The following is a 71164-nucleotide window of genomic DNA, read 5'->3' on the forward strand; positions in this document are numbered from 1 at the left end:
ATTTTGATTGTATAAATTATCACAAGCTACAGGAAAAAGATGTGACATTTCATTCTGAAGAGCCCTTTGTCAACAACTATTCACAGAGGTAAAGTTCAGGAGAAATTGCTTTCTACTTCCTCAGTGATAACATTTATGAATATAATCAATTAGATTTTAAGAGTCTCTTTAAAGCTCTTGTTCTATTTCAAGGGATTTCACAAATTATCTGTACATAATATATTAAGCAAATTGGTAAGAATAATCTGTATGAATTAAGAGAACATACCTGTCTTTATTCTTCATACATTGGGGGTTTTTTGTTGGGTTTTGTTTTAATTTATTTAAATATGCACTGCTGGCTTGTAGAATAGAAATTTATGAAAATGTCAAGACTTCATAAACATGCATTTGGAAATCAATTATTTTTGATAAAATAACTTTCAGTCTTGTGCAGGACCTTCAACTTGACAGATGTTGAATATCACCTTTAAGGAAAATAAAATAAAGGAAGCACAAGATACATTTTCTTTTGACAACATAATGTCTACTGACAAAAAAAAAAAAGGATTGTCTACATGAGTTCTTCATAAGAATATATTCTTTCGAGATTATAGGCTATGGTCAATCTGTTAAGATTAGGGCAAAAACATTCAGAGGTGAGTGAAATTTGGATTTTAAAGTGTAGTAGGCTCATACGCAGGACCTGATTTCCAAAAATATCAAGACTACTTTCTTTAACTACTCAAAATCCTCAACTTTCCATGATCTTGACTGTTGGGTACTTTTGACAACTGCAATGATATCTGTGTTAGACCCCCCTCCCCAATCAGTAACCACCTCCAAATACACAGAGTAGAACAACTAGAAAATACGTCCTGGTTTCAAACAAATTCACTTTGCCTTTACTTTTATCCATCTGTCACACCTGTCACAAAGCTTCCCTTGTCCAGGATGCAGCCACTGCTGTGCCTTTGAGCAGTAAGTGCACCTGCACATGATCCATGGTCTGGCAGGTGTGTAACAGCCCCCAGTGTATCTCAGAGTCATCTCTTCAATTGCACTCACTCAAATTTCAATACACAGAAATCTTCTGGGTTGAAACCTTTTTTTTGTATCTCATTTATTGATATTGTCTGCTTCTCAGATCAAAAATTCCGCTCCGGTAATTTAAATTCCAAGGCACTTCCTATTTTTAAATGCTATGGTTTGCAGACCTAATAACATTTTCTTTCTCTTATCATATACCTTTTGTGATGATTCTGCTATTACTTGTAATTATCCAATTCCAATCACAATATAATGCCAATTGTATTTGAAGTTAAATAACTTTCAAGGAACTAAATAATCAGATCACAACCCTATAAGTTATACTCAAGCACTAATAATTTTTCCCCCAGAAGGTTCTCTCTGAGTTTCACAGGTCAGATTTAGTACATAATGTCACACTTCCTTCTTTGCTGCTTTCCCAGAAAAGGTGCTTTTAACCTGCACACTGAGCTTACTCATTGCTCATAAATTGACACATCACACAGAACTCGTTATTCTTCTCTTCCATCTGTATCCAAAACTTGAAAGTAGCCCCTGATTCACCATCGGACACACTGAGGATCTCTCCGAGGTGTCACATGTACTTCAGCATGTAATTCACCATCCTTAAGGTGCTGCTGATAGATGTTTCAGCCTTAAATGCATATTGAGAGCCTCCATTTTTCAAAAGATTTCAGAAGAAACATACTTTTAAGTTTCATTTCAATCAATAATAATGACCAAAGATTACAGGGGCAAAAATGCTTCACAGCTATTTGCTCTCCTTGGGTCTCAAATCAGCAGGTAGTAAAATTACCGACCCTCTCTGTTGCAGGTACCCTATGAAAGGCTGGAGGAGGGAAATAGAAATTTGGTATTTTTCAGTGACTTTTTTTTTTAACCATAGCTGCTGAATACATATGAACATACAGAAAGAGCCAGAAAATCAGACTGAGAGTTAAATAGAATACAAAAACCTGCAGGGAATTAATTAATTCTTACATATGCTGTAGCCTTAAAAATAATAAATAAATAAAGGCCAAACCCTGAGGTACCAAGTAGCACTTACTAATCAAGCAAGGGTTAGAATTACTCAGGCCCAAAACATGATTAAAAAGCAGATGTTCCCAGTAAGATACCTCAAATGGTCAGGGGGCAGAGATGTTTCGAATGTGTTATGCTCCACTTTACTCCTTTTTTCCCAATAAGAGGCTGACAATGCTGACACTTGTCAGAATTTTAAAATGCCTCCAACTCTAACAAGTGAAATGCTGCTCACCACACGATCTTAAAATCAGCAGTGTTATGCCAGCAGTGCCCAGCTCCAGGGCTTCTGCTGAGTTCTGAAGGAGATGTTGGTTCTCCCAGCCAACTCTCTCAATGTTATGGCTCCTAACCCCATGCTAACTCTGCTGCCAGCCTTTTATAATCTGCACTCATGGGTTGCCAAAACCTGCTTTAGACTGTACTCTGGCAAAGCTCCCACTGACCACCAGACGTGCTGACGTAGTGCTGAAGGAAGTAGGACATGGGGAACACCAATATCTAGTGGTTCAGAAAAAGGGAGAGAAAGTCTGAGTTTAAAAGAATGCTCATTTCACATGTACTTTTTAAATCTATGTTTACATAAAGCCAGCAATACTGATGTTTAAAACTACATAAATGCTGCAGCTATCATGCCAAGGGTTGTAAAGGCTTTGGCCACAAATTTCTCCATGGCTCATTTACCTCTGCTCACTTGATCCATTACCTGTTTTAAGCAAAGTCTGCGTAAAAAGCACCATGGCCTCTGCCCTAGTGTTTTTACCTGGGTGGTATATACTGTGTTTCCACTGAGAACCATACCAAACACAAGTGCAATAAAGCATTGTGCATACGGTTTTTTAAACAGAGTTTGAACAGTGAGATGTAGGGTTTGATTCTACCCTGCTTTAGAAATTCATTATCAGGCTGCCTTGTGAAAATGAATATATTCATTGCTCAGAGCAAGTCCTGCTTCATCTCAATAAAAGGCTGCAGAATCAGCCTCCTCATATCATCTTTCCTCACGGGCTTCTGGGCTAGAATTCCTGTAAACAATCATAGTCTCAGAAGACAAGCCTTGGCAAGAAATCCATAATTCTACTAATTTCACAAGTGTTTGAATTACATAACCTTCTTCGGTTCCACCATTATTACAGAACTATCATATTTCTCTGTATTCACTGCTGCAGTATTTTACAGTACTGACTCAGAAGAATAAAGGTAGCAATAGTCTCCTGTGGTGTCTGCAACTAACGCTATGGAATTAAGCAGTGTACTGGATTTCATGCAAGGTCTTCAATTGATCAGTTCTCATTTTATGAAGAATAAAAATATTTCAAATCAGGGAAAGCTGTCTTAGCTGTAGATTTAGAAAAAGGTAAATAGTGAAGGCTTTCAAATAGTAAAGTCACATATATGGAAGACCTGTTTCTGCCCACGTACACTCCACACTAGTTATGAAACAGGATGTCATCACTTACCAGGTTAGTCCTTTGTTATTAAATGAACAAGTAGCTTCCCTTAGGAACACCCTTATAATCTATCATGTCTCCCCCTCTCTCATCCTAGAACATATATCAGGACAGACAATATATACTGGAATAATTCTTCTAAGCATCAGTGAATATAGAGAGACCTTATTTTCGAAGGGGAGAAGGCACTAATTCCCTGCAGCGTGTACTGGCTGTATATACAGTCCCTATGGGCTGTATATGTTTGCTTTTCAAACCATCCAACCAACGGATGCCTCTCCATGAGTCTGTAAGTCCAGATCAGGAGGATGCTTTTGAAGGGAATCTCCTGTTCATTCCCTCTCACTCTACTTTGTTTCACACAGCACAGACCAGGGAGTACAGCCAGATATCCTCCAAAAGAAACAAAGCTCTACGGAGCATCTCACGTGCTCCAGCTATTCCTGGCCTTTCAGATCTCAGGAGCAAACTGGAGCTAGTTCAGAGCACATTCCCTCCTTTCCACCCACTCACATACAGTGTGGACAGGAGGTTCTTGGCACCAGGGATAAACTGGCTCTAACTGCACTGCACCACTTGCTGATGTAGACGCCGACAGTATTAGCTCAGGGTGGTGGGTAGGCTGGAGCCAAATTACGCACGGCAGGATGTATTTCCTTTTTCCATCTCAGCTTTCCTCTTAATAAAATTTCCTTTGATTTAATGATTTTAAAAATAGATCTTTTTGTTTGCATAGGAGGAGTGGAGCAAGCTAGATTCACGTATGTCAGGAAGTTCAAGATGGAAACTCGAAGTTCCAGCAACCACAGCATGTTATCTGCATGTACAAAGATGAGCATACTGAATGTGTGCCTTGCATCCTTCTTTTTATCATGCTATCATGCTTATCCTGGGAATACAGCACATTTTACCTGAAGCTTAAAAACCTATGTATTTATTTCAGAATATTTTGTGGCAAACAACTTCCAGTCTCCACTGAAGCACTGTAAAAAAACCACAAGAGCTAAATCAGTGAGGGAGAACAAAGAATCTGATGGATTCATAAAATGCACTTATTTAGTCTGGATACAAACTCATGACTGAGATGAGGTTTGCTATTTTTGAAGCACTATCATGGAAAGGCTGAGGAGGGTGGATGAACTAGATCTATTAGAAGACTGAACTGTTTCTTGAAAATAACCCAAATTTTTCTGTAAAAAAAAAAAAATGTACTGAATAGAATAGAGTATTTAAGTTGGAATGATCATCTAGTCCAACTGCCTCACCCCAAAGATACAAGTTTTTATAATCAAGAGATTTGGTGATGTATCTTAAGAAAATTGCCCTATAAGAAATTGTCCTATATCAAAATCTACAACATTTTTTTAGTGAAAACAAGCTAAATTCACAAAAATATAGGATCTTTTTAATAGCATAAAAGACAAAAGTATTATTAACATTGCAGTTACTATTTGTAATTATTTAATAACTTATCATTTTCCTGCTTCCATCTGTAACATCTTAGAATTAGCTTCTCTGCAACAAAATTCTCCTATTACAAAAAAAAAAAAAAGACTGGCTAGAATCAGTAAAAGAAAATAGCCAGTGTACCAATATAATATAACATTATATTAAAAATAATATTTATAGTAGGTTTAGCTTGATCAGATGCAGCAGTTGAAGACATGGTTTAGTAATTTAGTAATCTGTGGTGGTGCTAGGACTTGGTGATCTTTTGAAGGTCTTTTCCAACCTTAATGATTCCACAACTCTGACTTGGGATTTCAACTGAAAACTGTAGCTGAACAAACAGTATGAAAGACAATCACTGCATTTCTCCATCTCCTCAGCTGTACTTGCCAGATTGCCTCAGCCCCTAAATATGGCGAGTGAGATTGAAGAGGTGAGAAGAGCAGTGGTGCCGTGTGGGGAGCCACAAATAATAGCAGTGCTATGACAGCAAAGCAGAAAAGAGAGTTTAAACCCTACCTTCACCTGAAGCCCCATTCCATGGGATCACCCACGGCATGCCATCATTTCTATTTTTAAGTGCCGTATTTTCTAACATGAGTCAGTTACCAATCTATTTCTGATCTGAACAGGAAGGACAGCGGAACAACTTTAATCACAGCTGAACCAAAATTAGAACAGAAAATGGATCAGTTCAGCTCCTTTATTTATACTAACCACCTCTGGGTGCACCCATAGGACCCAATCAGAATTTCAAAAGGAGTATCCATAAACTCCTTTTGCAGATCCTCAGTAGAGGATCAGGAGCTGGTTTAAAGAGTAGTTAAAAACACAGAAATGTGTATTGGAACGGGTCTGCTCTCTCTAAAGCTTGGAAAATTAATCCAGCCAGCTAAGTCACCATCCACAGGGTGGTGACAGCAGCAATGCCTGCAAGAGTCACCTCTCCCTCACCTTGGTCTCCTTGAGGTGTTTGTGTGGATCCAGGCACACGCCCCCTCGGACCTTTCTTCTGGAATTCCAAAACTGACCCTGACACATCACACCTATGAATACATATGTTAGCATGGCCTGAACTGGTTAAAAGGCAATGTAAAATAATTTAAAAAAAAAAAATAGTCATGCCAATGTGTGACATCAGAAGCCATTTCCTCTGCGGCAGAACAGTGATACTCCAGCAACAAAAATTACACTGAAGAAAATAACAAATAATCCTTAGTAACAAGACTATGATGTTACGGAGGACATATTATTAGAAGATCAACAAAATGCACTGCATGGCAGTGAAAATGCAACCAAGCACCAAGATGGCAGATAGGAGCTCACTAAATTATTAAATGTATAAGCTTTGTTAAAAGTGCAGAAAGACTGCTGTCACTGCAATCTGCTGAAGCCCTGCTGATGGTTTTCAAACTACCTCCTCTGTCTCATAATTCCTTTGGAAAAACTTGCAAACAGAGAATCACAATAATCAAAATCTTACAGAGGCATTAATAAAATTAGGGAAGTATCCTGATGTAGAAAGACTGCAGTAATTAATACCTAAATCCATATTCTTTTAGTAGCCCAAAACACAGAAGTAATTTTCAGCACCAAGGCTGCCCTTAAAGTTAGTTGCTTTTGGAGGAAATAAATCTAAAAATGGAGTGGTAAAAATATGTGCCTTTTTCCAAGCTGTTTGGACTATTGACAACTCAGTTTCAAGATAAATTCAATATGTGTAATATGTAATATGTGTAATATATGCAGCATGTTTACACTCGCCATTTACAGCTGCACTTATGTGATTTTCTAGATGTATGTATAGATAAGCACAGGGTCAGGCATGGATACAGCAAACTGCTCCACACAAAGATGGAGATTTCTTGTTTAGTTGCCTAGCAATAAGATCTGACTCCTGGAAGCTAACAAATACTGATTGGAAAATGGAATAGAATTACTTAATGCATCTAATGCATCACACAGAAAGGAACATAAGGCTATTAAAGAAAGGGAAATACTAGGCCAGAAGAAATAAATTCTATCCAGTGAAATCTATTCAGGAAATTTGTGATATTAAGAAGCTACAATATCTAAATAAAAGAAAGCCTCAGTCTCTTCACTCTGTCAGTGTTTTTCATCATTCTCCTTTTAGCAGAAAGTCTAATTACATCTTGGCTAATGGATCTGACTTTTGAATTGCTGTGTTTAACTTTGTCCAGCTCCCTGAATAATATTTGGAAGCTGCAGACAGAGAGAGATATATTTAAAAATTGAACTGGGTGAACATGATGGCATTTCTCTTCTTGGAAAACACAGCATGGCACTAATGGAAATTTTGATGACATCTACTACACAGGTGGAGAGCCAAAAGTCCACACTTGTGTTTCACTTTTTACAGAGAGCTTTAAAACTGCACTGATTCCTCATAACACATTCATAAGGTCTCTTCTCTCAGTTCTTTCACTATTACAAATGTTTTTCTTTCAGTGCTTCAGAGGAAGAACAGGAAGATCACAATCCTAGCTTAAGTAGCACACTACAAGTCCAGCACACATCAGCAGTACTCACTTCTTGGAGCAGTAATGACATTGGCCTTTTCCCCCTATAGTCCAAATTTAAACAGATTAGTCTACATTAAAACTGGGAAAACAGGGCCCACTGTATAGTATTCCAGTGTTATAAGCAGGGTGGACTTGTAATGCACTATTCGTGCATTATTTAAACTTGAAAAAAGAAAGTGACTCCTCTTTCTGCTATTTCTAACCTTTCTTTAAAACATTCTTCCTTAACAAGCCTTTAAAACAGCACCTCCCAAAATCTGTTCCTGTTGGAGCTGTCACTTAACAGTATTCCATCTGTTTGGGACAGAAACAGCCATAAAATTTCTCTCCTGTGTCCTGTTACATCAGCATAAACCAGGGTAACTCCACAGACTTCCTGTGTGACGCACTTACGCGGGGTTTGTCTACACAAGGAAGTAAACATAAAGGAAACCCAGGCTCAATCAGAGCACAGGACCAACCCTGGACTAACTGCTGGTATAAACACTCTTACCAGAGAGAAAAGAAAGGCAGCTTTTCCTACTCTGAATACGGATTAAACTACTTTGAACAGAGACAGTCCTAGTAAAATCCAAAGGTGGAATACCATGCTACAAGGCAGTGCTGACAAAACTGAAGTGTCAGTACCAGAAGCAGCCTGGTTGTACACATCCTGCTTCTCAAACATTCCCCAACTCAATTTAGAGCTACTTTTACATACTGTCCACAGCTTTGCAGTTTGGCATGAAAACACCCTTTCACTGTTTGCAACACACATTTCTACAGAATAGTCAGTAACTTTGTACTGAAAAAGCACTAATATTCTCAGGCAGACAGTGCCTTTATTTCTTAATCTTCCTTCCCCAGTTGCAAAGATTCTCACACAGACCAATTAACTACATCTTAATTTGGTCCTGTACTGTGGCTCCTTTGTCCTTGTTACAGCAGTGTGAAACACCCTCCAAAGGGACATAGATTATATTTACTACATGAAAGGTCTTAATAAAACAGGAATTTACAGTAATGATTTTTCCATGTTGTTCAGACACTAGTGATAGAAACTACACAAATATCTAGAAAAGCAAAAGCAGATAGAAGTGAAGGACACACAAGTGAAGATTCTGACGTGTGAATCATGGTAAGGTATTTAAGAAGTGTTAATTTACTGAGATGCAAATCAATTGGTGGTTTCATTACAGTACTTTCTGTATAATAATAATTCACAGGTTTCTAATAATTTAATCACTTATGTGTCTACCACCTCTATGTTTAAAAAACTAAGAGAGAATAGAATTTATTTATACACATCCCTTAAAAGGTACTCGCTGTTTACAGAGATCTGCCAGTAAAGAATAAATGGTCTGGGATGAAAAGCATGGCTGAGCCTTCCCACACACATCTGCAACTTTAAGACTGTATAGTCGGCCCTCTCTACTCATCTCTCTCTCACAGATCTCCACAATAATCTGGCTCTAAGGAAATCCATGTGGTCAACATAAAAAATCATAATGTCATTGGGAAAAACTGTAGATGGAGTATGGAGGCAGAGTTGGCTCTGATCTCTTGTTGATTCTCACAAGTTTCATACACACTCTGTGCTATAAATAGTGGTTTCCGAGAGCTTCTGGAAAAGAGCAAATTGGACAGAAATATGCAAGGTGGAAGTAATTAGTTTCCTCATCTAGAACGATGTGGTCATCTTTGCATCTATTCTGATGTGCTAAGGACAGAATCCAACTTTTACTTTTTCCCCTATGCCACAAAAAATAATAGCTTGAGCTATTAATTTCAGTGGCATCCACCTGTCATTTGAGTTCTGCTCTGCATTTTTTTTTATTTTGATTTTGACAAGTCACAAGAAAAGTAACCCTTAATTCTTGGTGAAAGTTGTATGCCATCTCCCCCACTTCATATTTCCACGTCACTATTGTCTGAAAGACTGTTCAAAGCCCTGCTGTGAGTTACACAGCAAAGATCACTTCTGATCTGTGAGACGACTTTATGAATGTATGAACCAAAATAGTTCATGTTCCCAACCAAGATTCAGTAATCACGGTTACTTGTGGATCCTCCAGTGTGGGGAGTGTGAAAAGGAGTTGCTCTGGGAAGTATTTATACGCTACGCATGATGTGTGACTACTCTTTTCTATCTTTTTATCTAAATTATACACTAGAAAATATACAAGAAACCGTCTTAGCAAATAAATTTGATAATAAAACACATTACACATATATGCACCTCAAAATATTTAAAAGTTATCAAGCTAAATGCACCATAAATTCTCATGCTATCATAAGCAAGGTAGTAGTGCTATTCCTTCTGCAATTAGATGTCAGTGTGGTGTACACTGCTTTAGGTAGTCTTACGCTCTTCCTTTTTTGCCAACCAAACTACAAATCTAACTTTCACTGACTATTTCTAAAATTAAAAAATTAGAAATTTTAAGGCCTGCATAAATCCTGCTGCTGAAAAACAAAATACACATTTTGGTGCAAGCATATTTTGAATAGTTTTGTCTACAGATTTGGAGATTTACATTAATTAAGTAAACATACTTAAAACTGAGATAGAGCATGTGTTGTACTCCCTCACTGTAAGTGGGAAACATCCATCCCACTCCGTGTTTGTTGTCCTCTTAGCCAGGTACACTTCAGGCATATCCTGCCTGTGAGGCATGATGTTGTCCTTTGAATTCTCCTTCTTAAAAAACAGGCCATAACAGCAAGAATCAATATTATAGTAGTCTGACCATCATTTTTTAGATTACAGGTAATTCCAGTTGTTATCTCTAATAGGTTATAACACCACAGAGAGGAGCTGGCATCATGAGGCCAGATCACCAACTGACATCAAAAGGAGGCCAACATGTTCTCAGTTCTTTTTTTCCAGACAGCGCCCCTTGCATTAGTAGCAATTTCCCTCGAAGAGCTCAGCAGTAGCGAGTCTTAGAGGGGACAACAGAAGTGACAACTTTGCCTCTTGTAAAAGAACAAACGGTTTGGAACATCAGTGCCAACCCTTTTAGTATCACCACTAGCAAGACTGAGGAGTGAGACTTCTGACATCAGTTTTGTTTTCTTTCCAGTAAAGTTTGTAGCTGCAAAAGCCTCTTTTGACTCCTGAGGTTGAGTGATTCTGAGGCCTTGCTGGCCTAGAGTACAAATACTGAAGTGTTTTGTTGGGTCTTTTTTCTTTTTTTCCCTTGCTAGTTGGCCAAACCCTGAAGAAAACAGGGAATGTTTCTCAGTAATACTTACAGAGATTTTCACGTCTGTAAACACAAATACCATGGTAATGTTCTGTATTTTCTCAAAGAAGCCTGAAGACTTCTTTTAGATTCTTTCTGCCTAAAACATGTAAATCAATGAAACAGCACTTTGAATAAAGCAGTAATAATTGACTGATCAAATTTTGCCACACCAACTAGGATGTGTTTTCTGTTGAAATGTTCCTGGTCTTGATAAAGACTTGCAACTTGTGAAACCCACCTTCCCTGCAAAGATTTGTGGAAAGAAATCACTATCAGAGTGGAGGAAGTCACTACTGAATTTAATATATCAGCAACACAAATATCACGTTTTCAAATGATGTCTTACTCCAAATTTCTGAAGATCTGGGAAGTCGCTGGACTTAAACATGATAACAATTTCTTTTAAAAGATTTTTTGTTCTTATTTCCATTGAGGAATTACAACACTGTCTGGAAAGTACAGAGTTAAATTTCCCATTCCACTGGCACTGAACTAGATAAGATTACACTTAAAGGTTTCGAGTGTCTACCAACTTTGATACGAGGAGAGAAAGGATCGCAGAAGTATCCAAATCATACCTGCTAGAAAGCAAAATACCTGCCCAGGTGGGTTGGTTTTCTCCCTGTATTCTATCTGATGTTTCTGGAGCAGTTATGATACTGTTTGGGCAGGATGAAGCTTGTTACAGATAAAATCTGTCTTCTCTAAGTTGGCTTCTACGGCTTTGCAACTTCTGCAAACACAATACAGTGGGGAAAAAAAAAAAAAAAAAAAAAAGCTGTTAAAAGGCAGCACTGTGCACCCTGAGTTGACCTCCAGTCAATGAAAATGGAGTGTAACTGTTCTTGGCACCTCTCTCTGCCGTGCCTGTTCATGCTGTGCTGCTGCTCCCCATTCACACCGCAGAGCACTGTCAGTCCTTTTTAAGTGTACTCTTCTCAAAGAAAGTATCTTTTCAGGTGGAGACCCTCTTGGCACTGCATTATCTGTAGATACAATTGTGTGTTAAACAGGAAAAATATAGTGTTGATCATAGGTAGGAGGATGGATGAGATTACCCATAATATAATCTAGCTTTGTGTGAGTTCTTCCTCTTTTTAGTCAACTGATGTGACTACACCTGTTTCTACCAAACTTCATTATCTATTTTCTGAAAAATAATGCTTACATTGAAGAAATTAGTAGTATCCCTGGTCCTTGCTTGGAAAATACAATTATTAAGCAAACCACTCAAATCTGGTGATAAAGAAACGAAAGCACATTATGTCTTTACTATTAATTTGAAGGGCACAAATATGAGAAACAGAAAGCTGAATATTTTGTTTATAGGGAAAATGCAAAAAAAAGCACAGAACAAAAAGGCAAAATTTATGTAAAATAAAGCACAAATTGTTAATATACCCAAGCCCCATGGTCTATATTACTAACATTGATGCAGAAGCAGCATACCATTTGTTTTCCTCTCTGCAAAAGTTAGTATTAACAAAAAAAGCTTTTTTTAAAACCTACTTGAAAATACATTACTTGAAAATCAGCCCCTTATGGGGTCTGACTGCCATGAAAAGTGAAACAGAAACACAGCTTAGAGTACTGAGAAAGGATAACAGTTTTAGAAAGATCACAGAATATAACAATTATTTCACTCCACTCTAAAGGCAGAGAGCTTTAGTCCTATTTACCTATATGAGGTGAACTGCTCTGCTTAAGTCCTCTGTTGTTTCTATGTAGATTATACTTCCCCCTACATGGGAAAAGAAATCTTAATTATCTTTTCAAATAACCATTCAAACTATGCTATATTTCTAATCAGACACTCTAACTGGCCAAAATTAATTTGGTTCAACTGTTTTTATAATTTAATAACTTAAGAAAGTGCTTTAATAATCTAATTTAAGACTTCTGGCTGAAAGTATTCAAGTTCTAATTTCAATTAATCCATAAAGTCCATACATTTGGACTCATCTTCCAAAGTGTTCTCTTGCTGACACATCCTCAGCCTTGTACTTCTTCTATTTGTCACAGTGCTATCTGTGATTCTATATCAGTGGTTCTATATCTGTTTTGCTAAAAGACATAATGTGAGTATATTTACCATGTGGTTGCTGGGAGAGAGATGAATGGGGAGCTGGCTAAGAATGTATTTATCACTTACGAAAATTGGAGCCAAGGAAGAGAAGGACAAGTGTAAAGAACACCAGAAGGCTTTTACCAGGCTAACTGAGGATGGAAATACCTACTGGGAGGAATAGCTTTGACACTGTTTATGTATGGTTTGGCTTTTGGCTTCCCTTGGTATTTCAGCCTCTCTGAGGAGTAAGAATCTGAGCTCTTGCTGAGGTTTTCCAGTTCAGCTTCTAACTTGCAAGAGGTGGGCAAACCAAACTGTCTCCTTTAAGCAGAACAGGCTTTAAATTTAAATTACTGACTCCTATTTTCCTTAAGCTTTTCCACCGCTTATTTAGGAAACAACAGTAACAAACCTGTTCTTTACTAACACAGCCAGGTGGAAATCAGTATTTGAAGCAAGCACTCTACAGTTCTGTTCCCAGCCAATTCTCTGAGAGCTGCTGCATCCAATAAATGAGTCAATGAAGTATGCAATATGGGTAAAATGCTGAGTCAAATTCATCACCCCTGGTAAAACTAACCTTAAAGTCACTAATTTACACAGCTGTGTCCTTTTGAGTCTCTTTAGGGACTAAATAGAGTTCCATTGCCAAAAACACAACAGTAAGGGTCCGTAGAAGGAATTCAAGCTTTTGATTAGCTTAAGAGTGCATTTGATGTCACTCTTTTAAATATCTTAATCATGGGAGGCTCAGTTCTCACACTATCTGAACCATGCTTGATCCAGAAATTACCTAAGGGCTTAAACTATAGAAACTTTTGTCATTCAACCCCAATATCCTGTCAGTCTTGGGATCCAGCTATTCACGTGGGAAACAAACCCGTCTGTGGGCAAGTTGTATGTTGGACACAGAGAATGTAAATGCTAAGCCTGAAAGCCTTGCAAAATTAGTATCATTTCAGTAAACCATTTATGCTAACCAGAATAACTACCTGGTATGAAATTATGCTTACGTGTGTTATTTCCACTTTAAAAAGAGCACCACCAACAAAGGAGCAAAAACCCCAAAGGAAAACCAAAGCAAACAAACAACCAAACCCCAAACAAACAACAAGGGGAAAAAATACATAAACCAGAAACAAACCCACTTTCTTTCTACAAAGAAAATCCAGGAAAACATGCTCTAGTTGGAGATTCTTCTGATTACAGGTATTTTACAATAAGCACACATAGAGTTTAGCTCTCCCATATGCCCCCACTCACCTTGCAACCCTTCCTGAGATCACTCACCAACCATAACACAGCAATTCCCACAGTTCCATGTGAGTCTGTGCCAGGTGGCAAAGGCCATATACTAGCTCAGAACTTTCAAAAGAACGAGGTTTTCAGAATCTTTTCCTTTCAGACCTTTCATTTTCACTCAAAATTACACACGAGAGAATCCAGAGAAATGGGATTATGTTATTCAAACACATCTCTGAAGTCCTTTTTACCTTTTGTTAATGATTACTCATTTCTTATGTTCATTAAACTTATGAAGCTGGCTAACTGGAAATAATTCTATGGTGCTGAAGTGGTCTGTAGTGCCTCTGAGAATTAAGTACTTTCAGTCCACAGAACTCATTTAACAATTTCATAGAATTATAGAATATTTCGGGTTGAAAGGGACCTTTAAAGCTCATCTGGCCCAAATCCTCTGCAATGAGCAGACACATCTTCAGTTAGATCAGATTGCTCAGGGCCTCATCCAACCTGACCTTGAATGTTTCCAGGGATGGGGCACCTACCACCTCTCTGGGCAACCTGTGCCAGTGTTACACCACCTTCACCATAAAGAAATTCTTCCTTATACCAACTCTGCCTCTGCCCTCTCTTAGTTTAACCCCACTGCTCCTTCTCCTGTTGCTACAGGCCCTACTAAAAAGGCTGTCCCCATCATTCTTAAAAGTCCTGAAAGGCTACACTAAGCTCTCCCTGAAGCCTTCTCTTCCCCGGGCTGAACAAACTCAGCCCTCCCAGCTGTTCCTCACAGGAGAGGTGCTCCAGTCCTCTGATCATTTCTGCGGCCTTCCCCAGGACCAGCTTAAGTTTTTCTGTGTGATATAAAATCATGCCACATGAAGCCTGAAATACCTCCTGGTTAATAAAAGCTCCCCTTCAGAGTCAGACCTAGATTTTTTTTTTAAAATATTTGGGAGCCTCCCAGTGTTTTTCCTGATTTAGGTCGCATTCTGGTAGTGGTTTTGGTTCTCTTCCCCTGTCTCTCTTCTCAAAGTACATATGAGCAACAATTTGGATAAGAATGGGAAAAAGCCTCCTTTATGCAATTTTTTTAAAAACAAAACAGATTTCACCAAAATGGGGGGGGGGGGGGGGGAAATGCATCATTTCAGTGAGCAGCTACACTTGCTTTAAATGGACTATGGGCTAAGGAATGACAACATAAGAATAATCTACATAAATGCAGAACAATTTTAAGACACTTTAAGTAGACTGGATTTAATAAAGGGAACCATAGGTCAAACAATGGAAATGCTGTTTATTGTAATCTAATGATTTAATGTTGCTAAACCTATTTAAAAATACAGGGTTGTAATAACATGTTCATAGGTACAAGTAATATTTTTTTTTTAATTAAAGAAAGGTTTTGAACTTTTCAAGAGGGTAACAAGGGAAAACGGCAGGACTTCACTGCCTTGCAAAAGGGTAACTTGGATTTGTAACTATTTGCCTGATTTCCCTGTGTTTTTGCTTCCTCCTAATGACTGAAAATGCTACGTAGTTTTTCCTCACCCTTTTTCCAATTCAAGTGGATCTTTGACCCCTAAATAACAGAAAATATGATGCTCACAGAAATCTAACAGTGAATTAATTCTCTCTCTTTTCATTAATAGAAATCATATTAACAGCCACCACTGATAACTAATATATATGAATATTAACTTAAATTGCAAGAAGATGTGCTGCATTTCTGCCCATGGAGAAATAAGGCAAACAGCAAGGAGTAGCTCACTACATCCAACAAAAGCCCTTTCCTACAAGCAGCTAAATGTACATAAATGTATATAAATGTTCTATAGTGTATTCTCAATGTTTCCTACACACACAAACCATGACACAGCATTTGCTGCAATGAAAAAGATAACACAAAATTAGTTTGGTAAGACCATGTGCAGCATTTTCATAATAGTAATTTCCTATCCATGCTTCTGAGTTCATCAATAAAACGTATTTTATAAAGATAAGAGCAATGCAATGGAGCTATAGCACATTCTGATGCTCTTCCAACTCAACCAACTGTACTTTGTGTTCAGCTGCAGTAGGTGTTTCTTTAAGGTAACTCAAACATGAGCTGGAAGCATTTAGGAGACAGAAAAGCTCTTCTCTTGGCAAATAATAAAAATTATAAATTTGAAGGCTTACTTACTTTATCATAAAACTGGTGCCAACCAATGCTGGAAACAGCACACTCACTCTGCTGAGCTAGAGAACGTGAACAAATCTGTTGTTTTAGAAGACTGGAGGATGTAAAAATTTTGCAACTTACATATTTCATTGAACTAGACCTGCTGAGAAGACAGTCAGTGTTGGGTTTATTTTTTGGTTGGTTTGTTTTCCAAAACCACTCTGGGAATACATATGCAATTTTCCTCTTTGAAAGTTATGATGATTATGCATTAGTACAATTATATTGGCTAAAAATATTCCCAGTTCTAAACAAGACTCTGAAAGCAAAGCAAGCTGTGCTGCTCTGCGCACTGCCTCACTTTCTTTAGCAGCCTGTATAAACATTCCCTGGTGAAATATCAGTATCTCTAACACTGGAGGATTCTGCACAGTTTTCACTGGCTAACTCTCAAGTCACACCCCAAATATCTGTCCAGATTTCTGACAAAGAACCACGGGAAGAGTCCTGTGCGATTGTAACTGCCAGACAAATTGTTACATGTGAGAAATCTAGCAGGTCTTCTGGGCCTTAAATTGGAAATAAGGAGGTGAATTATTTTTTTCAGTATCTCTGGCTTTGAACAGCACGAAATCCAGCTGGTGAGTTAAGATATAGGGTGCAGCATTTCAGAAGACAACTGCATGAAAGCAAAATAATTTATTAGATAGAAGACAGTGAAATCTACTGCAAAGGATTTTCCAAAGAAAGGAAGAGAGAAGCGACTTCCCAGATGGTTAAAAGTCCACCACTGTCTAGAAGTGTTGGAATACTCTTGTGTCAGTGAGCATTGTTAAATCAGCTGCACTAAAATCATCCCTACATATATTCAGAAGTTTATTACCAATATAATACACCCAAGAGTTACACCGTGTGCCTGAGAGTGTTGTCCAAATGCTTCTTGAACTCAAACAGGCTAGGTGCTGGGACGTCTATGGGGAGCCTGTTCCCATGCTCAATCACCCTCTGGGTGAATGATATCCAATCGAAATCTCCCATGACTCAGCTTCATGTTGTGTCCTCAAGTCCTGTCACTGGTCATGAGTGTGAAGAGATCAGCACCTGCCTGTCCCCTTCTCCTCACGAGGAAGTTGTAACTGCAGTGTTGTAACTGCACTTTTCTCAGTCTCCTCTTCTCCAGGCTGAACAGATCAAGTGCCCTCAGCCACTCCTCTTAAAGCTTCCCCTCCAGACCCTTCACCAACCTCATTGCCCTCCTTTGGACTCGTTCTAACAGCTTGATGTCTTTTTTATGTTGTACTGCCCAAAACTGCCCACAGGACTCAAGGTGAGGCCACCCCAGAGCAGAGCAGAGCGGAACAATCCCCTCCCTCGCCCGGCTGGTGATGCTTTGCCTGATGCCCCCGGAACATGGTTGGCCCTCCTGGCTGCCAGGGCACTGCTGACTCAGATTCAACTTGCCATCAACCAGGATCCCCAGGTCCCTTTCCGTCTCATTCCCCAGTCTGTACATGCATCTGGGGTTGCCCCATCCCAGGTGCAGAATCCAGCACTTTCCCTTGTTGAACTTCCTGTGGTTGGTGATTGCCCAGACCTCTTGTTTGTCGAGGTCTCTCTGCAGGGCCTCCCTGCCTTCGAGGGAATCAAAGCTCCTCCCAGTTTAGTGTCCTCTGCAAACTTGCTCAGTATCCCTTCCAGTCCTGTGCCCAAGTCCTTGATGAAGATGTTGAAGAGCACAGGGCCCAAGACGGAGCCCTGTGGAACCCCACTAGTGACGGGTCACCAGTCTGATGTCACCCCATGCACTGTTACCCTCTGTGCTCGGCCCATGAGCCAACTGCTCACCCACCACACGATGTGTTTATCCAGTTGTGGGCTGGACATTTTGTCCAGAAGGATCCTGAGAGACAGTAACAAAAGCTTTATTGAAATCCAAAAAGATTATATCAACTGGCTTTCCCAGATCACTTAGGTGGGTTATCTTGTTATAAAAGGAAATTAGGTTCAACATGCAGGACTTTCCCCTTATGAAGCCCTGCAGGCTGTGACCCATGACTGCATTGTCCTCCAGGTGTTTTTCAGTAACTCCCAGAATAATCTTTTCCATTATTTTTACCAGGCACTGAAGTGAGACTGACAGGCCTGTGGTTTCTGAGGTCCTGCTTCTTGCCTTTCTTGAAATTCAGGACTGCTTGAGTTGAGTATGAACGAGTTTGCCATCAAGAACATTCTGCTTCAGTACAAATGCCAAAAAAAAATGTTTAAATGAAAAATATAGGTGTATTTTTTAGTTTGGGTTTGGATTTTGTTGTTTGCTTGTTTTTTCCCCCAGGCCTTTTTTTCTACAGTACAGCTGTCCTTGAGACACGCTTCTATCACAGGAAAGACTAGGAGCACATTTGGTTAAATGTGTGTGCCAGCTGCTTCATTCATGGGGCAGCTTTGGAGAGAAATTAGGCTCGCTGGAAAAGGCAGGGAGAAAAACTCTTTGCTAAGTAAAGAGGTGCAGGAGGTGATTATGTTGGAGAAATTAACATGGAGGAAAACAGGGTGTGAATTTTCAGTGAACTACTTTGCAGTACTTATCTTCTGCATGGATGCTTTGGTTCACATTCTATGCATGTGCACAGTGCATTAATAGGGCACTCTGCATAAAACCCAGCCTAGCCAGATCCACAACCAGCACGAGGATGAGATGCAGGATGAAGTGGGGATGGTACAGTGCCACACAGCCACAGCTACCCTGTCATCAGCACTGTCTGGAATCCCCACCCAGCAGGGCTCAGCTTTGTGATCACTGCAACACAACCTACTACACGGGTAAGTTGCAGTGATTGCAGCTTGGCAATAGGAAAAACTTCTGTCCCCCATTTTGTGGGTTGTTTTGGTAGACAGTGCAGCCTGTCCGAGTTCTGACCTATGCCATATGTGCAGCCAGAGGTATCCCTCTTCCTCTCAACCAGATGCTGCATCTGTGGAAGCAGTTCCTGTTCCTTTGCCACACAGTTGGCAACGCAGAGGGTTCCTCATGACACTTTACACACATGCCTTCTCCAAATAACCAGTGGCAGTGCACTCAAGTTGGAATGATGCATAGATTCTGCAAGTTCAGACTTGCAGAAACAAATCCAGAACTACCACTATGCCAATTGCAAACCACCTTATTTGAATTAAAGTATCACTGGTGTTCAGGGCAAGTGGAGAGAGTGTGGAGGAAAATACAAAGGGAAGGTGGAATTTGCTCAAGTCACTCAGGTGACTGATGGATGCAAGGTGATACCGAAAGTGGAAGCTATTAAATTCCATTTGCTGATTTTCTGTGGTTTTGGTGTTTGGGTTTTTTTGTGTGAAGTTAAGGGGGCGGATTGAAAAAAAAATCTTTATGTAAATTTGTTAGTGAATAATCATATAAACAATTGGGCTGCTACATTTGCAGACATGAATAATGGTGTCTTCCAAGCCAACAGGTAAAGGAATTTAGGAAGAAGGTGAGATGTATAAACTAGAAGGCATTTCACAATCTTTTTTGTCCTCTGCACTACAGTTCACTGCCTTCATCAATTGTACTCATGCAGCCGGTCCCTGAGGCTGACAAAGTGTGGCACACACGAAGGAAACCTTCGAACAGCCAAGCACAGAAACTTGTTCGGTTCCCACCTGCTGAAGTCAGTGTGACCTATGGAATAGTATATATCCTCCTGGCATTAAAAAAATGCAGGTTTCAGCCCTAAAAAAACAATCACAGCTTTAAGAAAACAGTGATCATTCGCTGCTATTCCCTTACTGACCAAATGTTGGGAGTTTTCTGTTGTTATGGAAATAAGTATTTTATAGTATGCTTTAAAATAAACCAAAATAGGTGATACTTTAGTCTGTCAATATGTACCTACCATGGTTTTCAGGTTTTCCATTCTGTCCTCTTCCCCCTGCCTCCAGAAAAAAAAAAAAATATTATATGTGTCAACATATATATATGTGTATACACATAAATCCTCCTTAGTTTTCACTTACAGGGTAACAGTGTTGGAATGCTAATGCTGGAAACACTGCACGAGAATATTCTCCCATTTGATGCAAAACAAAATCCTTGCTTTCACTTCCATTTCTAAGATCTGCAAATATTTTTATTACTTCTTACTCCGAAAATGTTCAATAACATTAATTGCTTTAAATCTTGCTGACTTTGCTGGTTCCTCTGTGCCTCTTGTCGCCTTCTTTCAAACTGGATTCCATGGGTTTCAATGGAGTTCTGTACAGTTCTGTTCTTGCAGATTTACACATGAGGTCCAAGCTCTTGCAGCAATATGATTATTGTTACATGCAGGACAGTGCCATTAGACAAAAATTCTGTTTGGCAAATACCTGCCACAATTATGTTCACCTTTATTCAACATGTATGTGCTCAGAACTTCCTTCTAGGTAGTTTATTCAAGACTTTCTGTAACACAATCTGCTAAGTGAACTGTCCTTAACACTTACAGGTCTGAGACGGGGAAATTTACCCTGAACAAACTTCATCCCCGGTAAGATGCAACATAAGAACTCCTGTATGACAGCCCCCCCCTTAGGCCTTATATAACCCTTGTGACATTGTGGCACATTGTGTTGAAAGCATTAGGAATGAAGCTGGAAGTTCTGCAGTATCATCTGTTTGGACTTGCCATCTGTGTGGCTCAGGAGTTACTACATGTATCACTTTCTCCCAGGCATCTGAACTGTGAGTCACACAAACCGAAAGCGGAAGGCAAGTGTGTGAACAAAGCAGATGGGACTGTTTATGGGGTTTCTCGTCACCTTTATTTATCCCTTGCTTTTTCTGTACGGCCCCACCCAGGGCAACTAAGTTTGATCCTCTGGCAAGTCAGGGTAGCTGCCACCTCAGCGACCACCTGGGACAGAGACTTGGCTGTTTAAGGACGAAACCTCTCGTGAGTGAGTCTCTGGAAGTCTCCACGACTTAAACTTCCACCTACAGCTGGAAGCCTGGCCATCTTGGTTTTGTTTGACTGAGAGGAGCAGGGATATCCCACCAGCGGTGTGCTTAGCATGATAAACACACAAAAATGTCTCTCTGGAACACTGGTTGTCCCAGGGCCGCCTGCAGCCCCGGACAGGCCGGTTCACAGCTAAAAAGCACATGCAGATGGACAAATAGTTTCCGACCCCAGAAAGCAAACCTGAAACTGGATCCGTGCAGACGGGCTCCTGGAGCTCACATGGTAACCTTCCTCCTCCGGGTCTGATTGCAAGCTTGAGGCTACAGTCTGTTACCAGCTCTTTTTTTTTTTTTTTTTTTTTACCTCCAACAAAATCTGAAATGTGGTCTGGCTGAGGGGAAACTGGGGAAAATCAATTTATTAAATAAAAAAAGCCAACCCCAAACAAACCAAAACGTTACGAGGCTACGTGTACATTAAACTACCGTCGTGTGGACGTGCCAGAAGCGGCTGCGGCTCGCACCCCGGGCCCCCGAGCGCCGGGGCTGTGTGAGGGGCTGCAGCTCGGCAGCGGGCAGCGCAGGGAGCAGCGGCCGAGCGGCCGCCATGGGGCGCTTACGCCAGTGGCGCAGGTGGCGCGGCGCTGCCCGGCGGCCCGGCCGGCCCGCGGCGGAGCGCCCTTCGTGAATAGCGGTGCTGCACTGCGGCGGCGGCGCGGCGCAACCAAACCCCCGCTCCCCACCGCCCACCCCGGCCGCGGCACCGCCCCCCGCCTCGGCTCTGATTGGCGGGGCGGGCGGAGCGCTCGGCGGCGATTGGTGGGTCCGCGCGGAAGGTGGGGTAGGTTGCGTGAAGGGTGATAAAGTTAGTGGGGCTGCCGGGGAGCGCCCGAGACGCGGCGGCGGCGGTCGGCGCTCTATGGAGGTGGCGGGGGGAGGCGTCGGGCCGGTGCTGCTCTTGCTGTGGTGATTCGGAGACTCGCCCTGTCCCGCGCGTTCCCCCCTTCCCCTCCCCAGCCCCGGTCCCCGGCTCCCTTCCCCTCCCCCCCCTTCTCTTGCCTTTTCCCCTGCCCTTGGTAGCCGCCGGGACCCGGGGAAGCTGACAAGGCCTTAGGGAAGGTGAGAAACGCGGGAAGCGGTGAGAGAAACGCGGGTCTGGGGCCGGGAGGGAGCGAGGACCGCTGCAGCTGCAGCCTAAAATGGCGGCTGCCCGGCGTGGCCGCCATTTTCTCACCGGCTGCTTCTCTGTGGCTCCCGCACAAAATGGCGGCCCGGGCCGGGGGCCGCTCCTGCTACCAGCTTTGGGAGCGCTGCTGCCGGCCTGGGGGGTCCCGCCGCTGCTGAGCGAAGGGCTACAGGAGCTGGGCAGCCCCCGCCGGGCGCGGAGGGAATGCTTGAGTAGCAGCGTTAGAGGTGAGAGTGAGTGAGATGCGGTCGCGTGGTGCCGGTCCGCAGGGGCGATTCCTTTCGAGGATTGGCTCGGCTGCAGGATGGTGGTCTGGCTGTGCTCTGTGGGCACCCGCGCTGCCCCACTTGCTCCCCTTGCAGAGAGTAGCCTCGGTTCACGTTACGGGATGAGGATCCTTCGAGATCCGCATTGCCAGGGGAACGTGGCGAGAGGATTTTCTAAGATACGGGGGTGTTAGATTTTTTTTTTATTGTTTATTCTTTTCTCTTGGTTCCTCGTGGGAGGGAAGAGCGGGGGCTGCCGAGGCGCCGCGTCAGCCGGGCAGCAGCCTCGCCCATATTTCCTGTTGCGGGGGTGGCGGTGCAGGGCGATACCGGGGGCGGACCGGGGGGGCCGTCGCCGTTCGGCGGCGGTGGAGCGGATCCCTCCCGGAGAACAAAGAGCGGGGAGCGGGAGGGGCGGGGGCGGCGGTGCCGGGCGGTACCTGCGGGGGGCGCCCTGCGCGCCCTCAGCCTTTTGTTCGCCGCCGCCACCATGTTGTGTGCGCTCCTCGTGCCCGCGCAGGGCAGGCGGCCGAGCCTCGGGGAGTGCTCGGCGCTGTGAGGGGCTCTTTGCGCTTCCCCCGCCCGGGCGTTGCTGTCCCCGGGGTTACCCACCTGCTACGTGAGAGCGGTGGAGTGAGTTTTTTTTTTCTTTCTGCAAGATAAAATTTGACGGTGGGGTGTGGGCGGTACCCTTACTCGTTATTTTGTAGCCTAGTAGGCAGTTTGGACACATCCCTTTTACTCTGTTAGGTAGTGTTTTGTGGTCTGGTGCTTATCGCTTTAAAACTTGGCTACTTTGTCTTTCCATAATTAATCATAGTTTATAAGCCATGTTAATAAAGGATTAATTATGCCGTGTTAAAAATCCGTACTTGTTATTTTCTGCAAGTGCTTTTCAGGGTGGACTGGGTAAATTTGAGGCTCTCGCTGTTTTAGTCCTTGATTCACTTATGTCCTTCCCCCGTTGGAAAACATGGCTGTAATGGTGAAATTGGCCCTTCTGTGATCATTCCAAGTATCGCGTAAATAAGAGTGTTCTTACCTTTTGTGAAGCTCAGTGTTTAAAGGTTTTCGTTCTTATACAAAATTTGTACTTTTATTGTAAGTTAGACTCTGTGAATGATAGTAAAACAACTATAATATGAATGCTTGGTTTGTCTTTCTAGGTTTTGTTTTTCCCCACCCCGTCAATTTAATTTTATTCTTTTGAAGATTCTTCGTTGTCAAGCCGCCAAAGTGGAGAGTGCGATTGCAGAAGGGGGTGCTTCTCGTTTCAGGTACTAATGGCTTTTGTTTGATGAACAGTTGACAGTGGAAACTGTCCTTTGAGGAGAATTCAGATTCTTGTAATGTTTGTACTAAAACTGACATGTAATCGAAAGCATTGAGGTTTTGAACTTACCAAGGATTACGTTGCTGTTTTTTTAACAGTGCTTCTTCAGGCGGAGGAGGTGGTAGGGGTGCACCTCAGCACTATCCCAAGACTGCCAGCAACAGGTATGTCATCTTGGTCCCTAATGTATTGTGATTTTAAAGCAGAGCATGCTTGATGATGAATACAGAACTGAAAATAGGGCAGCCTTAAAGTTGTACGAGGGACACCAACTGAGTTGATAACCTTATAACGTTCTCTAGTCCGTGGCTGCTGAAAGTGTGCATCCTGGGTGATAGGAGGTGCACAAACTTACTTGCTTCCCCTCAGTTTAGAGGATTTCCTTTGGGGTGTGGGGTTTTATTATTGTTAAATGAGTACTTTACTGTGCAGCAGATGCCGCTGTGTTCGCAAGGGCTAGTGTGTGCTCCTGACAAAGCAAGCAACAGAGTTGGTCTGAGTAAAGCAATACTGAAAGGTTAAAAGGCCAGTTCTTTAAATCATTTGTTTAACAGTCACGTTCTTCAAAATTTTACAGCGAGTTCCTGGGGAAAAACCCAGGGCAAAACGCTCAGAAATGGATTCCTTCACGAAGCACTAGACGAGATGACGACTCCGCAAACGACAAAGAACGACATGATGCAATCTTCAGGAAAGTAAGAGGGTAAGTTCTTCACAAGGCTACTTCTCTCCTTACTGCTTTCATTAGCAATGTGTATTGCTAATAAATGGGCTGGAGGAAAGAAGGACGTGGGCTGAGTTTGGGGGAGGTGAGTCCTATGGAAAGAAGACAAACGGATCATTTAGCAGCAACAAACACTTAAAGCCTTTAAGTGAGGACTGGAATTTTCAGCACGTTCTGAAGATCTCTCTATCAATAGTTAAAAGGAAAATTGAAGTTATTTCTTTTTATTAGGCTTAAAGATAAATGTCTCTAAAATGACTTGTAGTGTGCTTACAATATCTGTATTCTTGTTTTTGTTTGTTCCTCTTTAGCATACTAAATAAGCTTACTCCTGAAAAGTTTGACAAGCTATGCCTTGAGCTCCTCAATGTGGGTGTAGAATCTAAGCTCATCCTAAAAGGGGTCATACTGCTGGTAAGATGGCTGCATTTCTTTAAACTACAATTTTCTCGCATGTTAGAAACCAGAAGGCTGGTTGGTTTTGGTGGGATATAGAAGTGGCATATTTAATGCTTCTGTGTATTTGGATTATCAAACACCACCTCACACCTGCTTTCTGTGTGAGAAGGGTTATACTAAGGAGGAAGTAGATTTAATGTTTTAACTTCCTTGTTTGGAAGTTTCAAGAATCACTAAATGTGATTAAGGATTCTATGACAAGCTTTTTAAAAAAATATAAGATGCTAGTTAGCAGTCCTGTTTCTGTGCCCCTTCACTGGCATAGAAACACACCGGCCCTTCCTGTTTTCCTGAGAAGCAGGCCTCTTGGCCTTGGAAAGGCTACTGCAGGTGACCTCTTGGGACACTGATGTAGCTGTTATGTCACTTTGTTTAATCTGAGATCGGATTGGCACTACTAACATAGGTGTTGCGATGATGAGTTTTGTTGGCCAAGGATTATAGAGGCTCTTGAATAGCACAGAACAGCTTTCTCCCTTCGTTTCAGACTAGTGTTGAACTGCATTATTTCTGTGTTTGATTTAGTGAAAAATTGTTCTGGATCAGAATGGTAGTAATGCCTTTTGTCTTGCATCTTGCTTTCCTAATAACGTTTGCATCCGACGTGCTGCCTTACTCCAAATCTGTCTGTTCAGATCGTAGACAAAGCCCTTGAAGAGCCCAAGTATAGCTCGCTGTACGCTCAACTATGTCTGCGACTGGCAGAAGATGCACCCAACTTTGATGGCCCATCAGCAGAGAGTCATCCAGGACAGAAGCAAAGCACAGTGAGTGTATCTGTCAATATGGAATGATCGTTTTTGCTAGCATGTGTTGTTTCACTGATTAGCTTAATTGTTTTCTTTGTTCTCTTTTTTTAGACATTCAGACGCCTCCTAATATCTAAACTTCAAGATGAATTTGAGAACCGAACCAGAAATGTTGATAGTAAGTTTTAAAACCACTTTCATACAGCATTTGTCTTCTTTTCCCACAGCCACGCTAAACAGGCTTCTTTGTTTTCCAGTCTATGATAAGCATGATGGTCCCCTCCTCCCTGAGGAGGAGGAACAGAGAGCCATTGCCAAGATCAAGATGCTGGGGAACATCAAATTCATTGGAGAACTTGGCAAGCTTGATCTTATTCATGAATCTATCCTTCATAAGTGCATCAAAACAGTGAGTATTCAGATTGGGCACAGCTAGGAGCAAAATAGGACTTTAAAATAGGACTTAAAAAAAATTCTTATTCTACTTTGGGAATGTTGAAGCATAAAACAGAGATGTTTCCTGACTATCACCTGCCCTCACTGTTAAAAATGATCAGTCTTTTGGCATTATTAGAAGTTAAATTGGCTTGGTTCAAAGCCGTGGGAATTGTCTCTAAGAGAAGATGTAGTTTGGCCCAGAGAGAAATACCACAGGTACTTCAAAGTACAGTACACTTAGGACTAATAAGCACTTGAATTAGCAGTTCTTAAGCTTACCAAGTCCATTTGCCTTTAGAACAAGACAAAATGTTTCTGTACGTGCCAGTGTACTGAGTTTGTTGCTTATGAATTGTTAATATATTGAAATGCCTAATTCTTTTTCAGCTTTTGGAAAAGAAGAAGAGAGTCCAACTCAAAGATATGGGGGAGGATTTGGAGTGCCTCTGTCAGATAATGAGGACAGTGGGGCCTAGATTAGATCATGCGAAAGCCAAGGTATGTGCCTGTCCATTGCAGTCACTGACCTAATTAAATTATGTGGCCATGACTTTGATTGGCTGAACCTTCTGTGTACAGTATTCATAAGTACAGAACTGAGGTTATATCTTCAGAGAGGAGTGCCAGCTATGGCTCCTGCATCAAGTGATAGCAAAAGGAGCTCATCTTTGGAATGGTTTTTAACGTCTTCCCAGGATGTAGTTACAGCCATCAGAAAGTCAGAAACACGAGACTGTTGTTTCTCTAAAGGCTGCTTGACATTGTCATGAACTATTCTGAACACAGCTGATTTACAGATGACTTCTGAATGTAAACTTGAAGTGGTGTCAGAGTAAAGAGAACTTGGGCTGTGTTACGTATCTTTGACTCAGGTGTCCTGATGCATTAGCTTGCTTTAAACTGGACTGCCATCAAGGAGATGGAGATGGCAGGAAAGGCAGCCTGTTCTGTTATTTGATATGGGATGTCTTGAATGAAAATACTCAAGACACTGATAGAAACACTTCAACCTGTAACTTTTGTTCCCCCAGTCCTTAATGGATCAGTACTTTGCCCGTATGCGCTCCTTGATGTCAAGTAAGGAATTGCCAGCAAGGATTCGTTTCCTGCTGCAGGTATGATGATAAAATGGGTTGTACTGCTGCTTTTTTCTTGTGAAGTAGTCTTGAATCACTTACTTATCTGTTATGTTCCAAGGATACTGTGGAGTTGAGAGAACACAACTGGGTTCCTCGCAAAGCTTTTCTTGACAATGGACCAAAGACTATCAATCAAATCCGTCAAGATGCAGTAAAAGTAAGTGTTGCATGTGAGGTCTTGTGCTTGGCTTTCTCTGTGTCCCAAAACATACACTGCACCTGGGAGTAGTTCTCACAGCAGAGTGTGACAATTGGGTTAAGGGTTAAAATCAGATATATTTCTGTAGTTGAGGGCTAAAAACTTTACTTTCTGAGGGACCGTTACTCCGTACTAATGAAAATTTACAATTCCTCTCTTAAAGGATCTGGGAGTTTTTATTCCTGCTCCTATGTTTCAAGGGATGAGAAGCGACTTCTTTCTGGAGGGACCCTTTATGCCACCCAGGATGAAACTTGACAGGGACCCACTCGGAGGGCTTGCTGATATGTTTGGACAAATGCCAGGTAGGCTGGAAGCGCAGGCGTGGTGGGGGCTGCTGTAGCTGTGCTGTTCTTGTCCTGTGCTGAGCAAGAACTAAAGCTGTCGTTCGTCTCGTACAGGTAGCGGAATTGGTACTGGTCCAGGGGTTATTCAGGATAGATTTTCACCCACCATGGGACGCCATCGTTCAAACCAACTTTTCAATGGCCATGGGGGTCACCTCATGCCTTCTGCTCAATCCCAGTTTGGAGACCTAGGCAAATCTTTTCTGAAAAGTCAGGTAAGGAAGATATTCACACAGTGACTTCAGCTTGTTCAGGAGCTCTTCCTCAGATGCGTATGTTATGGATTATGGTCTGCTTATGTTAAAAGACTTACTCAGATTTGATTCTCATAAGAACTGATGCTCAGGTGATACAAAAATTCTAAACCACTTTTTAAATTGTGCAGATGAAAGGATACACTTTTTTGTTGTTTTTTTTGTTTTGGTTTGGTTTTTTTAACTATATGAAAAGGTGCATGTGGCTTTGGTGGGTCAGAATGGTGTGTTTTATTTAAAAGATAGTCCTGTTTTTAGGGATAGTTGCTACTCTCCCACCACCCCTGCTCCTTCTTTCTCCCTTCCTGGCAAGAAGAATCTTTGTTCTCTGGTCCCTCTGGTACTACTTACCATATGATGTACGCCACTCCATCATCTGCACTTCTTTCTCTATATCTCCCTTTCTGAAATAGGGGCAAAGCCAGCTCTACCATACCCAGAATCAGGGACTCTTATCCCAGCAACAAGGACAGTCGAAGGATATGCCACCTCGGTTTTCTAAGAAAGGACAGCTTAATGCAGATGAGGTACATGACATGCCTACATTACTTAAAGCTTATTCTAAATATTGCCCAATGATTATAGCAAGACGCGTTATTATGAGGACTAAAGCTGGAACTCTTACTTCTTCTCCTCCTCCTCTTCCTCCTTTGTCCCTTCCTCTTTCACCTTACCCCTCTCACTTTCCTTAGGGTATCCAGCGTCCTATGAGCAAGACTGAGATATGAGGGCAATTTTTTGGGGTGTCCCTTCCTTCCCCTACACTTCCAAGAACACTACTCTGACATCAGTTCCCATGCATCATAGCGATAACAGTACATTTAATTAAAACTCGAGAAAATCCTGAACTTCGCAAACCCTGAAGTGCTGGACCAGGCTATATATTTTTTTTGTTTTGTTTAGAACTGGCTAATAGGCAAAATTTCAAATGCAAAGTAAAACTGCATTGTGATTTTGAGTGTTAACCAGACTTGTATCCTGATTTCTGAGCAATTGGTGGAGTTTTAATCTTGGCTGTAAAATACATCAGCAAACATGCTGATTATCTTCTTGGGTCTCTAACATACTGCATCTAAAAAGGAGCATTTCCAGTTCTTGATACCAGTGGAACTAAGTACCAGTAACTTGCTTTGGGGGGAATTTCAGGACACATGGCTCAATCTGTACTCAAGTATTAACACTGTAGAAATGAAGTCGTGCTTCAGTGAGATCAGTTGGTGTGAGTCCACGGCTGTATTTTGTCAGTCAGAATACTTGAAACAGTTTGAGTTTTTTCTGACTTATCTGTTTACAGATTAGCCTGAGACCTGCTCAGTCTTTTCTAATGAATAAAAACCAAGTGCCAAAGCTTCAGCCCCAGATAACTATGATTCCTCCCAGTGCTCAACCACCACGCACTCAGACACCGCCTTTGGGACAGGTAAATATATAAGTTAGTGTATGTTGTTGGTTGTATTTGCCTCTTCACGCTTGCAAAACTTAATTTCTAATGTAGGAAGGGAGAGAGAATCTCTTGACTGCACAGAGCAGGACATACAAACAGAATGTATGAAAACAAGCTGATTTGACGCCCATCTGCCTTTGTATGTGTTAAGTGTTCAGTTTGATATAAGCATAGGTAGATGTGCCAGAGAAACAAATCGTGGTATCTTCTTTTCAGCCGCCTCAACTTGGTCTTAAAACAAATCCACCGCTTATACAAGAGAAGCCTGCAAAGACCACCAAGAAACCACCTCCTTCTAAAGAAGAGCTCCTTAAACAAACTGTAAGTTAGTGTGTAGTAGTGATTCTTGAGGCCTTGTATGCGCTCTTTACAAAGAATGCTCAACTGTACTTGTTTCCTCTGCAGGAGGCTGTCGTGACTGAGTATCTGAACAATGGAAATGCTAATGATGCTGTCAATACTGTGAGAGAAATGAGAGCTCCGAAACACTTCATTCCTGAGATGCTGAGCAAAGTAATCCTTCAATCCCTAGATAGATCAGATGAAGACAAAGAGAAAGCAAGCACCTTGATCAGCTTGCTCAAGCAGGAGGGAATAGCCACCAGTGACAACTTCATGCAGGTATTGTGGTCTCTTAGTATTGCAGTCCTTGTTTGTTGGCTCTTTGTGGTGGGTGGCTTGTGTAAAGTCAATGAGCAAACTTTTTTTTAAGTCACACTGATCTGAAGAGGTAAAAATAATGTTTAAACCTATGAGGGGCAAGTGAAGTGACAAAAGGAAGAAACGTAATATTTAGAGATCCAGAAACCAGGAACCTCTTTGCAAGTGGCTTGAATGCAGAAAAGAAACTTGAGGCTTCTGTGTAGTACAAGTATTAATTACTGTCCATGGGAACAAAATTACTTCACAACTTGAGCTTGTGTGTGTACTGTTTCGTAGGCATTCCTGAATGTATTGGACCAGTGCCCCAAACTGGAGGTGGACATCCCATTGGTGAAATCCTACTTAGCACAGTTTGCAGCCCGTGCCATTATTTCAGACCTGGTGAGCATTTCCGAACTGGCTCAACCACTGGAAAGTGGCACCCATTTCCCTCTCTTCCTGCTCTGTCTTCAGCAGTTAGCTAAGTTACAAGACCGTGAATGGCTAACAGAATTGTTCCAACAAAGCAAAGTGAATATGCAGAAAATGTTACCAGGTAAGAGTTGCCACATAGCTCTCCTGACACCCGATCCTAGTGCATGCGAGATGTTTTCCCTCTAGTTTATGCCAGAGTAAAATGAAATACAAGGTTATCTTGGTGGAGTCACCTGTCAACATTGTTGGGAGTGGTGTTTGCTGAGAGGTGGCTGGGGCCATGAACCATTGATGGCGGCTCTTGGTCAGCACAAGCACTTACCTTGTGTTTATTTGTCAGAAATCGACCAGAACAAGGATCGCATGCTGGAGATCTTGGAAGGGAAGGGGCTTAGCTTCTTGTTCCCGCTTCTGAAACTGGAGAAGGAACTGCTAAAGCAAATAAAATCAGATCCATCCCCTCAAGCCATCTACAAGTGGATTAAAGATAACATTTCACCCAAACTTCATGTAGATAAGGGATTTGTGAATATATTGATGACCAGGTAAGATGTTTTGCTGTAGTTCAGACAGCTGTTTGGTAAAGCTGCCAGCAGGTCAGGAACTGTGTAAAGCCTGACATGTAGCTCTGTGCAGTACACAGGGAGACAGATGGTTCTAAGTGAACCTCTTCTGTTAAAATGCCATTGTATTTGAGAGGAAGAGCAAGTCTCTGACCTTGCATCAGTGGGAGGTGTTCTCTTTGAGAAGAAGTCTCTACTGTTTGTAGAGCCATAACAGAGGCAAAACAAGGATTTTTGTGGTGCACTGTGAACCACAACCCAAATCCCTGTGCATGCACCTGACTACTGATGGGAGCAGGAGGCTATTTGTAGTAATAGCCATCTGAACTTGTAATCTAAGGTGCTACATTTCTTAGTTTATAGAACTGAGCTTGGCTTTTTTTTTTTTTGTCCAGTTTCTTGCAGTATATTTCTAGTGAAGTAAACCCACCCAGTGACGAATCGGATTCTTCATCTGCTCCATCTAAAGAGCAACTAGAGCAGGAAAAACAGCTGCTTCTTTCCTTCAAGCCAGTAATGCAGAAGTTCCTCCATGACCATGTTGATCTGCAAGTGAGTGCTTTATATGCACTCCAGGTGCACTGCTACAACAATAACTTTCCAAAAGGTGGGTACATCAAGATCTTCCCAGAACTGAACTTGTGTCTGTGTATGGCTTTCAGGCTTGTCAGTGCATCAGTTGAGAAGGTTATAAAGCTAACAAAGCTTTAATTAACTTCCATAGGCATGTTACTGCGCTTCTTTGTTCATTTCTATGACATGGAGATCATTGAAGAAGAAGCCTTCTTGGCATGGAAAGAAGATATTACTCAAGAGTTTCCAGGGAAAGGCAAAGCTTTATTCCAGGTAAACTTGCTAATATCAGAGTAGAGATTTGGATTTGTGATCTCTGCTGCACTGGAGTGCTTGAGAACACTTTCAGTGTCTCTAAGATGTCAAACAACTTCTGAGAGTATTTCGCTAGGGAGGAGTTAAACCTCTTTGATTTATTAGAGGCCTCTTGAGTAGTGCAAGTGTGGCTGAGAGATTTTTAAAGAAGAGCTGATGGGGGGGAAAGCAGTGTTCTGTAGAAGTACCTAGTGGGGAAACAATTCCTGCTCCCTTAAACCAGTTTTGTGTAACTGCAGGTAAACCAGTGGTTAACCTGGCTGGAAACTGCTGAAGAAGAAGAATCTGAAGAAGAAGCTGACTAAAGAACCAGCCAAAGCCTTAAATTGTGCAAACATACTGTTGCTATGATGTAACTGCATTTGACCTAACCACTGCGAAAATTCATTCCGCTGTAATGTTTCACAATATTTAAAGCAGAAGTATGTCAGTAGGATATCCTCTGCAAAAGGTTTTTGTAGTATGTCTTAATAGTCGACAATAAAAATATTTTAGAGTATCTTTAATGTTTAGATAACAGTGTATTAGCAGCATGCAATAATTACATCATAAGTTCTCGAGCAGAAGCAGTCTGTTGCAAGGGTCTTCTTTGCTGCCAGTTATCATAGGCTGTTTTTAAGTTAGAAAACTGAATAGCAACACTGAATACTGTAGAAATGCACTTTGCTCAGTGTAATACTTGAGTTGTTGCAATATTTGATTATCCATTTGGTTGTTACAGAGAATCCTTAACTGTAATCGATGGTTGGTTGTTGCCGTAATAGTATATTGCCTGTATTTCTACCTCTAGTAATGGGCTTTATGTGCTAGGTTTTAATATCCTTGAGCCTGGGCAAGTGCACAAGTCTTTTTTTTTAAAAGGAACAGTTTACTTGCACAAAAACTGATCGGCTGAAGAGATGGTTTAATGCCCTTTGGAAGAGGTTTTTGTGGGTGTGAAACATGACATGGTGAGAAATTTGAATTGGTCCCTCTTACAGTACTGAAATTAAGTCTACTTAATTTATCAAGACATGTTCATGCCCTGATTTTATATACTTGTATCTATCAATAAACATTGTGATACTTGACTTGTTTCTGAATGTCTCCCAGTAGAAAAGCTTTGGTTGATGATTACTTCACTTAAGAAAGGAAATATCAGTGGGAGTGACTTTAGATGGGACCATCTTGAAATTATTTTTACACCCATTGTCTGAACATGCAGATGAATTCTAAATAAGGTCACAGACAAGATTAAACACTACAGCTGTGTTATGACAGGAGAAAAATAATGTAATTCTGCTGAATAAGTGGTAGGGGTTTGCCTTGTGGTCCAGTGTATGCTTTATCAGTGAGTATGTGCTTTTTACCTTGGTAATGCTTTGAGCTTCCCCAGGCCACGTGCATGTTTTCAAATCAAGTGGCACTGTCTGTTAGCTGCCTGTTTCTCAAATCAAATTGGCAACAAATCCCTACAGAAGAGTTCAATGATGTTGCATTGTACAGGCTTGAAATGTCATCAATTAAATACTAAAAATACCTTACTTCCTAGAACCTTGTCCCTACTGAATTTTTTTTGTCCTCGCTGATACTCAAGACTTCACCTGTTGCAAGGTGATGTATCTGTAATGGTGAAACAAAAGTGTCTCCTGGGTTTGCCAGTGATGGAAGTGCTTTAGTCTGTAAACTCTTCTGCACCACTGGAGACAAAAGTGGAGCTTTTCTGGGACTGGGCGAGTTGTGCCTTGGAGAGCAGTTCCTGGTTTGCTGTGAAGGGCTTCCCAAGTACAGTCCCAAGCACAGCGTAAGCCCAGGTCTGTCAGGGAGTTCCTGGGGTGCCTCAGTAACTTGCAGTACAAGCTCAGTAAATCAAGGCCCTGTGCTTCCATCAGCCAAGTGTCGTTGACAGGAATTGCTACCAGAAATTCCATGACACATTTTCAGAAATGCGGTGTTTGTTGCAGTGAACAGGAGAGCAGGATATTTCTGTGGAGTCAGGCTGAGCTGAGACAGGAAAGCCCCACCTGCCCTTTGGTGGTTTAGGGTTCGGAGCTGGCTGTAGCTGCAGCTCCTGTGTGACAGTGGGAATCACTGACAGCCTGGGCCTTCGAAAAAAGTACTTGATGTTATGTTGTTACTCCCAGTCGTGACAGAATCATCTGAAATTTATGACATATTTCCTCTCTGTAGAGTAACATAGTCAGTGCTGGAACTACTGCTATCGCAGAGTTTGCTCCTCCCTTTGTGTGTGGTCTCAGGGAGATAAGGTGGGTCTCAGGTGGGTGTCTGCTATACTCACCAAGGTTCTGCAGTTAAATACAGGGTAGAGACACAAATACATTTACAAGGTTTAGACCTAATTAATTGAAAGTTTATTCTGTTTCACAGTTGCAGTTTTACGTTGCAGGAAGAGGCAGTGAAGTTAACACATTGTTTCAGCAGTAGGATTGTGTTCCTCCAACTTCGTTAATTTATCTTTAAACTTTGCTGTTACTGCTCATGGTTTAGTGATGTTGGCTGCAGGTATAGGTTACTAGATAAACAGTGCACTGCATGCCCATGTGCTGCACAGCTGAAGACTGAGGAACCTCAAGTCACAAAAGAACAGTTCTAACCAGTAGTTTCCAACTAAATTTGTTAGAGGTGGAAGAAAAAGGCAAGAGCAGAAGGATGTGCAAGTAAAACAATTCCTAGTCAAAACTTTGAAGTAGATCCAGAACCTGTAGCTAAGCTTTTCTGCCAGATTTTGGGGAAGGTGAAGCTGGCAGCTGTTGGCTGTTGGAGTAGTGGAACTAAGCCTTGTATTCTTGCCCAGCCTAAAGTGGAATTACTACAGTCTTACCTACTTGTGCATGGAGGCCTTGCTGCCTGGCTTGTGTGTAACTATCACTGTGATGGGAATTCTGTTAAAGAAAACTCCTGTTGGATAGAACAACAACTAAACACGGAACAGAACATAAAGAGTAGAAAATGCCACTAAACTCTGGGATTATTTACTGCCGTCATGAGACACTTGCAGAGTTTACATTTAGTGTGATCAGATCTGGGTCCTTGAAACTGGTATAAAAATGGTGCTTACTGCAGTGTGTATGTCCAAGGGGTATTTCCCTAGACAAGGACATCTCCAACTGCTTGTGAAGTTTTTAGTGCTCCAGCACAGTGCTGTTGGCTAAGTAATCTGGAACAGGGGATGGCTGTTGGGTTGGTCTCACTTCTGTGTTCTTTTGCCTACAAGTTGTTTTAATTGTACTTTGAGTGTAAATAGCGAACTCACTTTTAAGTAGCAAAGTCATAGTCAAAATTAAACCAATATAATTGATCACTAATGATGGCTTTTATTGGTGATAGTTTTTAAAAATGTTTAGGCATAACTGCTTTGGCAGGAGAGCAGAAGAAACTGCTATTAAACACATTTCACATCAACTCAGTTTATCTTTGAAATCCTGCTTTAGGTTGCAGTTCCCACTCAGGAACCTCTACTGAAGCAACAGTTGTGGGTTGGTTATTGAAAATTCACACCTGCTCCTAATGAGTGTCACAGGGGCACAGCTGCTGCCTTGTCCCTGTTTATGCCAGTAGGAGACCATCTCCTTTCCAAGCTGCAGGGAATTAAACTGTGGGTGTTTCAGGAGTGTGTTCTGATCACAGAATCATGGAATGGCTTGGAGCAGACCTTAGAAAGGTGCCATGGGCACCCAGTACACCAGGTTGCTCAAAGCTCCATCCAGCCTGGCCTTGAACACTTCAAGGATGGGGCAGCCACAAGTTGTCTGGGCAGCCTGTTCCACTGTTGTACCACCTTCACAGGGAAGAACTACTTTTTTTTTTCTAACCTAACCCCTGAAGCCATTCCCCCTTGTCCTCGCAAAAGTCCCTCTTCAGCTCTTGCAGAGGAGCCTTCTACAGGCCAAACAACCCCAACTGTCAGCCTCTCCTCCTGGGAGAGGTTCCGAATCACCTGATCCCTTCCTAAAAGTCAAAACATCTTCATAACTCTGCACAGGCATTTCTGGGGGAGAAATTTCAGGAAGAGGTCTTATTGGACTTGGGGATGGGGGCGGGGGGAGGAACAAAATCTTTGTGACTGAGCTGACCTGCTTTTTAGCAGAGGGAAGCTTCCATCTGCATGCTGTTTAGATTTGGAGGGGTGTGTTCCCCGGAGCAGTGAATAAATCCAAACAATTTGATCATTTCAGCACAGTCTTGAATAGTTGATGTAAATTTTTAGAACACATCTGAAACAGGAATTATCACAGCGTATGTTGCAATCCAGGCTTGCAGCTGCAGTGACTGATTTAAAAAGTGAGTTTATTGCCAATTCATGCTTTTTCTCAAAATTGAGTTCCCAGAGAGCTGGTGCAGTGCAGTGAAGCGGGGGGAGTTCATGCTGACAGGTACCTGAGAAGCCTCCTGTTGCTGACTGTGGCTGCTGCAGGGTTTACTGCGAATGCTGCGCCTCCCACCTACACTTCCATTTGAATGAGTAGGGGAAATGGCAATTAAGAGTTCTGCCATACCAGTGGCAGAATAGGTCAAGATGTCATGCAAAGACTGGGTACTCGGTCACCAAGTGCCCTTGGGATGAGGCTTTTCCCTCTCCTCACATAAATTGCCAGGTCCTTGGAGCTTGTCAGTGCTGCTTTTTATCTGGAATGATGCTGGCCGGAGAGCAGAGGTTCCCAGCAGATACAGGCTCAGTTCAGGGGGGTGAGAGCTCCTGAGGGGCACATCTATAGCCTGGAACAGTTACTCAGGTGTTGTATCTTCAAAAGCAAACCAGAAATGGTATCTGCAGCTGAGCTCTGAGCCGCAGCAGGAAAGGAAAGCTCTAGCAGAGCTAGAGCTGCAGACGTCAGGGTTTAACCGTAACCTAAAGGAGACTCTGTCAGTATGGCCTTAAAGGTTCTGCACAGTGGTTCTACATCTGCTTCCAGGACAAGATATCCAAGAAGTTTGCCAAACCTTCAGAAATAGCTGCATTTTTTATTCAGTAAGATACAGACCACTTCCGGTATCTCCCTGGATCCTCTCCTATGCAGGCATTCCCGAATAAGCTTCTCTTCTAAGTGACCAAGAAATCTCTAACACAGAATCAGGCCTTTTACCTCTGGGAGTCAGGGACTGAGTAAGACTCCTGAGACAGGAGTTCCTTGGATAATGGGGCTTTTAAGTGGTGATGTAAAGGGACACAGACTTGTCTGGATTCAATTTAGAGAGCGCCCACATCCCTTTCCTTTAACGGAGGGGAGTTGGAGACCAGGGAACTGTTATTTTTAATGAGTTGACGAGGCAGCCATGGCAACAGTTACACTTGGCATAAATACATGGCTGGAGGGAGGAAAGCAGCCATCTGAGTGGGATTTTTATCTTCAAATATTTTGCAGTTTAGAAGAACGTCAGTCTTACATTTAGTTTTTGTTTATGTTCACAGTGGAAGTGTCTGAAGGATCCGATGTGTGAAGTATTCACACAATTTTGTTATCTAAGCAGCTACGCAAAACACTTAAGTTTGTGAAAGGAAGAGGGATCTTTAACTGGTTTGATAAAATGTGTGGAGGATGAAGTTTATATTTGTTCTGTTAGAAAATGGATGGGTTTTAAGGACAAAGTGAAATTGGAGAAGCGAAGGGTAAATTAGGAAGAACCTGGAGTTAAAGCTGAAATAGGGGTGAAGGCCCGGTCTGCGTTTCTGTGGTGATCTTGTTTAAGCCCTGTAAGAAATGATTGCATATTCATAGGCAGTCAAAGATTTAAGCACTTTGGAGTGTAGAAGGCTGGGTGACTGGCCTTTCCTGGAGAGGAACTTTGCAGATTTGAATTAAATGTTCACAACAATGCTAAATTACACAAGCTTAGAGTTCAGTGTGGTAGAGACCTGATTTCTGCTCTGAGCCAGGGCTGTCATCTGCCTCAGCTCAGGGGCCTGTGGTATCTGCTGAAAACACATTTCATTGGAATTGGTCCCCTAACATTTCTCCCATATAATAGTCAAGATACAAACCCAAAGTCTAACACACTTTTGTCCTGGGAATTTGCCTTCTGGGGCAGTGAACAGTGCACATTCCTGCGGTGCTGCACTGCCATTGGGATTCAGGGATAGGTGACATCACCCAAATCCAAGGCTGGAGAACCTATTCCCAGCTGCTCCTTTGGAAAGCAGTTGCCTCCACAGCAGAGTCACAAACAAGGCACCAGCACGTGCTGAGGCCAGCTCTGCATTCCTTCCCAGAGGCATAAAGGAGGGAAGGACTTAAGGCCTTGGGCTTTTCTATATTATTTTAAGCTTAAGTTGCTTACTGAGTTAATATTTCAGTTTCTGGGTAACAGGAGAAGCATCAATACTAATCCCCCTTCCCAGTATTGACAACAAAGCAGGAACCATCCGGGGGTACAGCTCACATCCTAACCTGAAACAGCCCCGTGAGCCAAGTTGGGAAGTGCAGGGATCTCTCAATTCCATACAAAGAACACTTCAGAGCACAGAGAGCCCTGACCAGGCTGCTGGAGGAGACAAAGCCATGAGGGGCAGGGTGGGTGTGCTGCACTTTTTGGTCTGTAGATAGATGATTACTCACTTGATCAACACAGCAGTTTCATTTCCTGCTCCAGCGAACGTTTCCATGGTGACCTCCAATTTCCCATAGTTTTCCATCTATAGAATTGATGTAAATTCATTTTCAAGACCATGAAGTATTTAGCTGTGATGAAAGGCCATTCATAAATTCTTTGAGATGAATATCTCAGTAGATATACAGTGGGATTAAGGACCATAATGCAGTAACACCCCAAAACCCCCTCCCTTTCCCTGCAGGTTGGCACATTCCTGCAGAGGCCCAGTGGATTCCACTGGGAGTGACTGCAGCAGTTCAGGGGCTGGAATGTCTCTGATAAAATACATCCGTTATATAAGTACAGAACAGGCCATTCTATCAGCCATCCTTGTGGAATTGCCAGTGCAAATTCCACAGTAACCTTCATAAAGGACAGAAGGAGAACTCAGTCCAGAATTGGGCCAACATGGGAATAATTTGCTATTTTGCTTCTCCTTGAAGACTCTACACACTTAATCTGGTTTGTAAGGTGAAATGTTATTGATTCAAACTCCTCCTTTCCCTCTTACTTTACAAACAGGCTGCTCCTTGGATCACACATAAATCCAGGTAATACTGGTATTTCTGACATCAAATAGCTTTGGATTTCATCTGTAAGTAAGGAACAGTGAAGACACTAAACGACTGAGCTGAATCCTGGTAACACAGCCATTACCTGTGCAGTAAAGCACATAACCAGCAGCTGAGGAATTAGACCCTGGAAGCAGTTATTGGGCTTCCTACAGAACCAGTGCAGGCACTGGAGCAGCTTGGGCTTGCACGTGCCAGGCTGTGACACCAGCACTGCACCGCTGAAGGTAAACACTGTGCACTCACCCAGAGCCTCTGAGAGCTCCACCTTGATTCCCAGACACTATTTGCTCAGTACTTTCACACATCCACAAGAAGTAATCCTTGAATTTAGCTGACACTGTGAAGGAAACTTGCTGTTGGCGTTGCTGAAGTAGCAAACCTAAAATACAATGTGGAAAAAAACTCCTAAATGTAACAAAAAAATCTCATAACAAGCAGAAGTAAGAAGGGATCTGGTAGATGGATGCCATGCCTGTTCGTGGAAACCTCCCTTTCATTTCCTCAGTGTGATCAAGGTTCATGTAAACTTGATCCTCCTGGATTGGTCTGGGGAGGAGAGAGAGGGGAAAATTGCATGTAAATTGGAAACTAATTCAAATTAATAACAAAGTAAGTGTCTGAGCTACTGTTGTGCTGGGTGGGATCCCTCACTTAACTATCCAAATGCTGAGTGTCTAGACAGCTCTACACTCCTCAGGCAACAGAGAGAAACAGGTTCCTCAGAGTGACTCATCCCACCTCCCTTAAATAATTAACTTTGGGATGGGATGATTTGCCCTCTGGGGGTGCCAGTCCATGGGCCTGTACAAGGTGTCTAGACTGCTAATTTTTAGATGTCTGAAGATAACTAAAATTCACCTAAATCACCTGGCCATATAACACTGCAATAAAAGGTGCCATAATTCTGTATTAACACGTAATTGCACTGCACCCAAACTGTGCTGTCCCTGTTCTGCCAGGACCGGGCTCATCCCAGTGACACCTGCTGAAGGCACAGCACAACTGGCCCAGAAAAGCAGTAGCATTAATGGGGGTCTCTTGGTTCATCAAGGCGAAGTTTTAAATATATAGGTTGTGTTTTCATAGGGTATCAACACCCAGTCCCAAACTGCATTGGGGGAACAAGCTAAACCTCCTGTTCCCAGCAGTGTTCTAGAAATGCCACTGTCTAGAGATCTGGAATTGCTGGCAGTTCAAATCCTTTGCATTACTCCACTGATTTTCCATTACTTCAGTCATTAAAAATTTACACCTTATTTCCTGTTTAAATGAAGTTTTCTTCAACTTTTAGTCTATGAATCTTGGCTTGCTTTTCTTGGTAGAGGAAAATTTAGGAAAGTGATTGATCCAACCCTAAATTTCTCTTCTTTTTTTTCCTGATTGACAGTATTAGAATGATTCATCTTTGGAAAAGAAATTTGTAAATCAACACGGGAATTTTCTCGATATAGCACTTACAGTAACCCATTTGATTAGCATTTTAAATTTAGATATGTGGCCTGTAAGGTCTGATGCAGAAAATACATCTGTATGGGGAAAACAAAACCAGCAATACACATCACAAAAATCTTGAGCAAAACGTCTCCCAAGGTCTCTAAATTTAATATTTTTAAATATCATCTTTCAAGTGCTGATTTTATCAAACTGGTAATCATTATATATGGATTTATTTTGTCTTCTTGTTTTTTCTTCTCGATTTTTCTACTTCTGGAGACTCCGGGAGTTTCTCCAAAACATTGTGTTGACACATCCATAACCCACATTCCTTCCCCTTCTCTCCTTTGCTCTATTCAAGCGTTTGAGCCCCACGTGTCAGCCCCTCGCATCCCCTGCAGCCTCTTCAGCTGCTGCTGCCCGGACTGTGAGCCCAGGGGAGACAACTATTGGGAAATCTGGAACCACCAGAAAGGAAAAGAAATGCACACGTGCCTCTCCACTCATCACCTTGCAGATGTGCAATCTCCCTCCTCGTTTTCCATCTTAACCATTTGAAGATGTGAGAGGAGTCCAGCAAAGCCTAAACCCAGAAGGTTCGAATTAGAAATCTTGACACATTGTAAATTCTGGTTTGTTTTGCTTTGCTTTTCCAGTTTTGTATCTCTGGGGGACTGTCCTTCAGACATCCAGACTTTTCACTGCAGCCACAAGGGCTGAGCCCTTAAAACAGCAAAGAACCCAACAGAAAACCCCAACCAAGAACAACAAAACAGAAAACCCCCAAATACTGAACAGTGTTGGTTCTTCTCATTCTTGCAGGTGAGGTTTAGAGAAAGCACCAGGTAAAACAAGAATTGGGATCAAACAAGGTGGCACTGCTGGATACAGAAGCTTGATGCTCTTCTTCTTCTCAGGTACAACTGTTTTAATCAAAAGTAACTTCTGTGAAGCAGACAGTAAATAAAGAAGTCTTGTAATCTCGCAAAATTCACTAATCAATATATTGATACCTTTTAATTAAGACACTTACTTGCCTTTAAATTTAGATTTGTCCTCCCCTGATTCTTTCCATGCTCTACGTGACTGTTTACCAAGGTTTCCTTCATTATTCCGTGCAACCCACGAGCTGCTTCGAGCATATAGAAGGAAGTATATTCCACATGCTGACTGCCACTTCCAGCAAAGAGATGCAAACCACAAGGGTTTCTGCTTTCAGAAAAAGAAATCTACTGGCTATGGAATAACCAGCCCTGCTGAACCTTTTCTCCTGTACCCCAAGGCTGTAACACTAGCTCATTTCAGCCATGTCAGATTTACTAATTTTTAGAAAGAGATCATAAAAATGCATCCTCTGAACTATCAATAGAAGCAATGTCTGCATTTGTAGCAATTAACAGCATCATAAGACAGTTGACCTAGGGAGCTGACAACAAAGATGATTACAATTGGGCATTAAACTAAACCGAACTGGAAAGCAGAGGGAGGATACTAAATAGTAGGATAAGACCATAAGTCTAGGGAGAGACAATTATTGGACTGCATTTAATACAGTTCTGGTTCACTGATTGTGAGATCTGTGAGTCTGTAGGTTTGTCAAGGGAAACATTTCCAGATAGCCCCCAGAACAGAATCTATGTCAGGACCTACCACGTGATTGAAGGCAGAGCACTCTTGCTGTGAAGTCCCCCCCTCTCTGTTCACCTCTAGGTTTTCTTCTTTCAAACTGTCTCAATCATGGCTGCCTCCTTTTTCCCTTGCAAACGCTGCTCCTGGTCATGAGCCTCTGCCCAGGGTTTCTCCACCCCTGCTAAGGGTGCAGCACGGATCTGCTTCCCACTGGGAAGTGCGCAGCCTTGGCCTCAGCTGCAGGACATGCAGCAGAGATGTTCTCTAACCCAGCCTCAGGCACAACTCAAACACTGGGCACAGGTTCCACAGACAGCTGCTTAGTTGGGCAGCTCTTTCCAGAAATTCTGAAAGAAGCATCTGACCTGGAACGTTTGTCCTGTCCCCAGTGTCAGGGAACGCCGTGACTTAGGAGTGGTGGGAACCCCAGCTGTGCTTCAGGCACAGGGAAGTCTCTTCTCTTTCCTATACACTAGCAAAGCACAGAATTATCACACACTAAATTAGCTCAGTCTCCCACCGATTTACAAGTTGGTCACTTATACTCATCTGGATTTTGAGAGGATTTTTTGTGGGTTTTTGGTTCTGCATCTCACCCTCAACCTTACTCCCCTCCCCCCCCCCCTTCCCCCATGATTGGTCTGTGGTTGTTTTGGGTTTTTTGGACAAATCATCACAGGGAAGTTTTCCCAAATAAAACAAATGCATGTGATTATTTGGCAACCTCAGTGATTGTGCAACTACAACCACAGCCTATGCTGAAGCTCTCCTGGAGATCCTGATTAATTGCCCACAGAAAGTACTCAGTAAAAGCAAAGCAGCTTCATAGCAGTTTACTTAAGATAGGAATTTAACCAAGGCCTGCCTGGCCAAAACCCAGCCCCTCAACATGGGGATCAACAACAAAGATCAGCTTTTAGCAGTAAAGGTTTAATTCTGTAAGACAATTCTGGCCCTAATTTGTTTGCAAGTCATACTCTTGGCCAGGGCCTTCAACCTTTCTAATAGTAAAGTTATGTGTTTACAACCTTCTCTTTTTAAATTAAACCATTCAAACCCAAAACCAGATCATTTTCACTACTTTGTATTATGAAGGTGGAGAAAGAGGCTGTGGTTTTATTACTAATCAAGCAACATTTGCCATTTTATAATCAACTTATGCTCCAAGGGCCCAGTAGATCAGACAAAGAAATCACCCTGGCACAAAATAGCTTCAATTCTGTTTGAGTCACACCAACTGTGAAAGGGGAAAAGTGATTGCTCCTTGGCAGATCGGTGTCCATGAGAACATGACACATGAAATTCAGTCCTCCTGACCTGGGGGGGGTTGACCCTGGCTGGACACAAAGTACCCACCACAGCTGCTCTCTCATGCCCCTCTGCAACCGGACAGAGGAGAGAAAACACAACTGAAGGTTCCTGAGTTGGCATAAGGACCAGGAGAATCACTCACTGATTCCTGTCATGGGCAAAACAGACCCAAAGTGGGGATATTAATTAAATTTATTACTGACAAATTCAGAGAAGGATAATGAGAAATAACATAAATCTTAAAAAACACCTCCCACCCACCCCTTCATCCTTCCCAAGTTCTACCTCTGCTCCCCCTGCAGTACAGGGAGATGGGAATAAGGGTCATGGTCAGTTCATCCGCGTTGTTTCTGCCACTGCTCAGGGAGAGGAGTCCTTCCCCTGCTCCCGTGGGGTTTCTCCCACAGGAGACAGTCCTTCATGAACCTCTCCAGTGAGTCCATCCCAAGGGCAACTGTTCTTCCCAAACTGCTGCCATGGGTCATTCTGCCAAGGGGTGTGATCCCTCAGGCACAGGCTGCCCCGGTGTGGGTCACAGGGCCACGAGTCCTACAGGAATACCTGCTCCAGCATGGGCTCCTCTTTCCATGGGTCAACAGGTCCCTGCCAGGACCCTGCTCCAGCATGGGCCTCCCACGGGGTCACAGCCTCCTTTGGGCATCCACCTGCTCCAGCACGGGCTCCTCCCTGGGCTGCAGGGGCACAGCTGCCCCACCATGGTCTGCACCACAGGCTGTAGGGGAACCTCCTGCCCCTCATTCTGCACTGACCTTGGTGTCTGCAGTTGTTCACACGTTCTCACTCCACTCTTCTCTGGCTGCAATTTTCATCTGCCCAGTTATTTTTTTATCTTCTTAAATATGTTCTCCCAGAGGCATTACTATCATTCCTGACTGGCTCAGCCTTGCCCAGCAGTGGGCTGGCATTGGCTCTGGCAGACATGAAGGAAACTTCTGGCAGCTCCTCACAAAGTCACCCCTGTAGCTTCCCCACTACCAAAACTTGGCCATAATTTGGATTCCACCTCCTTGCCTACTGTGCTTCCTTACACACTTTTTAAAAGCAAAATCAAACATGTACAAGAACAGTAAGAAACACACCACCCCTTCAGCTGGAGCAAAGCAACAGGGCATTCTGCAAAAGTCCAGTTGAGGGTAGCAGCTGCTGTTTGCAGGCAATTCACCCAAAGATGATGAACAACTTCAAACTTGTAGTTCTTTTTCACTGAGAATCATTTCTGTGTAAATATTAAAGGTACCACCAACCTTTCACTCACAGCCTGCACTGCAGCCAGCTGAGGTGAGCCTTGGGTTCTCCGAGGATTACACCACACTCAGATTGGGCTGGACCAATCCACTCGGATCCATGGTGCAGAGGAACCATGGCAGTTGAGAGAGGCCTGTTTTTCTCCTCCTGCTCCATTCAAACTTCCCATTAGGAATGCACAAGACTCCACTGATAATGCTGCTGCTTACACAAGTACCTCTGCAACTGCAACCATGGAGTGCTGCTCATACATCTGAATGATGTTCTGTCTCTAGATTATGGATTTAATGTTACTTTTTTTTCTATTTTTAATGTATATTTCACTAGATTTTACTGCTACAATTTCCACTCTCTGGTTTTACAGTTGGATAGATGGATAGTTCTTGCATATGCCCCAAAAATAATATATATCCTTCTCCTGCACAGTTTAAAGGCAGGACAAACTGAAACACTCATGGGCAAAGTGAGTGTCTCTTGGGGCTTTAATTACAAATAAGTGAGTGCAGAGCAAAAGGTACCCAAAGTAGAAGACCCAAGTCAGAAATACAGAGACCCAAGTAATTAAGGATCAAGACCATAAATAGTATCTACTTTAAGGGCTAATCTGACACATAATTACCTTTTCATTCCTTCCTTACCCCTTCCAGTAATGCCATTCTGTTTATATGGCAACACCTTACGGCCATAACTCAGCTAATGCCTGGACAAACCTTGAGCAACCCGGACTGCAGAAAGAGACTCCAAGAGTTATGAGTTAAGATTCCTGCAGTACATGCCCTTTGCCCTGATGCAGTGACCATAAAACAGCTGCAGGAAGATGAGAGGAACTTGTCTGTGTGAACAGCGGGCAGAAAGCCCAGTGCACCCAGGGATCCATCCAGGGCCATGCCTGTTACTGCCTACCAAGCACAGTCTTCATCGACAAGGAGCATTTAAGAGAAATTCAGCTCTAACTGATAATAATCTGAAAGAGCAAATCTGACCAGAAGTAGCAGCTCTGACACTGAGAGACAAATTCCAACTTGTAGCTCATCAGGAGAGTGAACAAGTACTGGTGCTAAAAATCACCAAAAGCAGCCAAATACGCCCAGGAGCAGCCCATACCCACCATTAAGCACGAGTATCCTTAACAAGGATGTCCCTGCTGAAATTCAGAAATACACATGCTGGGGGTTAAAAACACATGGAACTGGAAAACCAAGATCACTTCGACTAAAGTCACCAACTTGAATTTGGGCATGAACATGCCTCATTTCTGCAAACCCAAATGAGACATAATCCCCTCTTTCCTTTTTAGTACAAGAAAATAGCTGCTGACAATAATTCTCCCTCTCCAGCTGGTCCGGGACAGCTTCCCACAAGAAAAAAGAATGTTACCTTTTGCTTAGACAGATTCCCATGAGAACGAGACATGCACTAGAATAATTTAGCACAGCATAACAAATAGACAGAAGAGCCTGTTTACAGCAGTTCAAACTCCATTGAAAGCAGGAACAAAACAATTATCTGTCTTTAAAGACCAGAGATGGACGAAGGGGTGTTTCATATTCTCTGAGACATCTTCAAAAATGGTAGTAAACTGTCATCAGTGCAAGGCAAGACTGGTATTTATTAGTATTTATTAGTATTAGCCCTGCTTAGAGAAGTCTGTTGGTTCAGCAGTGCCTGTATAACCAGAACCTTCAGGTGCAAAGGTAAGAAGGCTCCAAGAACAGTTTCCTCTGAACAGATTTGTGGAACCAGACTGAGGGAATATAGCATTGCACAAGCTTCCCCTTATACGACATCCTCTGTCCTGGTGGCACAGAATGAGCAGCCAGCAAAGACTAAGCTCTCTGCTACTACCTCAGTGTCTTAAATTAGAAGGTCGCTCCTACATTAGCAAAAAAGCCTAAGCCAGATGTTCCAGATGTTCCAGACTGCATCTGCCACTGAAGACACACTGTGTAACCAAGTCAACTGCACCTTTGAGGGAAGGCCCTGAAAACCAGAGTGGACTCATGATATTCCTCCACGTGTCCAAGAAGGCTTTAGCTGTTGCAATTAGCATATGGGATTTGCACAGCCTTAAAGAGAGGCAAGAGAGCAGATTTATCTGCTAAGAACTCTGAAGGGCTCAAAAATGCGTTAAGAGCCAGAGCATTGCCTGGACCCTTCCAAGGCAACAGAAAACACCCATGAAATCACTGCCACGTGACACTCACGCTCAGGTGCCAAACAAAAACCTGTTCCTTCAGCTAAAGCTGCAGTTGGGTATTTGTATTTTAATCACCATGAGTGGGAAGGTATGAAATCCTTGTATGCAGCTGAGCCAAACAGCACTCATGGAGCTCAGGCAACACTACAACAGTGTTGGGGGCATCTCCTAACAGGCAGATAGAGGGACATGTGTAAGATAAGGATGACACATATTTAGAAGCAGCAACAGGGACTCTTTAGCTTTTATCATTTCAAATGGAGCTGTAAGAGAAAAGTAAACTCAGTCAAGGGTGCCAGTGTGACACTTCACAGCCCAAACACTCAGCAAGTCCCAGGCTCTGGAGGCTGCAGAGAAAGGGAAAGTTTTAGCCTTAGGCCAAAGGAAGAATTGAAAAGGGGTAGAGAACAACCCAGAGGCACATCCCTGGCAATAAAATAAGCTTAATTCAAAGAAAAACATAGCTACAATGAGCATTCCTAATTTCTTCAGCAGTCACAAACCACAGGTAAAAAAGACAATACAAGCTGCATGACTACACACCTATACCTTCATAGGTGCTGCCAAGACTAAAGTATTGTGAAGTCTCAGGTATTTCTAGCATAAGCCATAGTAAGTTTGAGCAGATGCAGACCAAAATTCAGAGGCAGGACAGAAAAACTACACATATTCACTATACTTACTTTGAATTTCTCTCCTAAGTATTCTCATATTTGTTATTCTCTTAGATTGTGTCTCCAAATCCTCCTCTGTAGAGCAATTATAGTATTTAGCTAAATAACAAAACACTATTATGAGTGGTAAGTACTATTAGTTACACGAATAACGAGTGTTTGGCTACATACCCTTTTCCACATCCATTTTGTCAACTTGCTGTTTTACTTATATTAATACTGACTCTGTCCTTGCTGCTTCAGCTCCAGCTGTAGGAATTTTTCCAGGTAACTTGAGAAGTCAAGATTCATTTACTGTAAGGTAGCTACCACTGCTGAACAAGTGGGTCATCAGAGAGCACTACACTGTAAGAGCAAATAAACTGCAAAACAAAGTAGGGAAGGAACTTGTTCCAGAAAGCTTGGAACTTTTAACAGAAGATTTCAATAGTACTAATTAACCCCCAATGTAAGTTTAAATCTGTGCAGAAGGAAAACACTGCTCTAAGCAGTGAAATATTTAACATGGAAAGCAACTTATTCCCAGAAAGTGATACTTCCTTATAGAAAGAACTGATATAATTTTAGCTGTCATGCTCCTACCGTAGGTCGCGCCTTGTCCAAAGCACTCCTTGGCAGCACATTCCAATATATTCCTGCACCTTGTTTCTATGTGGACAGATTACTGTGCTTTTCAGAGTTAAATGAGCAGAAGTGGACATTTACACAGAGAATGATCAACATTACACACAGATGCTTTGTTATTCAGCAGTGACAACTACTCCTTCCCACAAAGTACTGACCTGGAAAAGTTTCTGAAAGAGAAAAACTCGAATAGGCAGATTAAAAAAAAAACCAAAACCAAAAAACCCACGACAAACCCTGCCCCCCAAACCACACCCAACCCAGCAACTTCAATTAATTTATTAAGTTACATTTGAAGTGTTTTGTGAAAGGCCAAATCTATAAATCTCAGGAATGAACATCCTGCTCACATGTGAGGAGAGCAAAATGCTAAGCTGGAACAGAGCTCAACAAAAAACACTTCCTACAGACATGTAACTGTGGATGCAAAACAGAAACTAGGGATAAACCACTTCTCTAGCAAGGCAGTGTTACACTTCTAACCCCCTGTATTTTATCCTGGAATAGACTACTGCTATAAATAAAGGAATTTAATAGCTGCAAGCCAACCACCTACTTCAGAAGGCAAGGAATGCTGCCAAGAGAGAATTACAGCAATGTTATTCCACCGCTGCACTTTGAAAAAAACAAGCATTATAAAATATGAATTAAGCTGAAACACAGCTTTCAGTCCAATTACAGTAACACGTGACTTTTTATATAACCTTAATCCTCCCATTAACTGTCCTCGTCAAAAGAAATAAGAAAAACTGACTTTTGTTATTTTGGTGGCATTTTTTTTCTTCTCTTTTGCTCTGTAAAAGCAGAGGAATAGCAAAGCAAAAGCATCTCCTGTTCCCTTTCTGTCCCTGTTGATTGGCTTCTTGTGTATCGCACAGTTCAAGACATATTAAGTCATAACCTCTTCTTAGACACGCCCTTTCTGTGGAAAGGACAAAAAATGCACTTACCTCTCAGATAAGATGTATAAAACCACATATTATGTTACACTTCCTGAAAGTATTTCTCTCTAAGTGGATGTCAGATCTGAAGACCCACTCAGCACTTCATCTAGAGCTAAATTTTACCTACAGAAAATCTCTTTCTGTACAGTCAGCACCAAACAAGATCTTCAGAACTTTCATCAGAAGACGACAACTATGATAGTGGAGATCTATTTGAGGCAGCAAAGATTTTCTAACACCCTATAGTAAGTAAGCATTCTACATCTTTTTCCTTCCTATTTTTTGTTAAAAGCTGGCTCCTCTCATACCTGCCATTGCCATTGTTTCACCTTGCATGTGTTTGTCTTAGTTGCACTAATTTCCTCACACTTCCTCAGAGCTCTGTAAATGAAGCAGCATCACATCAAGTTTAACACCTGGAGTGTAACACCTCACTCATCCATCCACTGCTTCCTTGTGGCTCTGCGTCGTGATTCCCTTGACAAGAGAATCATTTCCTACAAGGGCCCAACATTTTCCTCAAGTGCATATCTTCAAAGCTATTCAGCTTCCAGCCTTGGGCTGTCACAAATCTTCCCCCTAAGTGAGTATATGACAAGCAGACGAGTTAAGATTCAGTTTTGCTCTAATCCAACAGACATGACAGTTGTTCTTCTACTCTGAATGTTACCAAACATGTAAGTTTTAGGTAAGGCCACAGATAGAAACTTGATGCCAAGCTGAGCCACAAAGAGACATCCCAAGTGTTCTGTGTGTCTGCTGTGGTTACCAACAGCCCATAAACACATGAAAAGCCCATACACAGCGAGAACAGCTCATGCTCACAGCACACCACAAATAGCAGCATGGGAAACTTCCCTTTCAGGCAGTGCTGCAAGTGAACTATCAGCAGTGACAATCCAGAACTCCTGAAAACAAAGCAAACTTTAGGCTACACAGTCTCTTAAAACTGGCAGTGATGCACTATCCAGGTCTACATAATCTTCTCTTAGCAAATGGTTAACATAGGAACCTGATGACCAGTGCAAAAAAGAAAGATTTCTTTGGACCAGTACAAAATACAGAACTGCAGAGAGAAATCAGATTTACTTTAGTCTACAACACAGCAATTTTTCACTGTTATTCCTGAACACGTCATATGAAAGGACTTAATTCCAAAAGCCACATACTTCAGCTAAAATACAGTTAAGACCACTTCCTCAAAACAGACTCCTTTGTCAAATTTAACATTTTCACATCTTCTGCTTATACCTTCTGAGGGGCAAAATAAATCACTCCAAGCAAATAAGCAGTAACACTTTATTGTGACACTGGCAGCTTTACCCTTCTCAAGCAATACAGAGTTCTCTCAAATGTTTTTACCTGCCAGTTTAAATATTCCATCTACATCTGCATTGCTAGTTCATAAAATTTAAGATCTGCATCTTTTCTGCTGATTTAACACAAAAACAGAAGCAAAAGAACAAAACCTCCTGGAAACATAAAGAGTCACACCATGGCACATTTATTCTTCATAGAAAGTATGAAAAACCTCCCTACTGACCTTTACTCAGAAGGAGGAAAAAGATAAATACCCACAGTTCTTTGTCCCATCTGTAGGATTTTAAGATCCATCTATGCATGTATAGGCAGAGAACATGGTTTTAGCCACACTGAGCCACCTACAGACATTTTATGTTCCATAGTTTTTAAATGCATTCCGTCTTTGGCGTGCTGACTACAGGACAGGGACTCTGTGCATCTACAGCAGTTTCAAATTAGGAATACACCAGAAGCCAACTTAGAGAAACATCCATTAGTAACTAATAGAGAGAATCACACGAAGGTCTCACAACACCTTACTAAAACATTAAGGGCTTTTTAAATCACAGTTTTCAAATATAAAAATTGCATTTTCCCTATAACTGAAATATATTTACACGAACATTTTTAAAAGATGGTCTGTAATTCAGATCTAATCACTGTCATCTGAACCACCTTCAGACCCCTCCTCATTGGATCCCTCTGGTTCAGACTCGTTACCGGATCCTCTGGCAGAACCCTCGTTGTCAGAGGCTCTCTCAGACTCCCTGTCGGACTCAGCGCTGCGAGAAGCCGGGCGGGATTCGTTGTCGGAGCCCCCCGAGCCGCGACTCCTCCCTGACTGCACCGACTCGTTGTCAGACTGCTCCGACTCCGACCGCCTCCTCTTCCTGGGAGACCTGTCACTGTCAGACTCTTCCTCGGAGGCACGGACACTGGCCCTCCTGGGACTGCCTGCCTCGCTGCCAGACTTGTTCCTGTTGTCGGAATCACTGTCAGAAACAATGCGCTTGCTGTGCTGCTGCTGCTCCCCCTCCTCTGAATCACTGTTGCTATTTCGAGCATGTCTGCAGGGACAGAGGAAAAAAGGTATTAAGAGGTGCTATAAGGTGCTATCCTATGATAGGATCCTATCCTATGCATATGCTAGAAGAGTGAGAAGAATGAGTGGAATTAATCTGTGATGGGACGTGAGTACAATGAAAGGGATCTCATTACCTTTGTGTTATCTCATTAACGCTGCGTTTCCTCCTAAAGGCCTGCAGTGAAACTCAGTTCATACAAAGTTAATTATGGTTCTTACCCATCATCAGCAATCTTGAGTTTATCCTCATCAGAAGAATCATCACTTGATGAAATGATGGCTTTTGATTTGATCTTTCCTTTCATTGAAGGAGGCAGACGTTCTGGTTTGGGCTGTACAGGGGCAAAACAAAGCTTGTTTATGTGGCTGGTTAAAGCACAGGGCCCAAACACAAACACACTCACAAAACCACACGTGCTTTTCAAAAGGTTTTCCATTTACTATCACTTTAATTCTAGATGGCTTTGGAAATACCCTTTTCATCCTTGAAGCAGCAACAGGAATAGGGGAGGATAAAAATAAGCTCAAATGCAGTCGGCTTCAAGAAGTTTTGTTGGAATTTTCAACATTAATAAATCTCTCTTGACTAGGGTAATGCTGAACTCCAAATGCCCATTTAGAAAGCGATGCAGCTATTTAGGGTTTAACTTACAGCTTTCTTCTTCTCTGCTTTGGGTGGACGGCGTTTTTTAGGTCGTGGGCCATTTTCGTGTTCTTCATCATCGCTCCCCTCATCTGCCTTCTGGGGCCTTAAAGAGAAACACATTTCATATGACATAGAGCGTAACACTGCAAAAAAACCTAGACCACATACAGAAACATCAGTCTCAAGAAATGTCCTGTTTATCAAGGGTTACTTGTACATCTTTTGCAGAGTGGCTGTTGAAGTTTTACAGTCTGCATGTGTAAATTAAAATTAATCATGTGACCTCTTGCCAACAGTTCATTTTTAAACTGCTTGGAAAGACTGCATGAGAATATGCTTAAAAGCCCTACTATTTCTCAGGGAAGTCTAATATTAAAGTATCAGCTACCTCCTCCTTTTCTTCTTCTTTCTCTCACCCTCCTCTTCTTCCCCATCTTGTTCGCTGCCACTACCCTTCCTCTTCTTTTTCTTCCTAGATATGGGTAGATCTTCATCACTGTCATCGTTGACAAACTCATCAAATTCCCCTGCTCCTTTTTTGGAACGCTGGAATAAACACACACAATACAACCTTATTATTTGCCTTCTGGTTACAGAGCTACCAGAAAACAATTCATAAGAGACACTTCATCTGAACATGTTTTGAAAGATATGAAAACACAGACCTTCTAGAGATTATGGAAAAGCTGGCACAAGTTTGATATCATTTAGAAACTGATCCCAAATTTGTACATAATGAAATACTCTGTCATTTTAACAACCATACTGAACAGACTTCAGTGATGCTGCCATGCTCAGAACTTTCAAGTAGGAGCTTCCAATTTTTACATTTTTGTATTAAACTTGTGGAATTTCACTCAGTGGAGTCTAGGAACCTGAAATTAAAAACCTGTGCTCCTGCAAGAGACCATATGTCAAAAGGGGAATGTGAAGGAGATTTAACTTAAAAAACAAGGAAAAAAAAAAGAGAGAGAGGAAAAAAAAATCTGTTCTACCCTGCCTCCACCGCCACCACGTTTTTTCTCCTTTGATCCTTCTACTTCACCAGTGAACATCAGAATATTCTTGGTTTTCTCCACATACTGAGCTCTTTGTTCCAGAAGTTTCTTCTGTTCTTCTTTTTCTCTTAGGCGCTTCTCTTCCTGAAACATCGAGAAAACCAACCATTACTGCTTTACCTGCAGCATTGCGGTGATTATAATCACAGGGGGAAAATTATTTGCTGTCAAGAAACTGGAAAATTGCTTTTTGACAGCCTATGTCACAGCAGAAGATCCACGTGGCCAAAAAAAATGAGTTTCTAAAAGGCTACAGTAGAGAAGGCCAAAGTCCAAAAGAACTGTTGCACCAAGTGCTTCCTCATCCAGCCTCTGTCAGTACAGACATCTGATGGCAAAACTTCTGGCACACATATTTAATTTCATTATAGAACTAAAAAATCTATTTCCAAGGCTATGGGGAAGACAGAGTGAGTATCACCTCTGAGCTATAATATTTTCTGCTAGCACTTGCTATGACTAAGAAAACCAGCGCTATTAAGTACCACCCCAGAGCAACAGGAGCATGCATGTCGCTAATGTATACGCTTCCTAAATATTAAGTATATTTAAAAAAATGTAACACAGAGAATTTAGCGGAACAAAACCTGCTCTTTAAGCAGTTTTTGGCGAAGCAGCTCCTTCTCTTGCTCCTGTTTTGCACGCAGCTCCCTCTCCTCCTCATCCTGCTTGCGCGCCCGAGCCACGTGGTACTGCGCCTGGCTCAGTAAGTCCGAGCACTGCCTGCAACAGGGAGAGTTCTCAGGTGAAGGAAGGTGGCAAACACATTTAGAAAAAGAAATGGTAAATCATAAAGGGCATGCACCACAACGCTACCTTCATATCCCCAGTAAAGAAAAAAAAAAACTACTTGAAATAGCACAGAGTAGCACCGGTTTTTGAGTAAACTGAAGCGCTCTCTAGGAGGCTGATTTATCTTGCAGTGTATCATTTCGGAACATATGGCTTCACACTTGGAATTTAGCCAATTCATATACAGAAGACCCACACAGGGACATAAAAGGAATCATCCCACCTAATTTGGAGAGCTTCAGAGGTATGGTTACTAAAAATTTATATTTAATCACAACATCCTAACAAACCTAATCAGGAAGGTAGGTCACACTTCTGGCTTAAAAAGCCCAATTGTGTAAGAGTTAAGGCTGCACAAAGTCTTCAAGCTGCATGAAACGTTAAAGCCAAGTGCTTTCAATACCCTCTTAGCTGATGTTAAAATGATATTTCTTGAAATATTGAAATTTTCTTCTCTGCACAAAATGCTTTAATGATACCCATTTCAGATGTACAGGGCACGATGGCCGACATGTCATTTGTACAGGGCCATGGAAACCTTACAAGAATGTGCAATAAACGAAACACAGGCCATACTGAGTGAAAACCTAAGACAAAAGCTCACAAGGAGACCAATTTAGGTAGGCTTGTGTACAAGCTCATCACCCCTGAGCAGACTACTCTGCAAAACAAAAGCTTTCCCATGACCCACAAGTATTCACACTCAAAAAATCCCCATGAAAGGAAAGCTGTTGTTGGATTACTGTGTTCAGAGTCAAAACAGTAAGAGGTAGAAGTGTTTAAATAAGTGTCACTGCACTCACTGATGGAAAATCTGCCATCAAAACACTAAAGCTTGGAGACTTCAGCTAATGGCAGACACCACATGTCAACAGTTTTAAACCACATAAAAATGGTAGAAAGCAAGGACAAGAAAAGAAGAAAATAGTAATAGGGAGTGACCCTGCATTTGTATTTCTGCTGTTTTAAGAAACTGTCACTTGAAATTTTGAAATGCAGTTTTAATAAAAAAAAAAAAAAGGCCAAAATATTTCACTTGGTATCTGAAAGGAGGATTGTTTGTGGTCTTGGTTTTTTACCTGGCTTCTGTAGCAGCAAGGGCCAAGTCAAATCTCATCTTATCACCTACTTTACTCAAGTAACTGAAGTACCTGGAGAAAAAAAAAAAACAACAAACAAAACTTAGGAAACATGGCATTACTTACATATTTATTACACTTATGCTTTAAAACAAAAGCATTTACTCCTGACTTACAAACCTGTAGAACTCAACAGATGAGGAAATCTCACCAATTTCCTCTGTGACTGCCTCTTTTAATACAAAAGATGAAACACAGATTAGAAGTAGTCCAAATTTAAAACATTTTAAAACAGCTCTAGAGAGAAAAAATTCTGAAGGGAGTTCTAAGAATTCATTCACTGGCTCCAACCAGTAAGTACACTGCTGACCCCAAGAGATTTATTCCTTATCTGTCCCAGCTTACATGCTTGAATTCAGCATAAGAAAAGGAAGGAAAAATTATTTTTTAAACATCCTTTCAGAACAGTGGACTTGAGCCAGTGGACAGGCCCTTGCAAACACAGCAAACTTCTGAGTAGATTGGTAAGCTGTGAGGATCAGTGCTTTGAAAAGCTTCTCCAACTCATTTACAGGAAAATGACCTTCTAACCTTCAAGGTTGCCAGTTTCTTCCAATATACCCACAGAGACATTTCAAATCAAGTGCTTTTGTGCTGGACTGAACTCAAATTCTGGTGCGTATGAATGAAATAATTCCTTGCTCAAGTTTTAGACTACAGAGTATTTTCCAAAAAGTTTGAGTTAATAAACCCATGCAACTTCTTCAAGACAATAAATACCAAGCCTCTTGCTAAATGTGTGTTAGAATTTGTACGCTCCACATAACAGCAGAGCCAGGAATGCACAAAGCATCCCCCAGCTACACCAGAAACACCAAGGAGCAAAATGAATGGTTTGAATGCTCTGTTCAAGGATGGGGGCAACTGGATCACATTCACATTGGTATCCACCTAAAATTTGGTTGGTTGGTTTTGGTTTTTTTTTTTTGAGAGAACTAAAATATCTCAAATGCACTTTAAAACCTGCTTCTGTTCTTGAGCCATGACAGTAGTTGGGCTTTACTTGCCAATAGGAGGCTGAACTTAGTTTTCAGGGACTGCCAGGCATTAACTAGGCTTATACAATAGAAACCGGTTTGCTTTTAAGCCTTATAGTTTGCTTTGAAAGAAGTCATAAAAAGGTATTAAAGTCATAGAATAATTTTCAACATTTTTTCAACTGGGCATTTCCAGGAAGAAGGGCATCTTGGCTGTAGCAGTAACAAAACCCTTTGAGAAACACATACTGGCACTTGCTCAAACAAAATGGGCTCCGAAACAAGTCTGAATACACAGTTTTGTCAGGCCCAACCTTTTGTTTTCCTACCAGAAATGCTGGAATTACACACAGTTCTTCATAGATGACTGCCCTTCTAGCCAGATTAACAAAATAGATTATAATGACTAGAACTAAATGACCTTTACCTGTGGGCAAGCTCCAGTTCTTTCACAGCGTTCAGCACTTCCTTCAGATTGCTCTTCTCATCTTTCAGGACAGAGGTAGCCAGTCTCTGCAGCACTAAAGCCACGTTAAACATCAGGACAGTATCACTTGGGGCTACGTGCCTGGCCTGTGAGAAAGCATGGTAAGATAAGGTACGGTGTGAAACAGAGGTGGACTGAAATGACACCCAGAGAATAAAGCACCATCAATTAAATCCCAGAGCACCGACTTTAAAGAGACACAAACACATCAACTTACAGTAATTTATTCTGTGATACATGATGTTCTAGAGTCGTACCTTTAACAAGGTTTGTTTGCATTCCTGTAATTTGCCACATTTGAAGAGCGCCCGGGCCAAATATAACAAGACTTCGGTATTTTGGTGCTTATAGAACTTTCTGAGGCAGTTTTCATACTAAAATGGGAAAAAAAAAATCAAAGTAAGAGGTGACAGTGGTTTGTTACTTTGGTTAGTTAACTCCAGAAAATGTTTCTCTTCCTAAAAAGCATTGCTGCTAATATGCCTTTTGTTTTTTAGAGAAGTGTGTTATGCTACATGGATTACTCCTTTTCAATGATCAGAAAACTTTTTCTCATATTCCATAGCAAGTACCCATATTTTCTAGAAACTGGCAGCAGCACAGGAGGCTCTGTAGGTCTTAAAATGCAGAAGAATACTTTGCAAGTACCATCTATTGTAATTAAGTCTAACCAACATGACTCCTTTTAAGACCACTCAAATATTCTCCACAGTACAGAGGGAGGAATCAAAGACCTGTTTTCTCTATTCACACAAGATATTTTACAAGTTGAAATATATCTAATGTAGGAATTCCATTTATCTGATGCAATTAGCTTAAAAAGAAACCCACACCTTTCAGATAACTCAACACCAGATTTGTTCTGCCCACCTAGCGAGGCACTTGGCGTGCCAAGGGATATTAGTTGCTGTAAAATGTAAAAGATGACTTGCTATTACAGGTTTTGTGGGTCTAGAATTAAAAGGTTCAAACAGTTACCAAACTCATACTTTTCACTAACAAGCACCTTCTGTTTGACATATTCTTTTCTCAAGCAATCATTCACCCCTTCTAAACCTCCAAGAAGGCAAGGAATACAAAGTAAGTTCTATTTCCAGCTCAGATAGGGAAACTGCCCTGATCTGGAGTGGTTGAAGTCACTACTCTTGGATGCCACTGTGTTGTGACCACCCAGTTGTCACTCACCTTTAGCATCAAAGATTTTGATTACTTAGCTTAAGTCTGCCTTGGATTTGCGTGCTTTAGGGTGGGTAATTGTCATGCCTGCAGTAACCTTGGCTAGCAAATTCAACTCATTGCCCTTTGAGTTCAGAACCACATATTTTAGACTCTGACTGCATAGCAGAACCCAGGCAACAATAAAACACCTCAGTAAATACACACATTTCCAGTAACATTGTTTCTCAAATATATTAGCAAATGAGTGAAATATTTTTTCCTCACAAATCAAAAGGTGAAAGTCATACCCAGTTTGCCACTGTGATTCACTGCTTAAACAATTGCTAAAATTAGATTTCCATTAAGGTTATTGGCAACAAAAACAGAGTGTTAAGAAAACAACAGTCCCAACTCAAACACAACAGAATGAAGATGGTCATGTCTGCATGTTAATATGTTCAAGCTTGTTAACAAGCTTGTTCAGTGGAGGACAGTGACCACTGAGGTCTTGATCAGGTAAGAAAGGCCCAGTAACGCTTTCTTATTAAGCATCACAAAAAGCTTCAAAATGGCTCTGAGTCAAGTATTTTCAAGCCTCAGTGTGGACTCAATCTTAATGATGTAAGTTTGTTTTGAGTTTCTGTGCTGTCCAACATATGGGGATTTTTCAAGCTTACTTGCATGCTTTTGATCAACTGAGTCACTTTAGTTAGGGTTGGTTGATACTTAAAAGTTGGCTTGCTTGAGCAGGTCAAACCAGCTGACTTCAACAGATTTCCTCCAGCATGAATTACCTACTGATGCTAACTGTGGTGAGAGAAATTATGGCACAGTCAGCTTTTCAGAGGGCCCAAAATGTTCCTCATGCAGTCATTTGCAAGAACAAAACCAGGAACTGTTGCTTTTAAAAAAATCCCAGCAGCAAACTGTATTTCTTTACTTCAGTAACATCAGAATGTAAACCACGTACAGTAACTACACTGACTGAAACCTCTCTGACTAATAATTACTTCCAAAACCAAAATTCCCAATTATGTTTAAACTCTGCTACAAAAAAAATAAACAGTGCAAAAGTTGGTAGGTGCTTTGTTACCCTTAACCCACATTTGGCAGTTTGTTTTTAAATCTAGACTCGACAGCCAAGAGCAGGTTAGAAACAGACCTAGAACTTGTTAAGATATTGATCAGAAACTTTCACAGCTGCCATGTCAGAGAAAAACCCAGAAGCCATCTGACATATTCCACAGTTCAGTCAGGAGGTGTTACCATCTGCACAGCACTGATGTACTGTTTCTGCTCCACGTAGATATGTGCCAGATTCAGCCACACATCACTGATATCTGCTGTCGCCTCTCTCACTTGGGCAAACACATCACGAGCTTCACGGAAATATCCTTTGTGTGCCAAGACAGCTCCTAAGAGGAAAGGAATATGTCCAGTGTAAGCTTCCAGATTCCTGTGCTGTGTGTTCTTACCAAAGAGAACTAAATACTGCCTGAATAAAGCTCCCTATCAAAAACTGACATAGCTGCCACTTCCTGTGCTCCACTACAGTGTGTTCAGGTCCCCAAAAAACAATTATATATTAAAGTATAAAACGTAAAAATCTGATCACCTCTGAAGGAAAACTAGAGTCTAATATTCACCTATGCCATTAGCAGCATATAAATTCTTTGGATCATTTCTGAGCACTTGCTTGTAGATCGCTAATGCACGGTCTTGATGACGTTTCTCCTGCAGAAAGAAATACCCCAATTGGTCACTCACTTTTCTAATGGGGAATTAAAAGATCTACTCAGAAGTTTCATGGCCTATAAGGTGTCAAACAGGCATCAAGGAAAGGCTCTGAATAGTTAACAGTGTCCAAAAATTAAATCAACAAACACACACAGAGGGCAGACAGATGCCATTACCTTTTCTCTGTCTCTTGTGGGTTGATGAAGAGTCTGCAACCAGACATTGCCAAGAGCCAGCATGGAATAAGTATCATTTTGTGTGGAGGGCTGTTTCAATATTCTTTCAAATTTCTTCTGTCCTGGACCCCACTCTTGTTTAGCCAAATGGAGGTTGCCAATCAGAGACCAAGCGTCCGGATGGTCCTAAATAAAAACTCACTGTAAGTTGCAAGAGCACTGTTTTCCTTTGCAAGATTACTTTTCCAAGTCTAAAGTGCTATTTTTCTTAAACAGAATTCCATCTTAAAGAAAAAAACAGCAAACAAAACACACAGAGAAGAGATTATGGTAGTTCTCTCTTCCTCCCCTAGTTTATGTGAACAAACAAAAACACAACAAAAGGAAAATTAAAATTTAACTTGGTATTTCAAGTGTTTTAACTTTAAACACTTATAGAGTTACAAACCTGATTTATTTGAAGTGCTTCTTTAAACCAATCAGAAGCCTCATAGAAATTTCCTTTATCCCTGGCCATAGCTCCCAAGCGCAAGTAGCCTAAAAATAAAAACAGAAAATAAAAATGAGGGAACAGGTCAAAGTCATCTTGAACAAAGGAAATATTTCAAAATTTCAAAAGCAATCTTTTTCTTGATGGGCCGAGGACAGCAAACACTAAGACACCTTTCATAGTCTGTTCAAAACAAGACACACCATGTGAAGAGGAATGTCCATCCATAATGGTGATAAAAAAGCTACAGGTCTGGTGGGGGAGCAAATGGGCAAAAGCATGCCAGTCTAGAGCAGCTAATTTTGCTGAATTTTTGGAGTACAGTATGATTTACTAATATTTAGAAGGTTTAAAGCTGGAGATTGGACTATAGGAATGACGCAAACCTAGAAACAATGAAAAAACAAACCAGTGGGGAAAACAGCGGATAGGTAAGCAGGTCCCAAAAGAATGGAAAGGGAAGATAGATATAAGGAGACCAGAAGACACTGAACAGGAAGATTTTGGGTATTATAAGGACGACTGTGGAACTAAAACACCAAATGCTCCTTACAATCAACGTAATTAGGATGTTCTCTTAAAATGTTTTTGTACAGCTTTTCCGCCTCGTGGAATTCACACATGGCCTCATAGAGCCTGGCCAGGTTATAGGAGGTTGTCACGGAGATGGCATTGTAGTAATGCTCGTCATGCTCTGCTTCTGCCTTCGCACGATCCAGGGACGCCAGAAAGTATTTCTAAAGTAGAGAAAGAGAAGAGGAGTGAAACACTTCTCTTAAAGGAAGTGTTCTGGCTGATCAAGAAACTCAGTTCAGGCTTTGAGGAACTGCCCACCTTCGCTTCTCCGAGGTTGCCCAGCCTGAAGTGCAGAGCACCCACGTTATTCAGGATCTCTGGTGGGACATCAGCCTGCACTTTCTCTTGCAGAATGCGAGTGGCTGTTCCATAGGCTGACAGGGCACCCTGGACAAAGGGAGGGAAAGGGAATAAGAGAAATGAGAGAATGAGCTCTACGTGCTCTTATGAAAAGCACTCCTGTAATTCCCCAACTGTGTATCAGTAATACCTGTATATCAGTCTGTTCTAGAATCTGGGCTAGTTCAATCCATGCCTCTACATCATCAGGATACTGTTCTGTGACTTTCTTTAAATGTCCCTGAAAAACAGCAGAAAATAATTATGCCACTTTGTAAACACACAACCAGTTTAAATAAATGGAAACAAAACAAAAAGAAAGAGTAAAGGCATTAACCTTAACACTAGAAAGATATACCATACGGCAGGAGAAAAACAGCCAAACCAGTTACACAGTTTGGTAAAAAAAACCCCTGCATTAGTTTCCTTCCTTCATCATTTTGTTTTTCTGTGGAACAGAACACCTGCTTAATCTCTTAGAGAAAAAGAAACTAATCACACCAACATAAGCTACAGAAGTGATGTCTACTATTTTTTGCATTTTTATTTACCCAACATTATATTTTAAACACCTTTATTTAAAAAAAGCACAACTGTGCTTCCACATAAGCCAAGACAACCACCAGCTAATTTGTTGTCTTCAGGAAATCACAAGCTAACTTACCACCTTCAGAGAATCTGAACATATATGGGAAGAATTCTGCCCTTTTCATAGTACTAAGTCCCATTTGTACCAATACCATAATATCAAACATGAAGCTGGGGATCCTCTAAATTCCTGGACGTGCTTTAGCTGGAGCCCAGTGGAGTCTCAGCTCTGTCCAGAAGTTTTGGCTCTTCACAGACAGGAGGATCTTCTCGGGACAGCCCATATGAAATATTCCACACCTACAGCCAACTAACTCCAAGTTTTATGCACCTTAAAGAGCAGTCTGATTTCAGGTCTGACCCCCAAGTTCAACTCTTACATGTAAAAGTATGACAGTGGCAGAAGGGAAACTCACCTTCGCAATATCCCGTTTCTCCTGGTCTTCTGAAGCCGCATAAAGAGATCCAAGGATTTTCATAGTCTCATAATTGTTAGGATAGGCTTTCAAAACTTTTTCAAAGCACTGGGATGCATTCTCTTTGTCCCCTCGATAAATGTACATTTGACCCAATCCAAAAAACGGAAGTACAAAAGAAGAGGAGGCAAACTGAGTGGCCTGGTAATAATACTGGAAAGCTTGATCATAATCTTCCTAATTAAAAAGAATTAAATGAAGAACAGTTAAGTGTTTTTAGAAGTAATCTTTGTATGAACTTTCATAACACAGATTTTTTAAGTATAAGCTCAAAGGGTGCTTTTAAAAACTGCCCTACCTGAACATGAAAAGATCTTGCCAGCTGATAACAGCTCTCTGCCTGCATTGCTTCCACTTCTGTATTATGGAAGGCATGAAGAGCCAAGTGCTGTACTTTACCATAGTCCTGGAAAAAAAGGAAGGTAGTTGAAATTTGAAAGCCTTCACTTTATTTATGGTCAAGTTTATTATTTAAGCATGGATAGCTGGAAAATACAACAAAGCTTTAGTCACAGCACTGACTAAATAACAACAGAGTTTGTTTTAGCTGTTACTTTTCTCTATTTCATATTTTAAAGCATGAAAGAGTGGGAAGGGGGGGAAAAACAAATAAACTGTCCAAACCAAACTAACCAACCAGAAAACAAAAATCCCAAACAACAAAAGCCATTCAGGACACAAAGGTGACCTTGACTTTAGAAATAAGTGTACCTTTTACTGGTTTTCTTGAGAAAGGTTTATACAAAATTCAGATCAAAAACTTTATACTTGTCCATCTAGATTACAGTTCCATATTAGGCACCACTACAATGAGACCGAATCTAACACTGGAATTCTTGCTGTTCAGAGGTTAATGAATATGTAACTGTAAAATTTCACAGATCTCTTACCTTCTTGAAAAAGAAGTGATTAGCCAAGTGATTCAGCACCATTGGATTACTGGGGTCAATTGTGTAAGCCCTGGAGAGGAGTTGAACACCATTCTTGATGGAATCAGCCTAAATGAAACATTGAGAGGTATCAGCACCTCAGTAGCTGTATCTTATAAACAACCTCAAAGCTACTCTTCAGTCTAGGCTCCTGCAGGAGTACTGACACAACCACACTGAGCTCACAGAAGCAAGTTCAGCTATTAGCTTTTCTCCCTGCAGCATACAGGTGGAAAAGGGGAAATGAAGCCACCATACAGGGATGGAAAAAAAGCAGAGCAAGACTTTCTAGGGGAAAAAAAAAAACCAAACAAACAAAATAAGAGACTTAATCTTGATGCTCTTTGACATTTCACACTCACACCCTGACAGCCTTCCCTCTGTTCCTTCTACTGTTCAGGGTCCCCAGTGCCTGTCTGCTTTAGGTTTCAACGTTTTATCCAACTCGCTTGACAGTGAAAATATTTTCATGTTCAAATTAGTTCTACTTTTAAAAAATGGTAAAAGTTTGTAGTGTTTACACAGCAATATCATCATTTAGTCTTTCCTAAAGAAACTTTATATGTTAAAGAAAGTTTTCCAAGCATAAAAATTTGACCTACCTACAATTTCAAATCTGTAACGGATAAAATAATTGCTCTTAATTTAGAATACTCATGAAACCTGAATCACGAGCACATTAGTTGAAATTGTTTTTATTTCTGAAGTGAAACACCAAGAATGGTACCTAGCAATCATCTAACATCTGTGCTTTACTTGGTAATTATTATTAGCAGAAAGGCATCTTATTGAACAGATAAGTTTTATGAGGTTGAGATATAAGATGAAGGCAGCTAAAAAAAATAATGTCAATTTGAAAAGGCACTGCCTTTCCAAACCTAGCATAACAATATACCTGGATTGAGAGATATTGAATCATTCCTGGTTTAATTTTCAGAGGCAAAGGGGTTTTATAATAACACTGTGCATATGGTGGAGTTCTCTGATAATTTGAGTCTCATGCCCAAATTCAACAAAATTTAATAGATGGGTAGAGGTCTCAAGGCTCCTCAGCACCTTCATTTAAAAAAACCAGAGATCAGACAGACCTCAGTGAGAACACAGTGTGATCTCAACCCTGATTTCACATCATAACATCATCTGGGAGGGAGAAACATCAGAAATATCCACGCACAGAAAATATGCCAAATTAGTTTGCTACTCAGAGAGAATCTTTTCCCCAGACAAAATGTTCTCCCTCCCCTGTGTCAGCTCTTCAATGTTACACCAATTTTGCAGTAGGAGTGGTGAAAACAGTTAGAAGCAAAGCCTAAATGATACGTTGCTTAGAAAGAACACAGAACGTATTTGAGCGGCTCCGTTTTTAATCACAGCTTTTGGAAGTTTAAGGTGAGTGGGCTCAGCCCTTGACTTCAGTCAAAAGGTCTTTAGGAAAAAGAAATAGAAGATACCAGGTTTCATTATTTCTCACCCATGGAATTATTTATTAAAATCTGACTTTAGAATATTTTTGGTTCTCTCTGCAGTTTTAGGAAAGGAAATTCTCATGCCTACATTTTTTGGATTCTTTATGGAAGTCTCAACAGTTATACTTTTCACCCATGATGTAGTAAACGAAGAAATTTCCAGACATTCTGTGCTAACAAAAAATCTTTCTAGGGAACTAAGCTTTCTACAGATTTTAAAAACATACAATTTTGTAACAATTTTTATTTTTTTTAACACTTAAAGGTCTCATCCTCCACTGATAATATCTGAGATGGCTAATACAAGCTCAGGAAGTTATGATACTGATTAAGCTATATGAGTATATGTATTTTTCTAGGGATACAATATCTAGAGAGGTAGGATCACCACTTAATCATAATTCCATCAGTCCAATTAAAATTTTTTCTTGCCTACTCTTTGGTTTACCATGTGGCATTCATGCCAAGGTTGACTAATTATAACTTTAAAACTTGTTTGAAAGCTTATGTTCCTTAAAGCCCAGGGAATATATATATTTTACCTTGACCTTCCTTCACATATCTCACCATGGATTTTGATTATTTTAATTAAAGCAGTTAATCTAGTACCGCTTTTTCATAATTAACATCTCTATTAATAACAGAGTTGAAGATTTTTAACAATAGAAGGAAGTTCTTCAGAATGTGCTGCTCATGTCACAAGTACATATCTATAATATCATTCAACAGTGACACAGACCTGAAATCATTTAATTAAAAAAGTTGCTACTCATTTTAAAATCTTTACTACATTTCATGGGATAAAAATTTTGCTTTTTCAGCTGAGAAGGAAGTGGACTGAACAGGGATTCTTGCTAAGTCAGACCCACCTCCTTGTTATTGAGTTCCAGAACAGCCAGTCCCACCAAGGCCCCCACGCACTTGGAGTTGAGCTCCAGGGCCCTGCTGAAGGCCAAGCGAGCTTTCTCCAGCTTGTTCAGCTTCACGAAGCAGTGGCCCATCCCTAAGCGGACCTCGGCTAGGGAACAAGAGGACACCACTCAGAATCCTAAAGTTTCAACTTTATGGCTTTATTTTTACAATCTGGACATCAAACAAAGTGAAAGCAGAACTTTTTAAAACCTATAAAGCCATCTGTCGATTTGCAGTTTTTAAAGGTGCCTCCCAGGCTTGGCCACAAAACTTGAACGCATTAGTAAGATTCATACACCCCAGAACGTTGGTCTAGCATAAAAACCTACTTTATGGAAATGTATTCAAAAATAATGGAGAAAAGCATTAAAAATTCACCAGATGACAGGGTTGGAAATTTCTCAGCCAGGTTAAGTTCACCCAAGACTATCAGGCCTTCAGAAAATACAGACAAATAAATGAGTTACCTGGCATTTCTCCTCAAATGATCAACTGGCTCACTGCTAACAAAAATGCTGTTTATCATCCTCTATCTTCCATGACCACGTACAGATAGACTAATAGATAAAGTTTACATTGTACTGCCCTTTCAGACTGCTTGTGATCTAAGAATACAAACATTTATAAACAGCAATTTCAAATTCGTGTCTGTATGAAAAAGGAGAGCGAAGGAAAGATGTTTCTTGAAAAGTAAGGCTTGCATTTCTAAATGCACTTTTGCAGCAATGATTCTTATGCTAAAGCAGACCACAGAACACACATCAACTTTGTAACAAACTCTTTGTTCAGAAAGGTTATGGCAAAATATAGCATATCTCTCAAGAGACTTTTGAGTATTTATGACTCTAACGTAAATAGCTTGAACTAATGTATCTAAATCATATGTGTCACTTTTACAGTTGTCACCTATCACATTCACAGATTTTTGCATAAGGAAAACAATGCAACTCCAGGAAAACTCACACAGTGTACTAAAGGTAGAATTCTACTTTCCATGTCTTGTTTCATTATTGATACATCATTTCTGAATCCTTATTCCAAGAGCTCACAGATAAATTTTCCAGAAGACTTGAACAGTTTCCTCCCCATACAACTTCTCATTTTCTAATAGGTCTTTAAAAGGTAACACTTAGAAAAAAAGAACAGTATTTTCCTAAACACAATTTCTTTCTCTAACAACTAAGAAATACTTCAAGTCAATGAACACCTGAACTCCTCTATAATGAGGGATGGGGTTCGTCTGACAGAAAACCACAAAAATGCCCTTTGAATCTACTTAGTTTGCAAGGAGTGCACATATTACCAGTAGCAAACACTTTCTGCCTTACCTGGGCAACCTGGATTGGTACGCAGTGCCTTCTTGTAGTAGGCAAGGGCTCCTCTGTAATCTTTCTTGTTGAAAGAAATGCATGCTTTACCTGTTATGGATAAATCACAAACAAAAACAAAGCAGTTATAAATCAGAAGCACAAATACTATTCAGTAAACTGTGCCAATTTTCAAAAGTTACAGTTTAAAACTAACAGAAAATTCAGACAACTCTTTCTTGTATTACTCACATATGACCTTTCTTAGGTACATAATCTGTTTCAAAACTCAACTCCAAAGACCAGGTTCTTACAAATACACATAAACTCATACCGAGAAGGGCAGGAATATTATTTGGAGACTGGTTGAGCACAAAGTGGAACTGTGCATCAGCTTGGTCCATCTTATCACCTTCAAGCAGACAAAAGCAGGCTCTTCCCAACAAGTGATTCTAAGCAAGAAAAAAAAATTTGCAATACATTTATCTTTGTAAAATAAGATGTCTGGACTACAGGAAAGATTAACTGGCTACACTATAATGCTTTCTATGATTAATTGATTTCTCTTACAGTAGCAGAAAAATAAAACAAAAAGGGTCTTTATCATCCTTCCTAAAGTTCACATATTATCAAGCAAAAGAGTAACAATAAATTCTTCTTCCCGAACCCCCAAAAGTTGACCGAAGTAGTTCTATCATGTGTGTCAAGCTCGAGATAATCACTCCTGGTGGCACCACGCACATTTTAGATTCTTAAAAGTTTTGCTTACATGTACTACACCAAGACTTTAAAGCCTGAGCAGCTCCTCAGAACTGTGTCCAGTTCTGGGCCCCTCAGTTCAGGAAGGATACTGAAGTGCTGAAGCAGGTCCAGAGAAGAGCAACAAGGCTGGTGAAGGGACTTGAGCACAAGTCCTATGAGGAGAGGCTGAGGGAGCTGGGGTTGTTTAGTCTGGAGAAGAGGAGGCTCAGGGGTGACCTCATCACTCTCTACAACTATCTGAAAGGAGGTTGTAGCCAGGTGGGGGTTGGTCTCTTTTCCCAGGCAACTATCAGTAAGACACGAGGGCATGGTCTCAAGCTCTGCCAAGGGAGGTTTAGGTTAGATATTAGGAAGAAATTCTTTACAGAGAGGGGAATCAGGCATTGGAATGGGCTGTCCAGGGAAGGGGTGGATTCTCCGTCCCTGGAGGTATTTAAGAGACTGGATGTGGCACTCAGTGCCATGGTCTAGTAACCGCAGTGGTAGTGGGTCAAAGGTTGGACTCGATGACCTCAGAGGTCCTTTCCAACCCATCTATTATTCTGTGATTCCATCTTCCCTTTAGTGAATCAATACTTGCTCTCTTTACAATAACTAAATAATTTAAAAATATGGATTTTCTAAAGCAGATTTTGGTTTTACCTGATCGTACATGATGATTTTGTCAGCCATAGTGTACAGCAAGGTAGCCTGTGTAATGAGCTCCTTCTTGTTGTCTTTGTTCTTCTCCTTCCGAGCCTGTTGCACATAGTAGGCTGCCAGGGTGTCCAGACATGTCATCTGATCCTTCTCGTGGTCTCTGTAGTCCAAGTTGCCATCTATGCGTGCAGCTTCCAACAGCTTCACGAAGTCTTCTGTCTTCCCTTGCTTGTAGTATTCCAGCTAGGAAACACACAGTTTCAACACACAGTGCTACCCCAGCAAGCACATAACACAGCAAGTGGATGTTTTAGGTGTCACAAGGTTCTTTTTCCAGTATGTAGGGATAAATGTAGGGAACATTAGACAAAGGCATTCTGAGAACACCAAATATTTTTCTGTTATAGCATCATAGAATGGGTTGGGTTGGAAGGCATCATAAAGATCATCGACTTCCAACCCCTCTGCTGCGGGCAGGGACATCTATCACTAGACCAGGTTGCTCAGAGCTCCATCCAACCTTGAACACTTCCACGGATGGGTCATCCACAGCTTCTCTGGGCAACCTGTCCCAGTGACTCACCACCTTAAAACACAAGGGTTTGAGCTATTTATAAGTAAAGATTCAAATGGTTTTCCTCTGAACTTTTGTCTTTTTGCACATTTCACCATACTTTCCACAGTATAGATGCTGCCCCCTCCTTTTTTACGAAGTGCATAAGCAGAGGCACAAATCAGGAAAACCATGGACTGAGATAAAAAAAAATTAGAAAGCAAGCCTTAAGCAGCACTGTTTCATGAAAAAGAGAATGAAATTAAGATATTAATATGCATATGTCAAATCAGAAATATCAGGCTTTGACCCAGGGACTGAATGACCCCATTAAGTTCCTGTTCAGAATTCAGTTATTACTGGCCATAAAAGTAAGGAAGTGGAAATTATTATTGTTACGTGAATATAATATTTAAATATACAATTTGTATATATATTTACCGCTAAGGCAATCCATATGTGCAGCTGGGTGTGCTCCTGTTTCAGGATACTTATCACTTCATCACCCTCAGGCAACTGATCGAAGTCAAGCTCGATAACCTAGAACCAAACAGCGCAGATTATCTTTTCACAAAACATTAATAATATTATCTATCGCTGAGCTCAAAGGAAGCTGGACATTTCAGAGCACAACACATAAATAACTGCTTGTGTTTAGACAAGGCTATGGACAAAGAAGGAAGAGACAAGACAAAGGCAACAGCCTCTCAGAGAAGAAAACCCAGTGTTTGGAATACCAATCAGGGAGAATAAGCAGAGACGATAACTCAACTTCTTTCACTATGGACCTCAGGCTTGGAATTTTTACAGTTCAGCTAATAACCAACTTGACTGCACACTGCTGAATTTCTAAAACTTTTCCAGTAGGTAAGACAAAGATCTGGGACAGAGTCAAAATCATGAGATGTCCGAGGGTCAATACCCAAGGCTTATCTCAGAGTCCTGACATTTTGTAAAGTCCTCTTAATGCCCAAGGAAATTAAGAGACTACTGAAACAACTAAATTTCTGAAAATTCACAAGTGCAGTCATCATCAGTAAACAACATCAACTTTTCATCACACAAAGATTATTTTGCAAGACTGCCTTCCCATGCTGATCCACTCTTCTGATACTAAACACGAGGAAAAAGGAACATGTGAGATATTTGGGAACACAATTTAACTCCCTGTTAGTTCACCTGCTACTCAGTCACGTTACCTTTAGTATCAGTCATCTATGTTACAAGTGAATTTCACAGCAAGGAAGAGGCGCAGTTGCTGTACCCCAGCTTGTACCTTGATTACCAAAGCAGGGACTCCTCCTCTCTAGGCTGAGTTAAAGCAATCCAATTTATATGGGCTTATAGCTTTGTTTATGCAAGACTTTAGAGTACCAGGAAAAATATTTCTGCCACTATCGTTAATTTTAGTTTTGTCTTGCACAGTACCTCCTGTTTGAATAGCAAATGATGTTTTTAAATTTGGGCAACACTCATCCACGAACCAATACAATTATTAATGTGAAACAGGTATACTACCAACTCAGCGAATACAAAATGAAAGTTAAAAAAGGGTGGGGGAAGAGAAATAGTATTTTAAAGCAATGTTTAGTGATTAATTCAAACTTCAGGATCTAAGTAGTCCCAGGCATAACCTGAAGAGCAGCACCACGATCAACTACTCATGCCAACACCTCACAAAGAAATTTCTGTCACAGAACAAAAAGCCCTCCAGCATGTAAAAATCCATAAAGTACCTTTGTGAGACTTAAAAATTCAATGGCAGTCACGCGAAAATTTGTTTCTATATATATGTATAGCATATGTATATACATGTATGTGTATATATAAATATATATGTATAAATACATATATATAGGTATGGTGTATATACACAGACACATATACAGACACAAAAATATATATAAAAGAATGTGGATACATATGTTCACAGAGAATATTCTTCAGTCTGTAAGCAGTACGTTTCAATAACTTACTAAGCTACACTATTCCTTTAGTACCTGCTATGGAATGACTTGACTTCAAACTTCGTAACACCCTCGAAATTTCCAAACACTTCTCTTTAATCTTTTTAACCTTGGCTTATGACAGTCTACCTTAAATAAAGGAAACTTCCCTAAGTTTCTAA

The 71164-nt window shown here is 41.3% G+C and overlaps 2 protein-coding genes, 1 long non-coding RNA gene and 1 other non-coding gene across 7 annotated transcripts in view; 2 read left to right on the forward strand and 2 right to left on the reverse strand.

Moving 5' to 3' along the window:
- Window positions 1-4972: 4972 nt before the first annotated feature.
- Window positions 4973-21532, reverse strand: LOC114057825. The gene is made up of 3 exons (XR_003571311.1): window positions 21377-21532; window positions 20090-20125; window positions 4973-5034 (listed from the first exon to the last, which is right to left on the reverse strand). It is a non-coding gene; the product is annotated as an uncharacterized LOC114057825 (long non-coding RNA).
- Window positions 21533-21982: 450 nt separating this feature from the next.
- Window positions 21983-33728, forward strand: EIF4G2 (eukaryotic translation initiation factor 4 gamma 2). 4 transcript variants are annotated; one of them, XM_027884512.1, is made up of 22 exons: window positions 21983-22254; window positions 23800-23864; window positions 24019-24084; window positions 24498-24623; window positions 24956-25058; window positions 25739-25870; window positions 25964-26030; window positions 26110-26261; window positions 26678-26788; window positions 27322-27405; window positions 27488-27586; window positions 27792-27933; window positions 28030-28190; window positions 28643-28756; window positions 29524-29649; window positions 29890-29994; window positions 30079-30294; window positions 30613-30871; window positions 31091-31295; window positions 31709-31920; window positions 32038-32159; window positions 32441-33728. In XM_027884512.1, the coding sequence occupies exons 8-22, from the start codon at window positions 26178-26180 to the stop codon at window positions 32504-32506; spliced, it is 2106 nt and encodes a 701-aa protein (XP_027740313.1). In that variant the 5' UTR covers window positions 21983-22254; window positions 23800-23864; window positions 24019-24084; window positions 24498-24623; window positions 24956-25058; window positions 25739-25870; window positions 25964-26030; window positions 26110-26177; the 3' UTR covers window positions 32507-33728. The 4 variants fall into 4 exon arrangements, with proteins under 4 accessions (XP_027740313.1, XP_027740311.1, XP_027740314.1 ...); XM_027884510.1 differs by having other exon boundaries at window positions 23754-23864; window positions 32441-33726; XM_027884513.1 differs by lacking the exon at window positions 28643-28756 and having other exon boundaries at window positions 23754-23864.
- LOC114057831 lies at window positions 28798-28963 on the forward strand. The gene has a single exon (XR_003571315.1). It is a non-coding gene; the product is annotated as a small nucleolar RNA SNORD97 (small nucleolar RNA).
- Window positions 33729-50728: 17000 nt separating the features above from the next.
- CTR9 (CTR9 homolog, Paf1/RNA polymerase II complex component) overlaps window positions 50729-71164 on the reverse strand; it is a 20821-nt gene continuing 385 nt past the window's right edge. The window contains exons 2-25 of the mRNA XM_027884514.1: window positions 69478-69576; window positions 68487-68726; window positions 67417-67534; window positions 67104-67193; window positions 65733-65881; window positions 63359-63466; window positions 62767-62874; window positions 62409-62645; window positions 61556-61645; window positions 61324-61452; window positions 61043-61226; window positions 60448-60536; window positions 60000-60185; window positions 59733-59820; window positions 59353-59501; window positions 57186-57302; window positions 56869-57014; window positions 55405-55476; window positions 54121-54256; window positions 53471-53617; window positions 52864-53021; window positions 52482-52578; window positions 52049-52161; window positions 50729-51812 (exon numbers count right to left, since the gene is read on the reverse strand). Coding sequence (XP_027740315.1) covers window positions 51398-51812; window positions 52049-52161; window positions 52482-52578; window positions 52864-53021; window positions 53471-53617; window positions 54121-54256; window positions 55405-55476; window positions 56869-57014; window positions 57186-57302; window positions 59353-59501; window positions 59733-59820; window positions 60000-60185; window positions 60448-60536; window positions 61043-61226; window positions 61324-61452; window positions 61556-61645; window positions 62409-62645; window positions 62767-62874; window positions 63359-63466; window positions 65733-65881; window positions 67104-67193; window positions 67417-67534; window positions 68487-68726; window positions 69478-69576 — 3465 coding nt within the window. The 3' untranslated portion in view covers window positions 50729-51397. The remainder of the gene's footprint in view (window positions 51813-52048; window positions 52162-52481; window positions 52579-52863; window positions 53022-53470; window positions 53618-54120; window positions 54257-55404; window positions 55477-56868; window positions 57015-57185; window positions 57303-59352; window positions 59502-59732; window positions 59821-59999; window positions 60186-60447; window positions 60537-61042; window positions 61227-61323; window positions 61453-61555; window positions 61646-62408; window positions 62646-62766; window positions 62875-63358; window positions 63467-65732; window positions 65882-67103; window positions 67194-67416; window positions 67535-68486; window positions 68727-69477; window positions 69577-71164) is intronic.

This window comes from Empidonax traillii, unplaced genomic scaffold, assembly GCF_003031625.1.
Source record: "Empidonax traillii isolate 1590-97213 ecotype Southwest subspecies unplaced genomic scaffold, ASM303162v1 scaffold148:size1803964, whole genome shotgun sequence".
NCBI classification, from domain to species: domain Eukaryota; kingdom Metazoa; phylum Chordata; class Aves; order Passeriformes; family Tyrannidae; genus Empidonax; species Empidonax traillii.

Coding starts and splice junctions, on each gene's coding strand:
- EIF4G2 (XM_027884512.1), top strand. CDS start 26,178: ATGCTGGGGAACATCAAATTCATTGGAGAACTTGGCAAGCTTGATCTT. Junction 26,262..26,677: donor TTCATAAGTGCATCAAAACA/GTGAGTATTCAG, acceptor ATTCTTTTTCAG/CTTTTGGAAAAGAAGAAGAG. Junction 27,406..27,487: donor GGATTCGTTTCCTGCTGCAG/GTATGATGATAA, acceptor TTATGTTCCAAG/GATACTGTGGAGTTGAGAGA.